Source organism: Helianthus annuus, chromosome 8 (genome assembly GCF_002127325.2).
Source record: "Helianthus annuus cultivar XRQ/B chromosome 8, HanXRQr2.0-SUNRISE, whole genome shotgun sequence".
Taxonomy (NCBI): domain Eukaryota; kingdom Viridiplantae; phylum Streptophyta; class Magnoliopsida; order Asterales; family Asteraceae; genus Helianthus; species Helianthus annuus.
This window is the reverse complement of record NC_035440.2, coordinates 10,800,701-10,872,789: the sequence shown is the minus strand read 5'-3', so window position 1 is coordinate 10,872,789 and position 72,089 is coordinate 10,800,701. Positions and strand designations below refer to the sequence as shown.

Genomic DNA, 72,089 nt, shown 5'->3' with positions numbered 1-72,089 from the left:
ATTTTATTTATGGGTGAGGCTAAACGTATCTTCTATTCACCTCGCCTGTTAGTAAAAATAGCACATAATATGATTAATGTCCATATAATAAAAGCATTAAAGTAAGTTTAGCGCAATCCTATCTTAAATATTTGAATAATATTATATGAATCCATTTGATGTCATGAAACGCCTATCATATGTATCCACAAGTGTCATGTTCTATTTTAAATCAGTTAAAAATCTACTCCACTATATATGTAAAATCATTGAAGTTCAACAAAGAAGCTCTCTTCAATACTAAAATCATACAACCATCTTGAATTTCATCTAACCATACAATAACGAAAATCACGCATCACTTTTACTCACGTATCCTCAATAATAATGACTTAAACAAACCTGACACAGTCCTGAAAACTTGATCTACTGGTAAATTAGCCTGTCCTCCCTAGTGGAGACGGAGGTTCGATTCTCGCTTAAGTCATTTTCAAGGGACATGTGGGTGAAGGGACGAATCGGGGCTTGTTCGAACCTGACGGGGGCGACGGTTTACGGATTCCATCCGGTTCCTGTGCATTGGAGGGGGGGGGGGGGGAGGGCACGATCTCATGTTGGACATAGCCCCAAACAAGGTGGTTTTATACGTGAGATTCTTTGCCGGTAAAAAAAAAACGACACAATAAGGCATCACATAAAGTTTGCATCATGTAAAAATGGAAATATTTAAGGTTTAGACGACGAATAAAGTAGATAGTTGGCTACGATCTATAAGTGTCAAATTATTCTAAAAATAACACAAATATATAACCAGAAAAATACCATTTTCATGACTTTCTACTTATCTTTAGATAATTTTACCGATTTAAATCATATTCAGAGTTAATTCATTATTATTCCTGTCATGAAACGTGTACGTAAATATCCACTCAATGCAATACAGCTTGTAATATTCACCCAAACAAACAAAATAAAAAAGATAAAGTATAAAGAATCAAAAAGTAAAAGCAGCAAATTCAACAAAAAAGCCATTAAAACCTGCTTCCTGTTTCCATTGTTGTACTCTGTACTGCAAGTCTGCAACTGCAACATCACCACTCACCGTCGTCGTCAATGGCGGTCTCAATCTCCGTTCTCGTCGCCGTTGTGTCTCTCCACCTCATGGCCTTCGTTCTCGCCATTGGCGCTGAACGACGTCGTAGCACGGTACTCCCTTTTTCTCTCTAATTTGAAGCTGTACAAGTTTATTCATTTTATTTTTATAGATTATTCACTGAATTATTATAATAATTAGGCGAAAGTGAGGCCGGATCAGTATGACGATTACAGTTTCTGTGTGTACGCATCCGATGCGTCGACGGTGTACGGTTTATCGGCGTTTGGATTGTTGCTGATTAGCCAGACGGTTGTTAACGGCGTTACCAAGTGTTTGTGTTTTGGTAAAGGTCTTGTTAGAGGCTTTTCCAAGACTATGGCTGTTTTTTTCTTCATTTTGTCATGGTGAGTTTTTTTTTTTTTTTTTTAATTAATTAATTGGTGAAATGTTTACATTATATTCTTAAAATTGCATATTTGTGCCTTAATTGTTCATAATTATGTTAATTTAGCCACTATTGTTTTAAGTTAGACTACATGGTGTGGGCGTGGATTTGTGGCGTGGTTGTCAATGGCATTGATGTTGGGGTGGGACAATTTTCACCGGCGTGGAGGTATTGATTCAGGCGACGTGGCGTTTGGCTATTGGTGTGGGTTATAGCCGTTGGAGTGCCTCGTGTCGAATAACGCCACTCTTCCACGTCCCCTCTGCGCTCCCACACCGCCCGTTTTTGCGCCACGCCCCATTTCTGACGTGTGCTTACGTGTCATCTACATGTCGCATAACGCCCCATTTTCAAGCACCTCCATACCATATGGTCTTAGGCTGGGTGGTGTGGTATAAAGCCCCTAGGGGCTTTATCACGCCACGTAGGCGACACGTAAGCGAGGGGCGTTATTCTTAACTTGCACGATGTGGAATAAAGCCCTTTAAGGCCCCCATTTACTATATATATAAAAAAAAAAGAAAAAAAAGAAGAAATCTGATTGGTTGTGGCTCACCCTCTCCTCTTTCACGCTCGCTATTGTGGTAAGCAAGTCAGCATAATGTGGTTACACTAGATTATACCGTATCGATATCATTGGATAAATAGTTTACCTTCTATCTATAAGGTTTTATTTCTTACACTTGTTTGGTTTTAATGTTGGAAATTTATCTGTTGATGGTCATTGAATTGCAGCTTTTATTTTATCTTCTATATACATTCTGTTACTAAATGATTGATGATTTGATGAACGTATTTATAAGTTTGGACCTTAAATAGTCAAACCACGTTGTTCTAATGGTAAAACGCGGTTCTTGGGCTAACTTTTCTGTTATACCATGTTATTGTTACATGTATATGCCATACATTCAACAATTGTGCTATGGAAGTTTTTCAAGATTGTATCATGCAGAATCTATTGTCTGATTAAAGTATAGAGTAAAGTACACGGATAGTCCCTGTGGTTTACCAAAATTTTGGATTTGGTCCCTAGCTTTCCAAAAGTACACGGATGGTCCCTGTGGTTTGCACATTCTAACGAATTTAGTCCCCAGCCAACAAATCTAAAGGTTTTACCGTTTTAGCATGTCAAAGTTAGGGACTAAATGCATTACAAAGCATAAAGCACAGGAACCATCCATGTACTTTCGGAAAAAGTTGAGGACTAAATGCGTTATAAAGTGCAAACCACATGGACCATCTGTGTTGCAACTACCATACCGATTGACAGTTGTTTAAATTGTTTCTTTTTGAACATGTGAACAACAGGGTTTCTTTTCTTGGGGCAGAAGCATGCTTGCTTGCAGGATCCGCAAAAAACGCTTACCACACTAAATATCGGGTCATCTACGGTGTGGGTGATCTGTCGTGTGAAACCCTACGCAAAGGCGTGTTTGCTGGTGGGGCTGCCTTGACATGCATCTCGATGGTGGCATCAGTTGTTTATTATTTGATCCATTTGAAGGCGGATACGGGTGGATGGCAGAAACATCAGAATGAAGGACTGGGTATGGCTTCTTTAGAGAATCCGGATCGCGGAAGTGTTGGTCAGTTTGAAAAGCTTTAAGTAAGTTACAACGGTTATAGTTACGTTAATATGATCGTATTTTCGCAAAAAAAGAAAAAAGAGTCATGATATTAAGATATGTTTATGCTTTATCAAGTTGAAATGCTAGTAATTACTCTTTCCATCTTTTATCTATGTTATATGTAAAGGTTTTCATATTCTGCTTTCAGAAGCTTATGATGGGCTAAACATGAAACGGGCTGCGTTGGGTTGGGCTGGAACCATAACCTTGATAGGACCGGGGAGTCGGACTAGTCTTTTGCAGATGGTTAGTTGAGTCGGTGTTAAATGGTTGAGTAAATGTAAAAAAAAAATGGTTGTGTGAGCCGAAAGCAGAGGTGTTCATGGTCGATTTCAATCGTTTTGGTAAAGTCTTGCGCTGAACCACTAACCATGGTTTTCAGAAATGACAAACGAAGCCAGCCGGTTTTAACTGGTTGACTGGTTGTTGGTTCGGTTTTGGCAGTTTAACCTTTTGAATTTGTTTTTCTTTAATTGTAATATAGTTTGTATTAAATTTTTGAAAAGAAAAAACGTCATATAAATTTATAAGCATATTCTAAATCGAGAATTAAATATAAATAATAAATATTTAACGGTATGTTCTCAATTTACACGATGGTTTGTACTGTTAAAACTGTTCGACTAAAAAAACTGTTCGCGAACTGGTAGCCCAGATGGATCCACCACCATTGTTAAGACGAAGAAACACGTTCCAATCTGGGTTCGAATCTCACCCAAACCTTGGATGTAATTTTTAATAGACTTGGATTTGTTATTAAAAAAAGGGCAACAACGCCGCTTGTTGCCCGTTTACCTTCTATTTCGATGTAATTTCAATTTGGAGAGTAAACTTTCAAATCTTAAACCACCCTGGTTTATAAACTCGATTTGAATGTTGCTTATATTGAAAATACATATAATAAAATATGTTAATATAAAGAGAAATTAAAATGTTACATAGACACATAGTAACTTGGGGACGTGTGATATTCTTTAGAAGAAGACCGAATCCTAAAAGCCAATACAAAGTCATCCCTTTCTTCCCTTTGCAAAACCTTTCTTATACACAAAGCTTCGAACTTTTTTGTGACTATATATTCGTCACTAAATATAGTTTTATAGTGCATTGGCGACCATGGCGACATCTTCTACCGATTCAGATTACGACACCAAGACGTACCAAAATATGGCAACCTTCAAGAGATATTTCCATTCATTCATTGGAAATGGGCAGGGTATTTCCTAAACCATCCGTATTATTTCTAAATATTTATCGATTTTTTTCTTTTTTACTTTTATTTAACAAATTGGATTTTAATCTGTCTCTTTTTGGCCGATAATAATCGCAACGCAGTTAATTATCCACAATATCCGAACTCTTCCATTTTGTTTGTAATATAGTCCGCCGTTAAAAAAAACAAAACGGAGTTAAGGTTTTTTTTTTTTTTTTCCAAATTACAAACCAATGTTTTCGAGTTTTTGATCAGAATCAGGATACGAATCGATTGATGTAAAACTTATTATTTATTTGTTATCTAGTGTTAATTGAAAACTAATAATATTGATTTGGATCTAATAGCCTAACGTTAAATCAGTCATTAGATTATGTAATATTGTTAAACCCATTTCTTTAATAAGTTTTAACATACAATTTTCTATATAGACTCAAATATGTGCTTATTTTTATTTACATATTTTCGAAATTTTATCTTGACAATTTTTTAATTTCATCAAAACTTAGCTGTTATTGTATACCAACTCAATCTTAACAATCTTATTATCAACATATAGACAAAAATAAATATATATTATCTTGTAGTATTTTAATTTATTTAGAACGTTATAAGTTATTATATATTTTAGTGACCCGTATGTAAAGAGTTTTGGGGAATTATGCAAACAAGTTACTAATTAAAAATGACAACTATTCCCCCTTAACTTCTATAAAATCTCTGAAATTGCACTCAAGTTATATTTATACCATTTTTCACCCCTAAATGTTTGGTGTCCCCTTGCAGTTTCAGACGTCCTTTTATGGAGGAACACAAGATTATCAGCGTCAATCTTGTTAGTAGTTACAGCAGTTTGGTCTCTTTTCGAGGTTTACGAATATAACTTCGTTTCACTTGTTTGTCACGTCGCGATTGGCGCCATGTTGATCATCTACATCACCTACACCATGGCAAAATATACTCAATGGTAACACCATGAACACATTTTTATATATTGAATTGATCTAAACTTAAAAGTTGTATAATTCATTAAGTTTTTTCTTGATTAATATCTCATCTAGGGATCTTCCTGATTTTGAAGAGATAACCATCCCCGAATCGATGTTTAAATGGTTGTACAGAAAAACCAACAGATTGTTACTTAAGTTCTATTATACAGCCAGTGGAGAAGATCTCGTTCGGTTTCTCTCGGTACGTGTGAAACTTTTGTTAAATGAGAAAGTAGGCATGTAAATGAATTGAACAAACACGAACACAGATACGTTTGTGTTCGTTCGTTTAACTTTAAGCGAACGAATGAACGAACACAAACACTTAAGTGAACATATTTTCATGTTTGTGTTTGCTTGTTAAGAAAATGAACATGCTCGTGTTTGTTAACGTCCGTTCATTAATATTCTAAATGAACGTTAACGAACATACACAACAATAGAAGAAGTAAACAACAATATCCAAATTAAAGTTTAGATATCAATACTCATCGTCAGGCCCGTCTCCGAAAATCATAAAAAAATTGGTTATGTGCGAGATAAAAAAAATTGGGCCCTATTCATTAATCCATTATGATTGTTTATATATTTGGGCTTCTGAATTTGATTGGCAAAAACAATTGGGCTTCGAAACAGTTAGGCTTCTAAAGAGTTGGTTTTAACGTTTTTGGTTCATAAATCCAGACCCTTTAAGGTTTTTTTAAAAAAACATACATATTTCTTTTAAATATATAAAAAAAAATTATAAAGTTTTCCGGGCCCTATTTTGATTTGGGCCCAGAGCGGTCGTCCACCCCGCACTTGCTCTGGGCCAGCCTTGCTCATCGTCAAATGACATTATATAATACAAGATGCTGGTTCTAAAATGATCATAAACGTATATACAAAAACGGGACATTTGTCAATATTCGTTCATTTAATAAGCTAAACAAAAGTTTTTGTTCATGTTCACTCGTTATTAAATAAACAAACTTCATGTCAAACGGTCCAGTTAGTGTACAGTCCTACCACCGGACATGCATGAATATTGAGTATGCATCGTTTTATTTCTTGTAGACAATGGCAACACTATGGATGATATCGGTTATTGGAAGTCATTTCACTTCTTTAAATCTCATATATCTTTGTAAGTTTCAAAATCTATGTATATATGTCTTTCATTGTATATGCTCTAATGGTATCCGCGACCATATACTTTTGGATCTGATGGATCAATCGTCAATTTGTTTGTAGGTTTTCTTTGTGTTGGAACCCTACCAGCTTTATATGTAAGACACGAGAGCGAAGTTGATTATCTTGTCCGCAAAGGAATCAGAGACATGAAAAGCTTGTTGGAGCAGTTAAATTACAACATTCTTAGCAAGATCCCGAGAGGACAAGTCAAAGAACATAAGCGTAACTAGATTGTAAAAACAAGACATGTTATATGTTATATGAGAACTATGTATATGTGTGTCATTTTTATGTACAAGTTTATATAAGAACTCTTCTTATAATAAGGCTAATCACCTCAAGGAAACTATGTTTAGGCCAAAAGAGTTGAAAGAAAAATATATGAAGACTATATCAAAGAACCAACAAATTACAAGTTATAAGTCTTTGGAATCTTTCTCATACAATGCATACAAAGTAAACAAACAATTATATCGATACGTAAATGCAAGCAGGAAAATTTGCTGCGTGTACGTTGCTACAATGCCTAGTATTCTTGGCTGCCTGACGTAAGCTACGCTTTATTAGACTGGTTAGCAGGGTATTCATGGGCACTGTGAATTTTCTTTACGGGTACCCATGATTAAAAATTACTTGGATTTTGATGTTTAAAATTATGTAATGAGGGTCTTAATATGGTGTCAATTTTCACAACTAGTAAATGGCTATGAAACCAATAGGGTTGGTGGCCTGTTAGCAAAAGCAAAGCCTTTAGAAACACATAGGTTTGGAGGTCTTGGTTTCAAATCCCACATACGATACGACCAGATTAAAAAAAATTATCTTTAAAAAAAACTAAAAGAAAGTAAATGGCTATGAATTCTTGTAATAATTTTCAACTTCTCTGAATTTGACATCATGGAAATCCAGGAATCCTTCAAATGTATTAACTTTAAGTGTTTTGACCAATGACTAGTTATAAAAAGTTGAAAGAATGGATAAGAAGTTAAGAAATAAATTATTGTGTCCACACATGGACTCAATCAAAGTCAACTAGTGAGGAGATGATAAGAACCAACATGGATCTATTCATCCCACACACACATAGTGAGGGGAAAATATGGGAAGACAATGGAAACCAGTGGTTGGAAGAATGGTGGGAGATGGTAGCATCCATGGAGGTTTTGAGGACCATGCAATTTTAGTCTTCTGGTGTGTCATTGTCACCTTCTCCATCTTCACAACTCTCATCTTCTCCTGTGCAGATGGTGCGTCTAAACGCGACTCGCATCCCCCCAACAATGCTGCCGCCTGTGGGGGTGGATGTGGTGGCGGATGTGGTGGCGGATGCGGTGGTTAAGAACTCAATCCGATGTTGCGGAAATAGGTATATGAGGTTACAAGTTGTATTAAAAGATTGTTGTAATGTAGAATGATTCAAGATGTGTTGACATTGGTATGAACAATGCAACATGCTTCATTGAGAAAAATTGGAAACTTTTTTAGATTGTATTATTGTACTTGGAATAGTAGATAATGTTCGAATTAATGTTAATCTAGGGTATAAATGTTGATGATAATACACATTGATTAAAATGAAAAGCAAATAGTAGTTTATAAGTGTAAATTCACATTAAGTTTCAACAATAAGCAAAATGATTGGAGGCTGTTCAAGGTAAAAAAAAAAAGTTCACAATTGTTAACTAGAGATTTATACTTGGTATTGAAAAAAAAGGAAGAAATACCAAATATGGATTGGTGGTCCTATCTAGTTGAGTGTCCTCAAAGAACAAAAAATGGGTTGGAAAGGGGTTAATGAGTATTGTTCATAAGACCAAACTCATTCATTAGGCCAACCCAGGGAGGTGCCTTTTTTGTGCGTGATGAAAATGTTCAACGCGTGAACAATGCTAAAAATCCACCGCCACCCCATATATTTTAACGCGTGAAATTGTTTTGTGTTAAACTTTTGACGCGTTATTTTTGGTTATGTTTTGAATGTTGTGAGGGAAATTATTGGTTGGGGGGGAAATTGTTGGGTGTGGTGCTAAGTGATGGGCATTTCCACTAAAAAAGGTTGTAAGTGATGGAATAAAGCTCGATGACGTGACGGAACTTGATTCGAAGTTGTGAGTGATAAATGGGTGATGAGTAATAACCACCCCTACCCCTTATAGTTGTCCTTTCTATCAAGGTTGAAGGCTTAATTGAGTCTGTCCATACAATATCACATGTTTGAAGTCTTCATTATTGCAAAGTTCATGCCCAACCTATAAAAATAATTTTTTTTTTTGTCAAATTACTCATCTATCTAACTTATAATAAAACACTCCAAATAATGCCACATGTTATTCTCTCCTTCAACCTCATAAATTTTATTTATATTTGTTTAATAATTTTCTTTTAATATTAATATTAATTAATAACCAATATAGATATCACTTATTTTTATCCTTATTTTTATCTAAAATTAATAAATAACTTCAATTTTGCATTTAGACCCTTTGTTTTTTTTTTTACTTTTAACCTAAAGTTTTTTACCTTTTGCAATTTAATCCCAACTCTTTTTTATTTTCAATTTTGGTCCACCATACTTTTCATCTTTCCCAAGTTTTTCGTATCGTTCTAAATTTTGTGAGTTAACGCACCGCAACGTGTGTGTGGAGTTCAACATTTTTTCGTATATTTTTTTCCCGTTTGACTGCCTGTCGCGTCACATCTATTTTTCTGTGTTTGACAAGTTCGTCCAACACGCGGGTCCTCGATGGACTTGGTTATTTTTTTCTATGTTTTACGTTTTAGTTTAATTTCTCAGCAACGTGCGTGCATGATTCAAAGATTTTATGTTTTCTTTTCGCTCGGCGTTATTTTTCCCGTTTTTATTTATTTTGTTTTTACGAGCTTTTTCGGTGTTAGTGGTCACTGACAATGGTATAGTATTGCTACTAGTTAACACAGTTTTATGACAACCGCTGCAACGTGGGGGCTTAATACTAGTGTGTTAAATAATTACCCATGGTATAAAAGAAACAACTTTGTATATGTATTAAATTACCCATAGTAAGCTAACTTTGTTAACAACTTTTTTCATGATATGCCACAATGCCACATGCATAATCTATGTCTCCTTTGATTAAAAACACATTTAATAGCTTGTTTCATTGCAGGAACTTGATTAATGATTAGCGACTACAACCTTTGGTTGATGTTTAAATGAATTCAAAAATAATTGAAGTAACTACTTATATGATTCAATAGTTTCGGATGCTAACAACCCCGCTCCAAATGTTACATTTCAACAATGATTATCGATGCCCGTGAAAAGGACAAAAACCATCTTGTATCTACGTACAAATTAAAGCAAATAATCTACAGATCATATAATAGATATAAAAAGTTAATAAAATCTGAACAACAATTAGTTATTAGTTTTGAATGTTGCGTCAAAAGAGATAACATCTTCAAACTCTATATAATTCTGCTTGCAAAGTCCTTCAGCCCAAAATAAACCAATTAAGCGACGATTTTCATCAACCGAATGGTCAAAAGAATAACCAACCAAGAACTTTTTCTTATCCGCCAATCTGTTAACAATCATATTTGCATCATGTTCTCGTATGTAACTACTATTTATATTCTTTTGAGTAAATTACGTTTTTGGCCCCTGTGGTTATATCAGTTTTACTATACTGGCCCAAAATAAGAATTTTTAACAGATTTGCCCCTATGGTCCCTATAACTAACCGTTTTGGCCCCTAAATCTAACCAAACCCTAACTCTGGTTAATTATTAGGCACATGATGGGTAAATTGGTAATTTTCTCTCCCATCATCATCTAATCCAGATTTTTTCAAGAACATCATCATCTTCAACCATCATCATCCCCATATCTTATTTAAATCTAACCCAGATCTCATCATCATCCCCATATCTTCAATTAAATCTAACCCAGATCTTTAACGAACATCATCATCTTCAACCATCATCATCATCATCCCCACATAAACTTCAAACACAGATCAAAAGCCTATTAGGCAACAAGCACAAGCAATCGGAAGCAGTACAGTCAACAAGCACAAGCATCAGAAGCAGTACAAACTTACTTTATTTGCTCGTTAATGGCAGCTTCATACTCATGAAAATAGCGTTGACAAAGCAAGCGACTTCTAAGGCGAAATCGACACAATAAACTCCTCCTTCTTCACTTCTTCAAACGGCTGAACAACACTCCACTGCTCATCCCCAGATTCTCCCCACCAACACTTGATCCACAACGCACAACCCCTGATCTCACAAATCCGATCGATTTTCCTAGATTCTTCAGCAAAAATGGCGATGATGATGAGAATGGCGTTTGAAGAGACATTTTGGAGGAACAAACAAAATATCAGTGTGTTTGTGTGTGTGTTTTGATCTGATGAGGAGGAAGATTTAAATGGGGGAGCCAAGGGTTCACGAGACCACAAATCGGATAGGGTTTTTCACATTTTTGTTAATCGCTAGAAATTGCAGGTTCGCCGGAAGTTGCAGGTTCGCTGGAAGTTGTTAATCGCTAGAAATTGATTGCTTGTTCGTCCGTTGCTTTGAATTTTGGGGAAGATGATGAGTGGGATTGAAGAGGGTTCTGGGGAAGATGACGAGAGAGAAGGGGTTAAAAAGAAATCAGGATGAAATTACCATTATACCCTTCATGTGACCAATAAATTAACCTGAGTTAGGGTTTGGTTAGATTTAGGGGGCCAAAACGGTTAGTTATAGGGACCATGGGGACAAATCTGTTAAAAAATCTTATTTTGGGCCAATATAGTAAAACTGATATAACCACAGGGGCCAAAAACGTAATTTACTCTATTCTTTTTAAAGTTCTTGCAGTCATCAGCTGTAGCACCTACGTTTTACCATATCTTTTCCTCATGATATGAATGATTTAACAGGACCAAGATTTAGAGTAAACAACTCCCAAATCATCTCTTCTTGAACATGTGACAAATTCGTATAACAGATAATAAGTGAACATCTCTATCTGAAACAGATATATGATTGTGCCCATCTACAAACTTCTTAACTTTATATGATATGCCATTGTTGAACTTAGTGCAATTTGTGCTTTACACCTCGTACATATAGAGGGTCTCTTCCTAGTTTTACATGACTTATTCTAAAAAGCAAGGACAAAAAACACAATATAAAGTGTTTTTTTTCTAAAATGCAATAGATTAAAAACAAAAGAAAAAATGTTTCTTCTAAAACGTAATGGGCTAAAAACATTAAAAAAAAAAAATTTCTTCTAAAATGCAATTGATTAAAAACACAAAATAAATGTGGTTTTCTAAAACGCAATGGACTAAGGGCATGTTTGGCTAAGTTTTTTGAAACCAACTTATTGACTTATTAGCTTTTTCAAAAAACTAATAAGGAGATTTTGTGTTCGGGAAACCTAAAAGGACTTTTCAAAATGACTTTTTGTATAGGAGAAAAAATCCTTTTAGAAAAGTTAGGATGTTGTGACTTTTTAAACCAACTTATTGACTTATTAGTTTTTTAGTCATTTTACATCAATAAGCTAAGCCAAACACTTTTTAAAAAACAACTTATTAACTTATTGGCTTTTCCCACCCTATAAGTTACTCCAAACACTTTTATAAAAACTATTTTTTAAAAAGTCATAAGTCAATAAGTCTTTTTCACAAAAAGTCCTTTCTAGGTAAAATAAGCTTAGCCAAACATGCCCTAAAAACAAAAAAGAAAGTGTTTTTCCTAAAACGCAATGGACTAAAAACACAAAAAATTAGAAAAAATTACACCGTTGGTCCTTATGGTTTCTGCCAAATTTCAATGTCGGGTGTTAATAGTTTTTTGTTGCAAAATCAGGTATTAATTTTCTAATTTGTTACAATATTGAGTACTAAGGCCAAATCTTCTAACAATGTTGAGTACTAAGGCCAAACCTTGTTAACTTTTTTTGTTAAGTCTTACTAAAATGATTAAAATGCCCTTTAATATCTAAAGAATCTATTTTTAATTAGTTATATTTGACTAAAATAATGTAAAGTTTTATTTATATTTATATTTTTATATTTTTCTGTTTTATTTATATTTTTTATAAAATTAAATGGATTTGAAGTTTATTATTTATAAACTTTGATTTTATATATAATAATATGCTAGTAAAATAAACTTTTTAACTTAATCTAAATAATATTATATATAAAATCAAAGTTTACAAATAATAAACTTCAAATCCATATAATTTTATAAAAATATAATTAAAACAGAAAAATATAAAAAATATAAAGATAAATATAAATAATACTTTAAATTATTTTAGTCAAATATAATTAATTTAAAATAGACTTTCTATTTATTAAATGACATTTTAGTCATTTTATTAAGACTTAACAAAAAAAAATTAAGAAGGTTTGGTCTTAGTACTCAACATTATGACAAATTAGAAAGTTAATACCTGATTTTACAAAAAAAAAAAAAAAAACTATTAGCGCCCGACATTGAAATTTGGCAGAAACCACAAGGACCAACGGTGTAGTTTTTTCAAAAAAATTATGTTTTTTTTCTAAAAAAGAAATGATCTAAAAACACATAAAATTGTATTTTTTTTAAACGCAATGGACTAAAACACAAAAAAAAATGTGTTTTTAAAACTCAAATCTTTTGAATCTGGGTCCTTTTGGTTTTAAATTTGTTGTCTTTTTCATCCAAAATCAAAATCTGGTTAGATTATTCAATTAACATCCAGTTTTTTTTTCTTTTTCCTCCCTTTTAATTAAGGGCGAAATGGTCTTTTAACGTTCTATTATAACCAAATAAGGCAAAGAAAAGGCTGTTAGACCATTCGTAATGGGTTTTTTTGGCGTTTTTCCCAAAAAAAAAACGCCTCCACGCACCTAGACCGCCCCTTGGGCGTTTTTTACAAAAATTTTGTCCGAAGCATTCTTTTTCCCACGCCTTCCTTCAGTTTCTTTGGCCAATGTTGCACATCTTCTCAATCTTTGGCCAATAACATTTTTTAAGGTTTATATTTTTATTAAAATATAATGCCCCACAAGATTTTAAGCCTCACTGCACCCATTTTAACATAATACCCAATAATGCCTTATTGCTAACTGTATTATCACATGGTGCAAAACGCCTAAAGATGTGAGTATTACTTGAGTCTTCCACTACTCATCTTCTTAGTTTTTTATTAACTTTGTTTGATTGTTGTTCAAGCATGACTCTCTTGTCCATGTCATTCATTAATGAAAACTAATAAGTGGTCCATCTTTCATTATTAGTTTGTTTGTGTTTTTTTTTTTATTGTGAAATAATTGGATTTTTTTGATGCCATTTTTGTGAGTAATAATAATGTGTAGTAAGTATTTTTTATGATAAGTTATAATTTTATCAGTTTGTCTCTAAACTATTTTATCAGTGTAGTAAGTATTTTTCCTTTATGATAAGATAAGTTTTTCTTGTACACTCAAAACACACGAATTGTTAAACTACGAGATGATTTTGCACGGAATAGTAATAAAAAAAATACAAAACTTAAAACTAATGCAAACGCATAAGATCAACTTATAGTTATAACAAATTAGATCAACATATTTTCTTGTATAAGTCATTTTAAGCGGTCATGTTCAATATTAAATTAAAAAAAAATAAATTTATAAGCTCTTAAGAAAAATGTAAATGATCAAATGTTTAAAAAGTAATATAGATATTATAGAACAACTAGGTTATAGATCCGTGTATTATACGTGACTGTATACTAGAAATTAATAGTTATATAATTAATAAAAAACTTCATATAGCTGACGTATTTTAATTACCATATGACAATTCACACAACTAATTTGAATTTATTGTAAAAAAACAGTTTATGTTAATTAGTAACACTAAATACGATAATAACCCGTATATTACACGGGTTGAATACTGAAAAATATGTAATGCATAAATACATATATTTTTCATATGCGTGAAATTGTGTTAATAGAAAAAATGGGTTGTGCAATTAAATTGGCGGAAGATATAAAGTTATGTTAGTATGTTTTTCGTAATTAATTGCTGGTGTTTCTAAGTATTTTTTTTTTACGGTCAACAAACTCAATCCCAAGCGTTTTTGGGGAACTCACTGGACAAACGGAGTAATCCGAGAATAACCCGAGTCCACCATCAATTCCGGGGAAAACCCGGTAACCCACCCACCCGTAGGCACGACAGTGAAATTACCGGTAAAACCCGTTTGGCTCAAGGATCCAACCCAGTTTTCCCTGGGTCTCCTATCATTGCCCACCAGTGCCTCACTCTGCACCAAGTGAGAGTCGAACCTGCATCTCTCAAGAGAAATGCAGGTCCTCCACCACTTGATGTGTGTTTTGGATTAACTATTTACCCCAATAAGAGTATGGGGTATGGGGCGGGGGTTGGGTACAAACGCCCAAGTCACCACCTCAGGTGGGTTTGGGTTTCGGCGTGGCCCCTTGGGCGGAGGTTTCAGCCCGGGCGTTGGGCGGGCCTAGCGGTCTTCCGTGGCCGGCTCTCATGGGCTGGGTTGGCTAGGCTATAGGTGGCTAGGAAATTTTAATAATAATTTTAGGCTTTTTTTTTTTTAATTTTGTGTGTATTTTTATAATAATTGAGAAAAAAATTATAACACGTGGCCAACCCACGCGGGCTTGCCACGCCCCGCCATACCGACCCAACATGCAACTGACCAGCGATGCCCCTCGAAGTCCACGTGTCAACCTATGCCCCAAACCCCGCCCCACCATACCACACAGTCTAACTAGCAAAAAGTGTTGTCGAGTGTTTACGGGCTTCGGCCCTAGGTGATGGTTTTCTCCGATTTGGAGGCGAGTGTATCTCGATGTTATGAATTTCTCCAATAGCACATCCGGGGGATTTGTTGGTAGTTCAAAAAAAAAAATCTTTTATTTTGATTTTAAATCCACATTGTTAATTTCCTTGAAATTTTGTTCAAATCACCTTGGTTGGGAAATGAGAGGTCTTGGGTTCAAGGCCCACAATCGACAGTGATTAAAAGAAATTTGTCGTTCAAAGTAAACTAAATTGTCTATTAACTAGGTGTAATAGGATAACTAAACACTCAATACCAATAACTAAATTACTTTTTTTAAGGAAATGCGGTATGTAATTGGTTCGAACATCCATGGGTACAACAACCAAAGTCCCTTCCCCGTTAACCCAATGGCGACCCCCATTAACGAGCCTAATTAACGGGTCGATGCGGTGTTTTGTAACGTTAACGGGTGATGTGGCACCCTCGTTAATCCATAACGCATAGTCTTATATCCGTTTCACTTTTTAAATAATATAAAGTGAAAATAAATAATATATTGTCGACATAATTAATTAAAGCAACGAGTATTTATTTCCCCAACAAAGTAGATCCAAGAAGGAGCTTATTAAATAGTTAAAGTGGTGGGTAGGGTTCCTTTCTTTGGCTCCCATTACAAACGGCTATTTGCCAAATACACATCTCCATTTCCATCAAATAGTATCTATTGATATTTTATAATCAGTATGAAGGTGTTAGTTTCTCCATTTCCATCAAATAGTATCTATTGATATTTTATAATCAGTATGAAGGTGTTAGTTTAATATTTATTTAATTAGATGGATGAATTATGACTAGCGACAATATAGGCTCTTTTTTACTTATTATAATAAGTGTGAGTAAAACTACACTCCACCTCATATGCATTGACGAGTACATTTATGTGCTTAGGCATATGAGTGGAGAAAACCTAGTCTAAACGAGTGGCGGGCCTGAGAATTATTTTCTAGGGGCGCAAAGGAGGGGTTTAATCAAATTTTCAAGAGGTACGATTGTGATTTTGCCCTATAAAACAAACTAATTTTTTTTCCAAGTTACGCCCACCCACCTAGCCCTATACCTAGATCCGCACTTGGTCTAGACCGGCTAAACCGATAGAACCAGTCACTCTTGCTTCATACTTTTTTCACAAGCAATCTTTTCATTTGTGACAAGTCTAACAGTGTTTTTTTCATTTATGACAAGTCTAACACTGTTTAGAGTTTCAGTCATGCCAAATTGCCAATGATAAGAATAAGATCCTTGCTACACTTTAATATTGACCTATCCATATCGATTAACAAGTTTAATACGATAAAAAAAGTAGCTTACGCGCATATAAATATAAGCGGGCAACAAGTTGCGCTGCAACCCCCTTTGAATAGCAAATCCAGTTCTACTGAAAACAAAATTCTGGTTCTTCGACGTCGAGAAATTGTTGTGCATGACCTTATACACTCTATCCAGGAAACCGACACCTTCAGAGGCAAGGGACCCAAAAGTATTAAAGACAAATGGGATGAAGACATGTTGATTCTTAACACAAACTTTTTCATGCTTAGCGACTTTCCCTGATTTTACCTTCAACACAGCTTGACTAGCCATGAAACAATTTTCCACGAGCCCAACAAGGGGGGACACCCCAGTAAAATCTACACAGGCGTGTTTCCCACCTGCCCAGCCAAACACAAGAACATCCGTTAGCCGAAGAGTGGACCTCCCTTCAAGTGGGTCCGTCAGGAAATTCACATAGGCCTCTTTTTAAGCGTAGATTCCTGCCCGCTCACACACATCACATAGGACATCTATCCCTGACCAAGTCATGTCTATATTTAAAATCCAGTAACTTCTTGCAATAGAGTGCATGCTCCTCAAATTTATCCAAACAAACCTTACAACAAATTTGGCAAGGCTCATATATCAACCGGAAATAAAACGTTCGAATTAAATTCCTTATATTTTTTATTTAAAAAAATAAATTTACCTTTCTTATTATGACCATATATATAGACCATGAGTCCATGAACCCCCACAGGCCCACACAGCTAAACGGTCCTCTGTTTCTTGGTTGGATTTTCCATTATGATTCCTTGTGAGGTTGTTTGTAAATTATAAATAAACTCAGTTCCTGGACCCGCAGGCTGCAAAAGATCAGGACCGTTGGTTTGGATGACCAAATGTTGTTTGTTTGTTGTATCATTTGTTCACTTAACTTTGGATGTTGGTTTCATCATGAGTTAGTCAAAATTATGGTGATCCTTAATATTTATCAAACTATTTAACAAATAATCCATGAAATAATTGGATCCAGTGTACGTGTGCTTATTATGATTATTACTTTACCAGCTTTAAAAAGTTACTTATATATTTCTGGTATATGATCCCTATTTGAAAAAGACGTTACAACCTTTTAAATTAAAAAAAAAAAACTATATATGTTTTTCTTATATTCATATTATTAGATAGCTTAAGAATAAAATTATGAATGATGAATTAAATTACCGTCAAATATGATATTTCTTTTATTATCAATTCATATTTGTGCAATTAAACTTTGTTGCTTATTTAAGTTTAGAATTAAATCATTTTTACAGGAAAATTTCAAATCTAATATTCAATTATAAAAATGATTTTTTTCTATATTTTCATAATTCAATATAAATAATTAATAGCATGAATTACACATTATTATCCAATTTTTTGTTAAATGCATCTGGCAACAAATGTGACAATAACCTAATAGACACTTAAGTACCTAACGGTAATTGCCATACAAATTTTTATATATCGTAATTTAAAGTACAAGTAGTATACATGCAGCGGCGGAACATAGTGAGGGCGTGAGGGGGCGGCCGACCTCCTGAACTTTTTGCTCAGTAGTGGAGAGTATATAGTTTTCGTATAACGATTTTTTGGTATATACGTTTTCGACCCCCGTTTTATAGAAATTTTTGGATATGTACGTTTTCTACCCCTCAGTCGAAAATCTCAAACTTCGCTACTGTATACATGTATATTTGTTTATGTATACCTTAATTTAAAGTACAACTATAAATCTATTACACATGTAAAAAAAACTATAAATTATCAAATCACTTAATTTATAGTGGAGGTGGATGTAAATTCAGATCCCTTTATTTTTTGAGTAAATTACAAAGTTCGTCCTTTATGTATGTCATTTATTACAAAGTATGTCCTTTATCTTTAATAAGCTCAGAAAACATACTTAATGTTTGAAAAACCATTCAGGTTATGTCCTTTACCCTAAACCTAGTTTGTTTTCCCAGTTAAATTAGGTCACGTGAGAAGCACATGAGGGCATTAATGTCATTCTACCTACCAATTAATGTGCCCTGTTATAAAAACCCTAAACCCCACCATCATCTTCTCCATCTTTCAATCAGCTGCACATACCTAACCCTAATCCCCAACTCGTCCCCCCTGCAAGTCACCCTCTAATACGCAATTGTTACCACCATCACCACCATAAACAACCTTCCCTCTTCTCCCTCACCCCTCCGGTTCATACTTCGAGAAATCAACGGTTTAGACTTGTTTTTGCAGATCGGAATTCCTGATCGATGGTTTTTGCAGATCGAGAAATCAACGGTTTAGACTAGCTTGCTCTGAACCGACGGAACTGGCCGATTTGCAGATTGGGTATTGGCCAAGTTGTAGATCTGGATTAGCTTGCTCAGATTCCAGACCGGGGTTAGCTTGCAGCGTTTTAGTTAGCTATGCGTGAAGACTGATGAGGAACACCATGTGTGTGGTGATGTTAGAGAAATCTAGATGAATTATGTGTGTTTTTCTTTTTTTTTTTTTTAGTTTTAAGTTTTAACAGTGGACAACTTCACTTTTGGGTAGTTGACCCACCGCCCACTACCCATCCCTCTATAAATTCACATAACTTTCAGTTTGTTGAATTAGAGTGTTCATAAGTGTTTGACTGGATCTGGTTTTTAATCAATTAGGTTAGAGCAGGAATTAAGGTTTTTGTTTGGGTTAGAGTTTGAATTGATATAGAGTTTGAATTGGTTGCAGCCTGGTGGTGGTTGTGGTTGGGTGGCGGTGGTCGGGTGGCAGTGACTAGAGTGGTGGTAAGTGAGAAGAGGGAAGGTTGTTTATGGTGGTGGTGGTCGTGGTGGTGGTGTTAGAGTAATGGTTAGATGATGGTGGGGTTTAGGGTTTTTATAACAGGGCACATTAATTGGTAGGTAGAATGACACTAAAGCCCTCATGTGCTTCTCACGTGACCTGACTTAACTGGGAAAACAAACTAGGTTTAGGGTAAAGGACATAACCTGAATGGTTTTTCAAACATTAAGTATGTTTTTTGAGTTTATTAAAGATAAAGGACATACTTTGTAATAAATGACATACATAAAGGACGAACTTTGTAATTTACTCTTATTTTTTTAAAAAACATGATACAAAAAGTATAATGAAAATTGAATGCCACTGATTTACAACTGATATGTGAATCAATATAACGTAACAGATCAACTGGTTTGGAAGGAAGGCACCCCGTTTGCTCCAATATGGAGGTTATGGGTTTGAGTCCCATTTTATGTAATTCGCTTCAGGTGGATCGGTGGTTTTACCACAATGGGCCTTAGAGCGGTGGGTTTCAAGTCAAATCATCAGCAATGTCTGTGTTCGCAGGGCGTGAATAGCCTTTTGCCAATGGTTTTACCCGGATGCAGGGGCGGAACCAGAGGGGGGTCAAGAGGGTCTGCTGACCCCCCGGACATAGAAATTTGTAAGATTTTTATATGTACAATATGAGATTTTTCTAGAAAAAACATGTTTTGAACTTTCTAGTTGTAGCCGGTAGAAAGAGAATCTTATTATGACCCCCTAACAAAGAAGTTCTGGTTCTGCCACTGCCCGGGTGACCGGACTTGTATAGTATTCGTTGGTCGTTCAAAAAAATTAATATATTTAAAATACGGTAGAGGATCCTGTACATTAATCTAAAAGTGTGAGAAGGGTGAGAAATATTGTGGTGATGACATGCGTCCCAAATCTAAATTAATTCAAAAGGGTAAACAAGTAATTTTCTTATTGATTTAATTAATTAATAACCTTCCATAACCGCCACCTTAATTATAGGAATACAAATTAAGAATTAATCTACGAATTTGTGTCATCTTGTTCAGAACTGTATAGTGTTATATATTTTTATATAGTGTTACATAGTGTTATATGGTGTTACAATGTGTTTTTTGGTGTTATATAGTGTTATATGATGGACGTATAGTGTTATATAGTGTTATATGGTGTTATATAGTGTTGTAGTGTTATATTTGTCTGATAGCATGTCCATGATAGATGTATAGTGTTATATATTGTTATATAGTGTTATATAGTGTTATATGGTGTTACATAGTGTTATACGGTGTTATATAATGTTATATAGTGTTATATGATATATGTATAGTGTTATATATTTCTTGTAGCAGTTACATATTTCTGGATTTTTTAGAATGTCCGAATTTTAAAATAAGTTTAAAATTAAATCGCTAGAATTTAGGAGTGAATCGCTAGAATTTAGAAGATGTTACCTAATTTGAAACATATACAAAGACACTATTATCTCTACAATTTTCAAATCAGTCCAAATAATTAAAACACAATTTATAATTTAGTTCATATTGATTTCAACCATTAGATAAACATCTAATGGTTTAAAACACTTATCACACTTTTGAATTAATGTACAATATCCCTACCCTTTAAAATACATTGCTCAAATATTATTGAATGCTCTCATTATTTCCACACCCCATATCTTATTCTCACATATTTTTTCACTCTATCTTGCTGTGTGAATATTAACTCTTTTTTTTAATATATAGCTTTTTAGTGTGTTTATTATTTTAATTTTAAGATGATAATAGTTTATTATTATATGTATTTTTAACCTTAAACATATTAAAGAATATTATTTTGGTAGCGTAATACTGGTACTGTAACAAACCTAACTGATATCAACCGAACAACAGTGGTACCAGTTTTAATTCTCGACGTGGCCGTATAACATTTGTTGAACACAAATTAATATTTGCAATAAAGTATTTTTTTAGTATCGTAAGCTAAATTGAGTGTCTGTACGATATTGGTATCATAACGGATCGATAGCAACCAAACAAAACCAATATCAATATGCGTATTTGTTTATATGGGTTTTTAATCGATGTAAAAAACATGCCGATTAGCAATGATTGCTATGCTGAGTGCCGACCAAAGGCCCGCATCAAAGCGTGCAAGAATCCCACTAGTACAATATAAAATTATAAATGGCAAAACTCTTAAGTCTATGTGTAACGGGGTGTTTTATCACGGGGTATTGGGCCATGGCGCCCCATAGCGCCGCCCAACACCGAAACAGGGGGCGCTATGGGGTTTAAAAATCTTGTTCCCGTTATGACATTCGCGGCGTTTCAAAGTTGGATTTCAAAATTCTGACCATTGCAAACGATCATAAAAGTAAAAAAATAAAATAATTCAATTAAATTACCATCTCTCATGTAAATATACCCTCATCTCCCATATTTTTTTTTAATAAAATCCAATACACTCAACACACTTTCGAACCCTCTTTCTCTCTACCTTTTTTAAATCTAGAATTTTTATTCAATGAGGGAGGACCCGAACCAAAGTAGCAATCCTACCCGTCCCGTGTCTCCGGTTCCCTCTTCCTCCCCGTTCGAGTGCGGGCCCGAACCAAAATGAGCGAATCGAAAAAAATATAACCTTTGAGTTTTTTGTTTTATTTTAGTGTAACGTTTTTTAATTTAATGAAATGGTTTTTAATTTTATAAAGTTAGAAATTAATTATAAAAATTGAAAATTTAATTAATTGAGTAATAATGAGATAAGGCTTTATGACTACGTGCTATAGTAATATAACGTCTTATAAAATCTCTGTATGACATGACGTACCACTTATCACATAACACCCACAAAGAGCTTTTAGGGTGTAAGGGGTGCTCACCTCTTAGGTGAGTCCCCCCTCTTACACATAACCAACCATAAAATGCCACGTCAACTCCCCTCTAACACTCCCCTAATACCCCTTTTTGATGGCGGCACTCCCCTCTTAGGTGAATTGGTTTTTTTTGAAAAAAAAAAAAAGAAGAAGAAAAGCATTGATTGGTCAAGCTCTCCCTCTCTCCTCCCCTCTCTTCGGCAACTCCCCACCTATTTCACCCTCTCTCTCTACTCTCTCTCTAACTTACCTAATTGTTGGCAGCACACACCTAATAGGTGAGTTGAGTCCTCTAAGGGGTCACCGAAGGGTGCCCCGGATACCCTTATGACTACAGATCACCTAACAAAACAATAATAAAGTGTATTATTAATGTGAATATGAGTGACAGGGACTGGAGTATTACGTTAGGGTAATAAAAGGTGGGCTTAAGAAAATTTAATATAAAAGAAAAACGTACGTATATTTTCGTTCATATATATCTAGTTTTATTAAGCATTTATTACATGTTCATTATTAAATTACGCATTTATTACATGTTCATCATTAAAATAAACTAGTATTTTTCTACGGTTTTATAAGGCTAGACAATATCATGGCGATAACCCCTTTTGGGGTTTTGTTTTCACCGATTGTTGAATGATAGCCGCCTCCTAATCGGTGAGCGGTGATTGTCTTGTGCGGTGTATAGTCATCGATTGTTTGAGTGGGATTGATTGAGGAATATAGCCGTTACCTATTTGTTGGAACTAGCTGTTTATAAAAAAAAAAAAAAATCAACTCAAACACCCTAATAGTGTTTGAACTATTGCCAGTGATTGAGTGCAAAATGAGAAGTGAAATGAGGACTTGACATAGCATGATATTATTGTCTAGAGAATAACTCAAACACCGTAAGGTGATTGAACGACTCCCTGCACCCTAATCCTTCATAATATACAGAAATATGAAAAAGAAAAAAAAAGTTCGAAATAAACAATTTTTATTTAACGGCAAAAAATTTTACATGTAAACCCATCCTATTTGGGGCTATGCTCAAGGTGGACTCCTTGACCGTCACTAGACCATCCCCCCCCCCCCCCCCCCCCCCAAATCAGGTTCAAACCCAGGATTAAATCCCCGATTCGTTCCTTCATCCAGATGTCCTTGAAAATGACCCAAACGAGAATCGAACATACATCTTCACTAGAGAGGACAGGCGGTATTTACCACTAGACCAAGTTCTCAGGTTAATCCAAAATACACAAATATTAAAATAATTTATTATTATATTAACTATTAAGTCACCCTGTAAAATATAAAAAAATTCTGAAGATTATTAAAATGAATTATTATTATTTTATACACAAAATATTCCCAATGTCTTGTAGGCTGAAACCAGCTTGACTTTACCTTTCTTCTATGCATTCCACCTCTCCAACAAGTCCATACCCAATTTCACACACACACACACACACACACACACACACACACATCTTCTCTCTCCACCTCTCACTTTCTCTCTCTAAAACCCCCCATCACTGTTCCTTTTCACTCCAGAGGTACCCTCTAAACCCAATCAAACCCCCAAATTGCTCAAATTCATACTTTTTGGGCCATTTTCTTAACACTATGCTACCTGTTTTTGTTCTTTCAATCTTCCTAATTCTATGCAACTCCCACTTCATAGTCCACATAACTTGTTTAAACAATGAAGGTTCAACTCTTCTAAAATTCAAACAGTCAATCACACAAGACCCACAAGGTTCTTTAACCAACTGGAACCAATCCGATGAAACCCCTTGTTCATGGAATGGCATTGCATGCAAACAACAAAAGGTCATCTCTGTTAGCATCCCCAAACAGAAGCTTTCAGGGTCCATATCCCCTGTTCTCGCCTCCCTTTCTGAGCTCAGACACCTTAACTTGAGGAACAATAAGTTCACAGGTGTGTTGCCTGTTGATCTTTTCAAAGCTCAAAAGCTTCAAAGCTTGGTGCTTTATGGTAATTCCTTATCTGGGTCAGTCCCATTTGAAGTTGGTAACCTTGTTTACCTTCAAACCCTGGATTTATCAAGTAATTTGTTTAATGGGTCAATACCCATTTCACTGGGTGAATGTAAGAGGTTAAAGAATCTTGATCTGGGTCAGAATAATCTTACTGGGTTAATCCCAGATGGGTTTTTGTCTAATTTGAGTTTTCTTGAAAAACTTGATCTTTCTTTCAATAAATTCACCGGCCCAATCCCTAAAGATTTGGGGAATTTGTCTAATTTAGAAGGAACTGTTGATTTATCTCATAATATGTTTAATGGGTCTATCCCAGCTGGCCTTGGTAATCTGCCAGAAAAGGTTTACATTGATCTTACTTACAATAACTTAACCGGCCCGATTCCGCAAACCGGTGCTCTGGTTAACCGCGGGCCGACCGCTTTTATTGGAAACCCGGGCTTATGCGGCCCGCCGTTGAAAACCGTTTGTAATCCGAATGACGCGAGCTCGAGCTCGCCAGCTTCGATTCCGAACATGCCTAACAACGGTTCGGAGACCCAACGAACGGGCCGGAAAGGGTTGAGTAAACGGGCTATAGTCGCGATTATCGTTGGTGATGTAATCGGGATTTGCTTGATCGGTTTAGTTCTCTCGTATTGTTATTCGAGAGCTTGTGTTTGTGGCGAAAAGAATCGCGGGTATGAGAAAGGAAGCGGTCAGGGGCGAAACGAGTGTTTGTGTTTTAGTGTTGATGAGTCGGAAACGTTATCCGAACATGTCGAACAGTATGATCTTGTGGCGTTAGATTCGCAATTGGGGTTTGATTTGGATGAATTATTGAAGGCTTCGGCTTTTGTGTTGGGGAAGAGTGGAATTGGGATTGTTTATAAGGTTGTGCTTGAAGATGGGCTTACTTTGGCTGTTAGAAGATTAGGTGAAGGCGGTTCGCAACGGTTTAAAGAGTTTCAAACCGAAGTTGAAGCGATCGGGAAAATAAGACATCCGAATATTGTAACCTTACGGGCTTATTATTGGTCGGTGGACGAGAAGTTGCTCATCTATGATTATGTCCCGAATGGCAATCTTGGCACCGCGATTCACGGTAATTTTCGAACTATTGTGTTCTCCTTTTGTTATTAGATTGCATGAAAATATTGGAAATTACATTACATTTAGGGGTTGTTTGTTTACCTCTTAATGAGGCTCTTAATGGTTCAGACCTCTTATTGGTCAGCACTTAATGGTTCAATGGTTCAGACTGTTTGTTTCACGAGCAGATGTCTGAATGGTTCAGACATTTGCCTCTGAATGGTTAAGATTTATACAGAGTCTGAATGTTTAAGACCTCTAATCTGAATTGGTCAGACATTTGCCTCTGAACGGTTAGCATTATATAGGCTCTTAATGGTTCAGACCTCTTACTGGTTCAGCACTTAATGGTTCAGACATCTACATCTACTGGTTCAGCACTTAACCATTCAGATGTTGCCAAACGGCCCCTTAGGCTAGGGGTGTTAATCGTGTTGGGTTGACAGGTTGAATAGTTCATCCCCAACACACGCCGTATATTTATTCGTGTAAAAAGAATCAAACCCTAAACTAGACACACTTAAAATTGTGTAACCCGAACACAACCCGTTAAGCCTTTTATCTAAATGTGTCAAATTGGTCGACGTTGGTGGCTATAATCAAGTTGTGAATGTGTTAATCAGGTTAGTAAGAAACGTGTCATAAACAGGTTGGTGGGTCGACCTGTTTAATTGAGCGGGTTAAAAAGATCAACCCGAACACGCCCCGTTTAATTAAATGGGTCAGATTTGACAACTCAAAACCTGATTATTATTGTGTCGTGTCGGAAATGGCCACCTCTAATTTAGACTACTTTGTATTCAGGGAAGCCCGGTGTGACGTCTTTCGTGCCACTTTCTTGGCCCGTGCGGTTGAAGATAATGAGAGGAACCGCGAAAGGTCTAGCCTATCTACACGAATGCAGCCCGAAAAAGTATGTCCATGGTGACTTAAAACCGTCAAACATTTTACTCGGTCTAAACATGGAGGCCGAAATCTCCGATTTCGGCCTTAGCCGTCTAGCTAACATAGCCGGTGGCAGCACGCCGACGCTTCAATCCAACCGAGTGGTCTCAGAAGGTGCCACCACAATCGCGACCGCCACGTCAGCGTCAGCTTCAATCACTCCCGCTTCTCAATATCAAGCACCGGAAGCTTTCAAAGTGGTGAAACCGTCACAAAAGTGGGATGTTTTCTCGTTCGGTGTCGTTTTACTAGAAATGATCACCGGAAAAACGCCGGTTGTGCAAGTCGGCGGCCTAGAGGAGATGGATCTTGTGCGTTGGATGCAGTTGTGTATCGATGAAAAGAAACCGCTTTCGGATGTTTTGGATCCGGGGTTGGAACCGGATGTGGATAAAGAAGAAGAGATCATCGCGGTTTTGAAGGTTGCGATCGCGTGCACTCAAAGTAACCCGGAAAGAAGACCATCTATGAAACATGTTGCTGATATTTTGGACAGATTAAGCCAAGAGTGAATGAAACTGAGCTCACTAATGGTTTGAAAACGTTGAGAACAAAGAGTTCTAAACAAGGTTAAAGTATTGGGTTGGTTTTGGCATGCTTGGATAGTTGAAGGGTGTGGGATGTAAATCTGATGAGAGGCTTTATTTTTATTTTATTTCTATGTTTTTTTTGTTGTTCTTTTTATCGACCAGTTGGATTTTAATTCTTTAATTTTAATGTATATTTTTATGAAACGTAATGATGTCAAAATATATTCTGTTTCAAAATGATTTTGAGTTACCAATAGCAAGGTCGGAGAACTTGGTAGTCGCTAGTCGGCGGGTGAGGTGAAGACTAGCGACTACTCGGGATTAATCATATCGGGTTTTTTATATGTAATTTTAAGTTTTATGTATACATATACACATTTTTATAGGTAAATATTTTAAGTAGTTAGGTTTTAATTCTTACTCAACACATATTTTTAAGTATACAAGATTAATTGTTGGAATTCACATGGTTTGGTTGGAAACTGGTCAGAATTTAGAGGTTTTGGTCAGAATATACAGGTTTTTTGTCGGAATCGTCGATTTTTGGCGGGCCAACTAGGTCCGACTAGCCTCGACTAGCGATTAATGGACTGATTAACGAAAAATTACTCAGTTACTTTACTGGCCGACTAGCGACTAATCATCGACTAGTCGCCGTCTAGTCACGATTTTACAACACTCAGCAATAGCAAACAAACCCGAATTCAGGATGGGTAATGATGGGCATTTGGTATGGGATTAGGTGATGGACAAAACAATTCCCCAAACCATACATGTAAATATGTCTTGTCTACTAATTTTTATTTTCACGTTTCTAATTTTCTTGGGGTGATACCATCTACTAATTTTTATTTTTACATTTCTAATTTTGTTGGGGTGATAAAACTATGAAAAAGTTAAAATAGTAGAAATGTATTTAAAATCTCAATGGTTAATTTAAAAAGGATTATTGGATTTTATCACCCCAAACTATTGGCTATTGACCGCTGCCACCCCCAACTATCACTTTGACGTCCGTCACCCCCAACTTAACACCTAGTGTGTTCTGTCACCACATCGTTAACTGATCACTAACTTTAGATCTCATTACTATACTTTTGGGGGTGTCATAGGGATCTTAGTAAGGTTTTAGGGATCTTAGGACACCCCAAATGTATAGTAACAGGATCAAAAGTTAGTGATTAGTTAACGGCGTGGTGACAGAACACACTAAGTATTAAGTTGGGGGTGACGGGCGTCAAAGTAATAGTTAGGGGTGGCAGTGGCCAATAGCCAATAGTTAAGGGTGATAAAATCCAATAACCCATTTAAAAAAAAACTAACAGGTTACTTGATACTGGGCGGTAGAGGTGTACAAAAAAACCGGTTTAGAACCGAAACCGGGAAAAAAACCGAAACCAATTTTTTTAACCGGTTTTATAACCTAACTGCCGGTTTGTGACCGGTTACTAATCTTGATTTGAAAAACCAGTTAATAACCGATACCGGTTTTAAAAAAACCGGTTAAAAACCGATTTCTTTTGGCAAAAACCAGTTAAAACCGGTCTCAACCGGTTACACCGGTTATTGTTTTGGACTTAAAAGCCGGTTAGTAACCAATACCGGTTATAAAAAAACGGTTTTCTTTTTGGATGAAAAAAAATCGGTTCGGTTAATAACCGAAATCGATTTTTAAAAAAACCGATTTGTACACCTCTACCTGGCGGGTGCTTTACGGTCTGAGCTTGCTATGTTTATAAAAGGAAAAATATAATAACTTCGGTTAGGTAATTAGCCTCAAACTTCTAGAACTAAAGTTTTATTAATATTATTTTCAATGTAATTTTAAATAAATAGAATCTAGAACTATAAAGTTTTATTAGTATTATTTTTCAATGTAATTTTAAAATTTAAATAAATAAATAGAAAAATCATTTTATAGAAAAAAAGAGAGGAGAAAACTTGTAATAGTAAATAATACTGTAACTTAGGCCATGTGTAGTCATAACCCCCTTTGCGGGCGTTATGCGACACGTGGCGCGCCACGTGTGCGGGTGGGCGTTATGGGGCGTTATGCATTTAAGTCCGTAGTCATAAAGCCCCTACCCATCAATACCTAATTATTAATTTTCATTTTTATTAATTGATTAAAAAAACACAGACTAATTTTTGATTGGTCAAACAAAAAAAGAGCTCCTCCATCACGCCACGATATGTATGGCGCTGCCATCTCTTTTTCGTCCCATACCGCCCCCCGTCCCGGTGTTCATGACGCCATGCGGCGCTATGTTTGGCTTTTGGCTGGATATGGCGCCCCACTACGTTGAGACTTATAATTAGTTTGTTATATGTCCATTATTTAAGTCAATGGTCAAGTTGGAATTGGGTTTTAGACTAGTCCAGACAGAAATCATACAATTGTTATAACAAATACATAAAATCAAGCTGATAATTGATTTGAACCTAACTCGAACACCCGTCGAATATAATCCATTTTACCTTTGAATTATTGAAGGGGTATGGTCAAAATATATAAGGCCCGACTAGTAGTACGTATAAAATTTTCAAACATTCATGCTAATAGTATAAGTTGCATTATCCGAGTAGTTAAAACTTCGGTTATCAAAAGACATCCCAAATTTGTTTCAAAGAAAATGATCATAAACAGTTTAAAGTTAACAAAACGGAAGTATTTTTAATCCTTGAGAGGTGTTCGGTTCTTCTCATAGGTTGATCATCACCCGTCACTTACATGGATGATTACTATAACACGTTAATCAATTAAAGCATTAGTAAATACAATGAATAAACGTTTTAAACAAAACCACACAACAAAATAATTGAAACAAAAATTATTGCCATCTTAACGCATCGTCGTGTGGCGCGACGAGAAGTGACTACCCTTGTCGCGCGATGCGACAAGGGGTAGTTTGACCGGAGTCTTGACCAGTAGGCCTGTAAACGAACTGAACGTTCATGAACTGTTCATGAACTTGTTCGGCGGGAAGTTCGTTTATGTTCGTTTATTTAATAAAAGAACGAACACGAAAAAAAAATTATGTTCGTTTAATTAAATGAACAAACATGAACACACCTTATGTTCGTTCTTTTATGTTCATGAACGTTCGTTTATGTTCGTTCATTTATGTTCATGAATGGTCGTTTATTTACGTTCGTTTATATTTTAGTAAATACATAAATAGTTATGTTTATATAAATATTAGGTTTTCAAACTACTTATATAAATATAACTAATTAGTAATTAAGTTTTCTAATAATAAAAAAAGAAATTTTAAAATTTTTATTAGATTGTAACTGATCACTTAATTAATATTTATATAAAAAACTACTTAAATTTAGTATCATGAACCCTAATTTAGATTTGTTTTCGAATGAACTATAATATATTAGACTTGTCTGTTTGTGTTCACTAATGTTAAATCGTGTTTGTTTATATTTATTCAATTACGTTCATTTCCCGAATTTGGCTACGTCTTTCCAAGGCGAGACTTTTAGTAAAACTTTGTCTCCGACCTCGAAGGATAATGGTTTGCGTCTTCTGTCCGCATAGCTGTTTTGTCTATCACGAGCCGTTTTGATACGGTCTTGTATTTTTGATATCTTGTTAGTAGTCTTTTGGACTAGTTCGGGGCCAATAAGTTGTTTGTCACCGACTTCTGCCCAACTTAGCGGTGATCGGGACTTTGGTGATATAATGCTTCGAACGGGCGGCTTTAATGCTCGTGTGATAACTGTTGTTATATGAGAACTCTACCAAAGGTAAATGAGTATCCCAGTTTCTGCCTAAATCCATCACACGGGCACGAAGCATGTCCTCCAAAGTTTGGATGCTTCGTTCGCTTTGGCCATCGGTTTACGGATGAAATGTTGTGCTTAGATCCAATTGAGATCCAAGCGATTCTTGAAATGATTGCCAAATCCTTGACACAAAGCGACCATCTCGGTCAGAGATTATTGAAGCAGGCACTCCATGACGCGGCACAATCTCGTTGAGATAAAGTTCAGCTAACTTCTCGGTACTGTCTTTCTCGCGAATCGGTAAGAAGTGAGCTGACTTGGTTAATCGATCAACGATAACCCATATCATGTCATGACCTAGAGAGGTCCGTGGTAGTTTTGTGATGAAATCCATTGATATCTGTTCCCATTCCGAAAATGGAATCTCGGGTTGCTGTAATAAGTCAGACGACTTTTGATATTTGGCCTTGACCTTTGCACAAGTTAGGCATTTCCCAACATAGGTCGCAATATCTCCCTTGAGATTAGGCCACCAGCAATATTCTTTTAAGTCTTGACACATTTTATCAGGTCCTGGATGTACTGAATATCTCGACTTGTGTGCTTCATCCAGCACCAAGTCTCGTAGACCGCCAAAGTATGGAATCCAGATCCTTCCCATGAAATATAGAGGGTCATTTTTGTTCGTTTCCATTAGTTTTTCCAATCCCCGTAAGGATTCCGGTTGAATGTTTTCCGGATTTAGAGCTTCTTGTTGTGCATCATGCACTCGAGTAGTGAAGTTTGTTTGAATTGTCGACTCTAAAGCTCGTACTCGTAATGTTTTGTCTCATTCATTCCGGCTCAAAGCATCTGCCACAACGTTTGCCTTGCCCGGATGGTACTTGATTTCACAGTCATAGTCATTCAACAATTCCACTCAGCGCCGTTGGCGCATGTTTAATTCCTTATGATGCATGGTAACTCAATCAATTTACATTTGTAACGAAGGAGGCCAATTAGTTTTTTAATAATACTTCATTAATCTTTAATATGATTTTTCTCTAATAACATTTGTTTGTTAATTTTAATCACACTTTTATCTTTAGGTATTTATTGTTAGCATTCTATGTTTATATTTAGGTATTTATTGTCAGCATTCTATGTATCATAAATGGCTTTCACACTTGTTTGGACTGGTAACTTCGGCAAAAATATAATTACTCACATCGACTACACGATGACGATGAAGAGTAGACATTTACTTTTTTTCTTTTTTGTAATTTATATTTATGTGATCGATACCATTAACGAATTATAATTACGCACTTCAACTACCGATGACCAGGAAGACTTGATTTTTTTATTCTAATAACATTTGTTAGTATCCAATGACCATTAAGACTAGATCCTTATTAATACTTTAGCATTTTATGAGTTTTTTTCCAAATGTATATGTTTACGTGTAAATATCTATGGCACATTTGGCTTAACACATGATTTTCTGTAACATCGCACGGGGAAAACGTTCTAGTTTTTAGACAAATGTTTACAGAGATTCTAATTGATGTTTTGCTAATAAGTAATAATCATCACAATCTAATAAGAAACCTATAGTGACCATGAAAACTATAGTGACCAAGTTAGCAACAAAAGGAAAAAGTTGTGTAATGATTTATGTAGACAGCGACATATTTTCTGATTTAGTTGTTGTTTTCTGAATATTGTGAATATATATTAGTTAGCGATAGAGTTGATAATGGTGTGTAATTATAATTACAACCTCAATCAAAATCAAAATAGGCTATCATATTCGATCAAAACGTGAAATCTTACTTAGGGGATATCATTTGTACAAGCAATCATATACAAAACGTGAAATCTTAGTTACCAATGCCCCTCTTTTCTCCTAACGTACATACAAACATATTCAAAATAAAATCTTACTTATCAACTCACCGCTTTCCTCTCTCAAGGACGGCAACTCTATCACTGATTATCATCAACTCGGAGTGTATGGCTTCAAGACGTGCTGTAAATTCTTCGGATATCCGGTCACTCAATTCTTCATTGACGCCCAATTCGTGGCCTTTTTTCTGTCTTCTTCGGCAAGTTTTTTCCTCTCTTCTTCCTCACGATACTGAATCAAGTCTGAGTACATCTGCGCATACGCTTTCTTATATGCTTGACTGGATCGCCACTGTAGATATTCACCGGCATCACCGACGACGGTGGCGGCACCGCGTCCGGCGGCTCTTGCCGCCACCTCAAACTTTTTCGCAAGTTGTGGACCGAACTCTTGTAGAATAACTACGAAACTGACAAGAAGAGCCTCCTTAATAACGTCGGAAGCGAAGTCAACACCATTCTAGAAGACGCTATCTTTGTTTGCCGATGGCGGATTGCATAACTTTTCCGGTAATTTGCGTCGGTGGTGGTGGTAATGGTGGGAGGAGGTGGCGTGGTGGAAATGCTAAGTTGATATCCTCATACTGTTTTCATGTATTTGTCTCCATTTTTCATAATTCCAGAGTCTCGGAAATGCTAAGGTGATGGTTCAGACGAGTTAGAATTGTTTTATTTTTAGCGAAACAGACGATTTTGTATTTAGGGCGTTGTACCAGAAAGTTATGTATTTTTGCAAGATGTGTTTTAATATTAGTGTTTTCAATATATATATATGGACTTAGTTATGTTATTCGTGTATCGTTTTTCATCGTTTAGTTTTGTTTCAGCAACTTTGCTAGCATGAATAGTGTAACCGTGAATAGTGTGCGCAACATTTTCTACCAACACTTTTAGGACATAGTTTAATTGGTTTCGCGACACGAAAAAAACCAACATATGTTATGGTATTGTTCTCTTGTCCTAACACTGTTATCTAATGTACGACCCAGTTACATAATTAAATTACGCTAATTGCATGAGATTACATACTAAAAATAGTGATTAGATTGTATGGAGTCACCAGTTAAATGCCATTTATCACAAAAGTGAAGATGATGAAGATGGTATGAAGCTCCAAGAAGTGTGTATAAATCTCCCTTGAAGTTCCTTCCCCTTGCTATCTTCTTAGATCATCATAAAAGGCTCCATGTGTACTTGATTTTAGGTTAGATGGTTGAAGAAAAGTGGGTTTGTATGCGTGTGTGTGTGTGTGTGTGTATAGTCATAAACAGAGAGAGAGTTGAGAGGGTTTTCTTTATTGAAGTTGAGTGTAAGAATGAAGTGTAGTGAATGGTGAAATTTTATATAATTGTAAAAATGGGCATCATCCATTTTATACATTGCATAAAATGCTAGAAGTCCACACATGGTCATACCTTCTTATTTTTATAAGATCACAACACGTGGTGTGTGGGGCCAACCTGGGGGGGGGGGGGTTAAAGTGTAACTTTTTTTTTATTAATGTATTGTAACATGTGTGAATTTTGTAAGAAGATATTTAGGTGATTAGTGGAGTTCTTGAGTAATAAGGGTTAAGTGTGGTTAGGATATTAACTAGGCTTAACTAGTTCATTAGACTAGTTATTTTGATGTTTAGATAATAAAAATTTCACTAGTTTAGTTATCAGATCGTTACCGCATAAAATGCGAAGCGTGCACTGTAACATATAGGTTTGTATATTTATGATATCTTCTGTAACACAACGTGTTTTCGAATGTCAAAGTCAAAGTCAAAGTCCAAGTCAACTTTGACTTCTTTGACTATAATTAGTCTATTTTATGTTTTATTTGTATTAGTCAAAGTCAAAATCCAAGTCAACTTTGACTTCTTTGACTATAATTAGTCTATTTTATGTTTTATTTGTATTATGTGGAGTAAGTGTTGTTAATCTAAGAAATCGAAGTAATCGAATGTTTATCGACGCAAACCGATTTACGACTGTGAATAGTAGGAAGTAACAATGCGATAAAGTTAACTAATCAGTAATCAAATCGATCTAACCATCATCGAACTCGAATCTCGAATTACATGAACTTTGGTTATTGTTATACGTGTGTGTGTGTGCCTTATGTGTTGCCTGTGCGTGTTTACTTTATGTTTTGTGTGGTGATAAATCGAATCAATCGAAACTCGAATCGAAACTCGAAACTCAAATCGAATGCAATTGAAATCGAATTATGACGAATGGTAATGTAAGGATAGTGTGAATGTAGATGATTGTATGTTAGATATAGTGATTGGGACTGAAAGTAATTTGAATAGAAACCTCTATCGTACTCGTATCGTATTCAATCGAAATCGAAATATCGAAGATCGTCGCACCGAACACTCGAACCAGGCTGTGGATCGATCAGGCTGTCAGCCGATCGAACAGACCAGCCGATCGGACGGACTGTCCGATCGAGCAGGCTGTCCGATCGGGATGCCTGGCCGATCGACCATCCCTTTCCTCTTTTGGAGCCTATAAATAGGGATGTCATTGTCATTCTTTCCACTTTTGGAAACTCTCTGACCGACCAGCTCGTGCTCCTCACCTTTTCACAGATTTCTTCCGATTCCGGTAAGTTTTCATCCTAAATCTTGTACTTTCTTGATCAATACACACTCCTACATCCTTCTATCTTTCAAATCTTGATTTCTAACCGTGAAATCATCAAGATCTAAGCATTCTAGGATGATGTCATCATGGTGTTCTTCAAAGAACATCATGTTTTGGCCTCAATCCACCATGAATAGCTCGGATCTAACCGATTTCCATATAAACAAGCTAAGATCTATCACAGATCTGAACAATTACATGGTGTGAAGGATTGAAAGAAGGATTTTCAACTTTCTTTCAACTCTTTTACACCCAATGCCTTCAAACCGGTAGAAGCGGAGCTTGAGCCGACTCACCAATCATTCTAGTGGAGGAGTGGTTCAAGATTCGGATTCTATCTACGAGGTTCACCGACTTCGGGGTAAACATCAAACTACCGTTCGGAACAGTTCACCGGCCGGACTTGGGTGATTCCTGTCCGAGCAGGGGAAACAAGTAAGAACGAGAGTTCCATGGTTTAGCTCGTTGTCAAACTACCTCGAAATAACGTCAAATAACCAAAACAGCCAAGTGTTAGACGAACAGGCCGATCAGGTCAGGATGCTGACCGAACGGTTAGGCTGTCCGAACGGACAGCCCAACCGATCGGACATGTCAGCCGATCGACCAGGCCTGCCGATCGGCTAGCAAGTGGCCCCACACTTTGACAATTTCATGAAGTATAGTATTGAACGAGGTGATGTTCGATCGAGCGAGCTGTTTGATAACATTACTCATCGGATCATGAGATACTATGCTTCAACCCTTAATCGATTTACAACTCGTAGTAGTACGGAGTGCCACCGATCGAACAGGCTGTTCAATCGAACAGGTGACCTCCAGCTGAGGACTCACTTTGAGGTTCCTAACCGATCGGTTAAGCCGGCCGATCGAACAGGCCGTTCGATCGATCGACCTGAAAGGTAAGGACACTTCAGTGTTCTCAAATACTACAACGAAAGCTTCAAAAGGTCAAACCATCATACACAAACACATCCTACTCAAAGGAAGAAACAATCCACTGGAACAGTCCAGCCGATCGAGCCTACCGGCCGATCGAACAGACTGTCCGAACAGATCTTCCAACCGAATGAACAACCCGTTCAATCGAACCTGCTGATCGATCGACCAGGCTGTTCGACCCACTAACACTTGTTTCCATTCTACGTGTTACTCATCGTTATGCTATCGAACTATTCAGGCTAACCCTACTCTCAAGCGCTCCCTTCAATCTATAAACCAATCGCTATGAGTATACTCGATCCCTTTTTGCTTTTAGCACTTTTAGGTGTTACATACGTTACTTATATCAAAACACAATCGAACACACTACTCAATTATTTGAACGCTAACTGATTCGCATGTATTACATGACTAAATGAATGCTTGTTGTTATGTTTACACGTGGAATGCTGTCTACCTGCCTTAACGACGTAGTACTATAGTTTGGACTCAGCACCCGTTCACACGGGGGTTGTTAAGGACAATTACTTGCTGGATTACGGTGATAATCATGTATTGTGAACTGTCTCGGACAGTCAACCCGCAGTCATTGGTATCGATAGATCCATGTCGATAATTAACATGCTTCGTTTTCCTCTGTGTACGTGCTGGTTATGCGTAAACTATTCGAACTCTATTATGCTATTATCAAACTTGTATGCTCACCTTTACATTATATGTATTGACTTTATTTTAACGTATGTGGCAGGTGTTTAAGATGTTTGCCTGCTAGGAAAGCGATGCTAGAATAAAGCTCTAGAGGCCCCCAACAAATAGTTGTCTGTCAGGAACAAGCGTCTAGAGCATAGTTGTCTGTAGATCTTGTCCGACCGGGTCTTTAGGAGCATTTGAACAATATTTATTTGTTTTTATTTAAATCTGAGTTGTCGGAACAGAATACTTGACTAGATGTTATTTGTAATAATTTGTTTTGCTATTTGAGGCACGGTATAGGACGTGTTACATAAATTGAATGGTAATGATAGTTGTTATGGAAACTTCTGGACAATCTGTTTCGCTCAGTGTCATGCCCCGATGATTCCGCCATCGGTTGGGGTGTGACATCTTCAATATCATGGAACTTGTTTATGATCTCTAATAATATTTATGGACCATATCGTTACTATAAATGTTGAATTTATGTTGTGGACAAAGCTGAAGTTGTTATATTAAAATTCGGATCGGAGACTTTCGATGTTTAGGCATTATTCCTGAAAGTTTATATGTATCATTGCAATTGTTTCCCAAAAAAAGGGATTTTGTGTGTGTGTGTGTGTATATATATATAGATTTGGATATGCTTTCATATTCCATTTTTATCGTTCTAGTTCATATCAAGATCTTCCTGTAATGAATAGTGTGTTCAGGTGAATAGTGCTTTTCAACATTGTTCGCCAATGTATTAGGACATAGTTTTTTGTTTTCACGACACAGCAAACCAGCAATATGAATTGTAATGTCTTAACATGTCCTATCACTGGTAGACTTTGTACGACTCAATCATTCATAATTTAAGTCAAAAGAATTCATTTAAGTTGTATAAATAGTGATTAAGTTATACGAATTATCATGAATTTTTTCCGGTTGTCACACACACAACCATGACATCTCATAAGAGTACGAGTATGTCACACCCCGATTTCCACGTGTCTCACCGGTTGGCCCAGTGGGGGATTACCGTGACGTAGTTGGCAACAATATAGTCAAACCACACAATATATGAATGCACAGCGGAAGCATAAAGATAATTATATTTCAAGCATTGTTTGTAATATCAAATGTATTACGAATAGTCGAAAAAGTATCCACAGGGGATCAAATAAAATATAAGTATTGTTCAACAGACGTAGGCATCTTAAGCTTGCGAGACTCTTTATTGATGCTAAGGAGAAATAGCCAGCCAATTACGCTTAGTACCTGCATTTAATCTTTTTGGAAAAATACGTCAGTTTACACTGGTAAATACATTCAACCGACACTTTTGTAAAATGTTTATTAAAATTAATTTGAATGCACAAGGCACAAACTCTTTTGTAACTTGGGAGAATTATTTAAATTTATAATCTTGTGAACGGATTACATGTTCGTTATGCGTTCAGTAGCCCGGATCTTGTCCGGGTTAAAGATCAATAGACGCACCACAATATTCTTTTGTGCACTGACGGGTGTACGCCTACACCCCGCGCTTAAGTCGTGGCCATTTCGTAAAATGATGCCAGGGATATCCGGGACATGGTCATTAACCCCCCAAAGGCTTTTAAGTAACAAGACTGTTTAAACGAGCCGATCAAATTTATTCAATTACCCGCTCAATGGTGGAGAATTTGATGCCCGATCAAGCGGTATGCTATATACCGTAACCCAAGCCCGTATAACGGAAAATAAGTTAAAAGTATTTACCTTTGCAAGTATAAATCCTTAATCGAATAAATTGCAAATAGCTTTTACTGGTCTCCTATTCTGGAACGAAGGTTTAAAATAACCTATTAGAATCCTAACGGGTCTTTAATTTAGCCGTAGCTTAGACCGGTCAGTTTCAAGGATAGATACGGTTTAATCGCGTGAAAGGCGAAAACCGAGAATGGAATGTGATTTTGGACCCAACAAGTTTGAAGACTTGTTTTATATGGGTATAATAACCACACTCTGGATTTTGGGGTCAAAATAATATGGTTTGACCCGTTTCGGCTAGTTTATGTAAACTAGTTACATAAGCCGAACCGTGCGCGCAAAAGGCGCAACGGGTAACCGTAAGAGTCCTACACAGGTTTCCTAAGTCAATATGCTTTAAAGAGGTTGTGGTATCAGTAGGATACCTTCCACAATGCCCGTAACGAGTTTAAGTTCATATTATGCCCCGAAGGGGTATTTCGGTCTTTTTAAAGATTATAAAAGAGGTTTCTGAGTTCTACAGGAAATCTGAGTTTCCCGAACAATTTATAAAGCCTAAAATACTTTATTTATTATTTAAATCAGTGGCAACTGGAATCGGGTCAAAAGACCTTGTAGAACTCAAGTTATGGCCGAAAAGGGTATATTCGGTTTTTACCGAACCGTTGCCATAACCGCAGGTTATGAGCAGGTTAAAAATAATTAAAAATCTTTAAAAATCCCAAAATATTATTTTACATCAGTGTGTAAAAGGTTTGGTGTCGAAATCTGGGTTTAGATAGGCGTTATGCTAATTGCGCTATTTAATTACTAAAGTTTCCGTAATTTGCGCTATTTAGCATAACTCCTTTTCTGGACCTCGGATTGACGTGAAATTTTAGGGACATTCTTAGAAATCAGTAACTAAGGTTATGGTCCTTTCACATGTCCGAAATTCTCGTTTTAAATTAAAAAGGGCGTTACGGTCAACTTTTAAGCATTTAACGGAAATGTGTAAAAGACTCGGACAAACAACGAACCGGTCACAGAGGGTTATACCATCATGTAACCTGGTCCTAAGAGAGTCCTAAGGCATATCTAAAACATACTTTAACGGGTCAGAACTGAAGTCAAAGCAAAAGTCAAAGTTTTGCGACTTTCGGCTCCGAACCGGGTCAAAACAGTAAATGGTCGGATCAAACAAGCTTAGACTAGTTAATATACTTATTATCATGTTTTATGAGTGTTAAAACAGGTTACACATCATCTACATTACTGATTATGCATTAAATCGCAAAATAGCATTTCTGTTGACTTTTTCTAAGCACGTTTGACTCGACATTCGGACTAGTTAGAGTGGGAATCAGAGGGTGCCCTTTTAGGGGTTTAAAGCCCACATAATTACCAACATGTAACTACCTTTGATTCGACAAACCACTAGACCATTTGTGATTTATCGCAAAGTCAATCGTTAATTACGACGGATTGACTTTTAAGCTAAACTATGCATAAACTAAGCCACAAAAGGGTAGGCATACTTACAGAAGCTTGGTGCACGACTAGGGATGTTAGAGAATGCTTGAGAGCTCCAGAAATGATCAAGAAGGAAGGTTTGAGGTGTGTTGAACAATGGAACACTACCTTGCCTTTTTGTAGTGAAAAATTTGGCATAAGATCATTACAACTCACTCTACAATGGTTCATGGATGATCAGCAGGTGTCCTATAGTGCTAGGGGACATGTAGAGGGCGCCCATGCTTCAATTAATGCACACAAGATCGTTCACAAGCTCAAATATTGAATCTGTCCAAGAATTCTGCATCTGGGACCTTCACGCGGCCCGCATTAGGATTCAGGTAACTTGGACGCGGGCCGCCTGAATCCTCATGTCAGTAAACGGATTTTCAGGTGGCGCGCGGCCCGCATTAGCTTGCATGTTTCATCAACGCGTCCCGCCTGAGGCCTGTAAATCCAGATTTTCAAATCTTTTGTCATGATTAACCTGACCTTTCGGTTTCGAAGGGGTAACTTTGCGATTTGGCCCTCGATTATTTACAATTAAGGGCCTCGTGACTTTTACCCGCATTGTTAAGTCCCCGGTTAGTTTAATTACTATCCGAAAAGCCTTAACTTTTATTGTTGACGCTTTTAACCCCTCGCATACGAATTTGATCATAACTTTCTCGTTTTAAAACAGAACTTCGCGGAATTTATATCGTATATTCTAGTTAGCGTATTTTACTGTTACAAAGTCTCGGGTTCGTCAAAGGGTCACTCAGAGGTATAAATTAAACATGTTGACACAATTAACCCCTGTAGTTTGTAATCTCTCACTTTCTTCCGCATTTCGCTCCGTACGATCCATGATTCATTCGTTTGAAGGTACGAGCATCATTTAGGGTTACTATACAGTATATTTACCCCTCGTTGACATTTTTAACCCTCGAATTTACATACTTTCAAGGTTTGTCAACTTTAGTCCGTTATTTAGTATTTAATATCACGTGTAAACTCAAGATACGTGTCAATACATTATTGGACTCAAAATTTCGAGGTGTTACAAAGTACAAGTGTTAGCACGTTGCAACCAATCAGCATGCACGAGGCTCTGTCACAAACAATCCCCACGATGATCAATCGTGCAGGGGATACCAGTACAAAAGGATAGTGACGTGTAACCAATCAGTATGCGTCACTCACTGGCCACTGCTCCACGATCTCAACTCGCAGCTGATGACAGACGCAACAACAAGTACATTTGACATGTGACGTGTAATCAATCATGATGCGCCAGGATACCTCCGCCTCTGCAGACACTACCGGTTGTGTCAGAGGGGACCAAATAAATATTCCTTGATGTTGATGTCCAGCCTATGAACCGATCTCCTTCTCCAAACCATTCGGCTATAAATACCAAACTCTACCAAAGGTTTAAGCATCTGAAATCTCTCACCCTCACTCTTAACACACACAATTGTTTTCATTCTCTCTTGAAAGAACGATTATTTGTTCTCACGCCGGATAGTGGTCACAAGAAGAACCCCCCACCCCTCTTTCACGAAACGAGTTCATGTTGTTCTGTTTTGCATATTACATCCAGACAGTTGAGGCTATATCGATCGAAGAAGAGATTAGAAGATAACCCGGGTCAAAATACCAACTTAGGTTCTATCCCCTGCGGATTAGAACCGGTGTTTCTTAAGTTATAGTATTCAACTTCTTCTGATTTGTTGAATTTCACAACCAGATGTTTATTAGTTTGAACCACATCATATTTTCTATACAATCTGTTGATGTCTTATGTTTTATTTTAAAATAGTCGTTAGTTGGTTATAAAATGTTTATCGTCATCTTATAAGCATAAGTAAAGTCAAGTAGATATTATTATTATTATTGTTGTAATAAAAAGTTGGAGCCATGTTACGAACAAAAATGGTAATCGAGAGATTGAGCTAACACAGAGAAAGAAGAAGAAGAAGAAGAATTCTCAGAAGAAGAAGGAGATTAATCTCAAATCATTAGCTAACCAATTCAGTTCCCAGTTCGTTTATTTAACGAACTGACTTACAAGCACATGTTACCACTAAACCCTCACACTATACTATTATTACAATTGACCCCTCATACTATTTTATACCTAACATTACTTCCCCCTCAAAGATTTTTGTCCCCAAAAATCAGAATAAAGGAAAAAAAATAGCTAATCAAAACTGTCAAATCTGAACTGTGAAAAAGACCTCATGCATGCTCGAGTTATCACACTCTCGAAAGCTCCCACAACAAAATGGAACTCTATTCCTTGAGGGTTAACATGACCAATATGATTTTGCAGCACTAAAACTGATGGCCTTTTCTCCTTAGTTGTTTTGTGATAGAACTCAGACATCACCAAAGAATACGGATGCTTCTTTACAGCATGATGGCACTCATCTAAAATAAGCAAATTTATAGCTTCCATTTTTATTATGCTATGTCTCAGAATATTCAAAATAATTTGAGCAGTCATCACTAGAACCTGTTTCTTCTCGAATTCCCGATGCCATCTATCTCCTGGCATCCCAAAAATCTTGGCCCATCTCAGCACAATAATGACCAACTTGATAGCCCGTTTGCTCACGAATAACTTCTGCTTGCTGATACACAAGTGGAACCTTTGGAACCAAAAAGACAGCCAGCATCTTCATGCCCTGTTTATGCAAATCAGCATACACGCTCTTTATAAGGAGTACAGCAATAAGGGTCTTCCCTTTATCAGAAGTATTCACCCGCACAGCAAATATAAACCGTTTTGCATGTGCAGGACCACCTTTACTCACACACCGGTACAATGGCATTGGCCAATTTCTACGCAAACAAATGTCATTCAAAGTCTGTCTGGTAAAGGTTTGGCTGCCATTTTTCTTCTTTCCATTCTCTTCGTTTTCCTTCTCTTTGGCTGCTGCTTCGGTTTCTTTCATTTTCAAAACAGCGAGAGCATTACGAGCAGTCAACTTTTGTGCCATTTTCTTTTGGGAATTTTGAGCAATGCTGACCTGGACCCCATCGACAAACACTTGGACGGTAACCAAATTACCATTTCGAGTCGCCTTGTACTCCAGTCCTTCAGCCTGTTGTTGACAACGTTCTTGTAGCTCCCGCACCTTCATCTCCATCTCCGTGGCGGAATCAAAATCAACCTCGATCCCAACCCATTTCATGAAATGATTAGCAGCTTGTTTTCCATTTTCAACGTAATAAACCCCAATTAATGCTTCAACCACATCAGCAAGCGTCTTACTCGATAAAACCCGATAAGAACTTAAATCACCCTCATCCAAAATAAACTCATATACTGGCATAGACTTCCCAGTTATGTAGTGACTATTATGGAGAGAATAAAGTAATTGTAAACCCACACAAGCATTCCTTTCACCAACTGTGTTATCACCCTCAATTGATTCTACTACATTACCCTTTTTCCTTACCTTAATTTTGTTTATAGCGGTCTTCTGTGGGCTGATCAAATCAAACAAAATTTCATTATCAGATCTCATGTCCCACTTAACAGAGACTAATTCTTCCCAGTTAACCATTTTGAACAGATCACTTCTTTCTATGCCTTGACTTTGAGTATTCTTTTCATGTGTTACAATAGCATTGAATAGATGAATAGTTTCATGCCTATTCTGTCCTATATCAATTACTCTTCCACTTCCCTTTGAATCATCACCATCAAACGTATGATTACAAAGATTAGTTTGAACCTTATTATTTTCCTTACTTTTTTTTTATTTTCTTTAAACCCCTCTATTAAAACATCACACATATCTTCATTCCTCACATTACCTACATTCTTAGACATTTCATCAAAAACTTGATCACCATCAAATGATTCTTTAGCTTTAATATCATTCCCATTATCAGATTTGCCCATGGTTTCTTGAATCTCAATTTTAAAGCTACCAGGCATTTCATCAAACACCTTACGTGCAGTTTCCACTTTTGTGAATTGGGAAGGATAAGGTGATTCAATTTGATTTGAAAAAGAAGATTTGGGATCTACAAGTAACATACTTACTTCAGAATCAGTTGATGCCATTTGATTTGAAGAACTCTTGTTATTTTTAAGTTGCTCTTGAAGAGTCATCACCATCTCTTTCAGTTCTGCCATAGTTCTTGTTTGAACTGAACTTGAACTGAAGGATCTTTCACGTAATCTAGCCCTAGACATCGTCTCTTTCATCTTTAAACCTTGGCCCATATTGTGATACCGCATAAGAATATCACCAATCTCTGGTTTAAGGCCGAAAATGAAGAGATATGTTGCATAATCTTTCGAAATTTCTTCAAAAGCTTTGACCCTATCCAACAAGTATTTGAATTCAGCACATTATTCATCAACCGTACCTTCTTGGCTCAATGACATTAATTCATCCATGGTAACCTACTCTTTTGATTTGTTGATGTTGTTGAGGAACTTGATTGTTGTTGTTGCCTTAATTCTTGAACCCTTGATGTTGATTTGTGTTGTTATTGTCGTTGCCCTAACCCACACAGTCAGAGGAACGAATGCTCTGATACCATTGTTATGAACAAAAATGGTAATCGAGAGATTGAGCTAACACAGAGAAAGAAGAAGAAGAAGAATTCTCAGAAGAAGAAGGAGATTAATCTCAAACCATTAGCTAACCAATTCAGTTCCCAGTTCGTTTATTTAACGAACTGACTTACAAGCACATGTTACCACTAAACCCTCACACTATACTATTATTACAATTGACCCCTCATACTATTTTATACCTAACAAGCTATAACATAAATCATAATCAATTAATCATTATGATATATAAAAAGATTCAGTCTATACGTCTTTTTCAAACTATTTGGACTTTTGTATATTAAATCATGTTATCCATCGATTGCAATTATCATACAAATTGGATTATACATTTGAAATTTTTGTCGGAATTTAACTAATCATCGTTGAATGGCAATCAAATGGTTGATTGGGACCAATGGGGTAGTGGTCCATTGGCAAAAGCAAAACCTTTAAAACACTTAGATTGAGAAAGGGAAAATCTTAGATTCAAGTCCTACAGACAATAGTGGATTATAGAAATTAACCGTTAAAAAAAATGGTTGATTGGGACCTGGGAAGATGGACTGATGGTGGCTCCACAATTAATCCGTCATTCATGCCTCTACAAACAAGGCTGTTTGCTTTTGGAATAACGATTTTTATGACACTTTCTAGTTTCTACATTCTCATGTTTGAAAAAATAAGCAAAGAAGATACCTTAATAGTCAACATATTATTATTATTGTTGTTGTTTTTTGTTGTTATTATTATTATTATCATCATGGTAACTTACTTTCAGATAAGTTTTAAAGGCTAAATTTTTTAATTTTATTGACTAACCAAGGTCAAAATAAATTGTGAATTTTATGAAATATTACTACAGGTTTTTGTTCTTTAAAAATATTTCGTTTATATTTTTCTATTGAGTAAAAAAATTATGAAAAATTGTGGAACACTAAAAGGTAGTATCAACGATTTTTCAGCGACAGTTTACGCCGAAAATTATTAAATTGATTATTTGTCGAAAAATGCAAGACCAGATGGAAAATTTGAAGGATTCATAGGACTACATTCTGTATAAATTTTACGCAATTTAGACTTGTATTATAATTTTTATGCAATTTAGACTTGTATTGAGTGAAATATGACCCTCTTAGTAGACCTAAAAGTTTATGTCCCGGAAACATTTTTGATACTTGTTTTTATAAATTGCTTTTGACCAACCTAAAGTTTTCAAAAAAAAAAAAAAGAGTAAACTGCCATTTTGGTCCTTGTGGTTTGGGCACTTTTGCCATTTTAGTCCAAATCTCAAACTTTTTACATCTGGGTCCCTGTGGTTTGCATTTTGGGGTCCCTATGGTTTGCATTTTGTTGCCATTTTAGTCCAAAATCCAGAAACCCTCTATTTTGACTGTTGAAAACTGATTATTTTGCCCTTTAGTGCAGGGGCATTTTGGTCATTTTTTAAATTTCAATTTTTTTTTTGCAATAAAACCTAGATCAAACATCATCATCATTAAAACCCAGAACAAACATCATTTTTTGCAATAAAACCCATATCAAACATCATCTTAGACGGAGAAATTAATCCCAGATTTCCCGTTTCTCTCTCTCTCTCTATAGCACCACCACCGCCACCTCCTCCCTCTCTCTCCCTTCTCTCTCTCTATAGCACCACCACCAATTGTCTGCAACACCCCCAATTGTCTGCAACACAAATCATCTAACAAAAATACAAAATCTCCAACTCCAATCTCACACTCAACTGTACATTAACCCCATAATCCACCCTCCACTATCTCGATTTCTACCTGCAGCACAAGATCATCTTCATACACACAAATAAAACCCATAACACTCCTCCCACACCCCTACCCGTGTCTTAGATCGACCAAAGAGAGAAAGAATTCGAAGCGGAGAGGAGCCGGTGGTGCACAGTGACGGCGTGAGACGGCGCCGCCGCTCACGGCGGCGTTAGTGATGGAATTTTGTGGTTTTCACCTCTGATTTAGTGCAAGATGGTTCTGGTGGAGGTCCGAACAGCAACAGCGACGGTGGGTTTGACGGTGAAGGTGATTTTGGACGATGATGATTGATGATTTAGCGTCGCCGCTCTCTAAACTATCTCACACTCTCTAAGAACAATCTCAGATCCACACATCTTTCTTCCCCAAATCTCAGATCCGTCATCGGAGTTCCTTTCTCTCTCCTCTCTCTCTGATCTCCTGAACAGATGTGTGTGTAGGCCTGAAATCGGAGTGTCGGCCGTCATCGTAAATTGGTGCTATAGAGAGAGAGAAGAGAGAGAGAGGGAGGAGGAGATGGCGGTGGTGGTGGTGCTATAGAGAGAGAGGAGAAAGAGAGAGAGCTGATTATTTTGGGATGATGATGATTTATTTGGGTTATATTACAACAAATGAAATTTAAAAAATAACCAAAATGCCCCTGCACTAAAGGACATAATAATCAGTTTTCAACAGTTAAAATAAAGGGTTTTTTGATTTTGGACTAAAATGGCAACAAAATGCAAACCACAGGGACCCAGATGTAAAAAGTTTGAGATTTGGACTAAAATGGCAAAAGTGATCAAACCACAGAGACCAAAATGACAGTTTACTCAAAAAAAAAATATGAATCTTAGTTTTCTGAAACAAGGACTCTTTTAAGTACAATTTAGACTCAATTATCGACCAAAGTGGTTTAGTTTCTATCAAGTTATCTCTTAATGAAAATTTGGTTTAACGTTTTTATGATTTTTTTATATAACATGTATTAATATATGTTAGAATGATAGATATAGAATTAAAGTGCAAAATCAAAGAATAAAAGTGAAAGAATAATGAAGAATAGTATAAAGAACGAATTATAACAAAGAACGGTTATAATGAAACTTACTTGGATTTCTTGGTAGCCATAATTCCTTCAAATCAACGTTATATTTGATCCTGTAACATATAATGTATCTATTTTTCTTTTGACTTAATAATAAGAGTAAACTGCAATTTTACCTCCTGGGGTTTAGGGTGATTGACACCCTTACTCCTCCTAACGAAATAATTGCAATTTTACCCCCCAACGTTTGCTGTTATGTCGCAACCTTACCCCCCCGGCTTCAAATTTGTTGACTGATCTGTTGACTATAACTTGAAATGACTATAATACCCTTTCATATTACCCCCTGTGTTTTGTACATTCTGTGATATTACCCCCTGCCACCACTGCCACCGCCATTCACCACCACAACCACCACTGCCACCTCCAGCTACCACCATCAACCATTTTTCAGTGTTTTGTCACTAATTAAGCAATCTTGCACATGTTTAACATTGATATCTGTTCGCATATAGCATTCTTGAATATGAAATGGCATTTGTGTGTGTACAAAATCAATGGATGATGAAGGAAGGTGAGCATGTAGCTCTTCTTCAGAGTGGCAGACAACCCATCTGGCGGTTCCAGTCCACCCATAATATTCAGGTCAGAAAGGTGTAGCCGCCACAAAAGGAGATTAAAGACTTATGCTAAGTTCATTTTTGCATCATCCAGTTAACATTTGTTTCATTTCTCTTCATCTCTGTTTTCTAATCCCGTTTTTATGCTTCTGCAATCCATTTCTAATGTAAGTTGCAATTCAGTTTTTGTATTTGTAGCCACTATATTTTATTATTTATGTATCAGATTGAGTATTTTAAATCAAAATTAGCCACATCATTAAAAATACTATAATTGTTTTATTGATTTGCACTAGGTATAACTGTTACCATGGGAGGCTTTGATGGTGTGCGGGGAGGACCTCCGCACAAGGCCCGCGATTTTTGAGGGGCATGCGATTAAAAAAATCTGATACGTATATGTTATTTTTTTTTAAACAGTAAACACATACCACTTCCAATATAGGCTCATTTACAAATCATTTTTTATGGTTTAGAATTTAGCCCACTTGAAATTAGTTTTGTTGAGCCCAATGTTAATTTGATTTTTTTTTAAATAATAACAAAACATAATGTAAGAGCACATTTTTTCAACCTTGAACAGGGTACGTGAATTTTCAGAGACGCCTCTGACTGTTACAGAAACAAAATCATCTGATCATATCTGACGATATGAAGTTATTCCATCACACAAACATAATAAAGTATACAAAGGCTATCACTTTAGAACTAGTTTATACTGCCTTTGATAGCGTCACTGTATCCACTCTGTTTATCATAGAACATGTCCCACAACATGACTCCACCATACTTGGGAGAACTCTTGATTGAAGGAAGAATCTGAGAGGTAAGAGTATCTGGTGGAATATATCCTCCGCTTGGGGCAGCTCCCGAAGCTGCTGGTACCCCCAAGAAAATCGTATTTGTGGTCACCTGAGTCCACTCGTTCCATCTCGCTAATAAAGCATCAGCATTCGCCCTATACTGGCATTGTTCATTGTTGTAAAACTGCACCCACACGTAATCAAACAGCCCTTCCCTAATCAATGGAAAAAAAAGAAAATGGAATTTGAACTACCGAATTATGGGTGGCTGGAGGTGGTTGAGGGTGGTGGCTGGAGGTGGCAGTGGTGGTGAATGGTGGTGGCAGTGGTGGCAGGGGGTAATATCACAGAGTGAACAAAACACAGGGGGTAATATGAAAGGGCATTATAGTCATTTCAAGTTATAGTCAACAGATCAGTCAACAAATTTGAAGCCGGGGGTTAATGTTGCGACATAACAGCAAACGTTGGGGGTAAAATTGCAATTATTTCGTTAGGGGGTAAGGGTGTCAATCACCCTAAACCCCAGAGGGTAAAATTGCAGTTTACTCTAATAATAATAATAATAATAATAATAATAATAATAATAATAATAATAATAATAATAAAATAGTAATAATAATAATAACAAAATACGACATTGTTGGTTAAACATTATAAGTACGAGTAATCAAAATAAACCAATATTATTTTCATAGAGATCACAAAAACCCAGATAGGCACATATCTACTAAAGCTTAAACTTTAAAATTTTGAAAGTTTAATCAATTATTAATTTTCACTTATAAACGTTTATTTAATACTAAATTTAAAAATTTAAATGTACTTATATAAAATAACAATATGATAAATCAAAACGTTTGTTGAAGAATGGTGGGTTACAAGTACCATAGAAAAATGAAACTTGAAAATATCATGTTGTTACAAGGGGTAAGACCATTCTAACTAGCAAACAAAAATTCACTAAATGACAATCGAGTAAAGTACAAAGTTGTAACAAAAAGCCACTAAATGACAAAGCCAAGGAAAACCGTACTAGCAGCGATGTAGGGTGGGGGGCGTAAAACCATGCTAAGTAATAACTGAAAAATCACTAAATGACAAACAAGTAAAGTACAAAAGCGTAAACAAATATTCACTAGATGACAAAGCTAGAGTGTGTAAACAAAAAATCAGTAAATGAAAAAGGAGTAAAGTAAGATGGGACTAAACGACAAAGTCAGAGGGTGTAAAAGAAAATTCAAGAAATGACAAAAAAAGTAAAGTACAATGGGTGTAAATAAAAAATCGCTAAATGACGAGTATTAAGTGAAAACTGAGTAAAGTACATGGGGTATAAACGAAAATTCATTAAATGACAATACACTAAAAATGAAAGAGTCATCATTCCTAATTATGTTCTAAATTAATATATATATATATATATAGATAATTGAGTTGTAAATAAACCAAGCGTTCAACATACCGTTCGTGAACTGTTCTACGAGTAGTTCGTTTAATAAATGAACGAACATGAACATGGAATTTCGTTCTACGGGTAGTTTGTCGAACACTAACAAAAATCCAGTCATGCAATTGCTTTCGTGAGCGTTCGACAATATGTTCGTTACGTTTGTTTACGCCCTTTCACAATCGTTTGTTTTGTTTAATTTATATCTCCTCGTTAAATACTTAGATCTGTGAAACATTATTTTGTGATAATTATGTTTATGTTTATTATGTCTAACTTGCGCCTTCATTTTAAAATAACTATGTTTATGATTATTATATCAAACACCTAACAAGGTCATTCAAGGTTAACAACATTATTTTTTTAAATGGTAAATGTTTGATTTAGAATTATTAAACCGTTGCCTAGTTTTGAACTTATAGGCTATAACATTCCCTAATGTAGAAAACCCATAACCCAATTGATTTGAGTGTAAAACAAAAAAGTTTATTTGAGTGAAAAAAAAAAAGTTTATTGCTATACTAGATAAACAACTATAGAGCTCGTCTTTAAACATTTTATCAGAATGAATATCAAAGATAAATTCCTCATGAGAAATCTCGCCAAAAATTCCCTACTTATGGTTTCTATCACATATAAATCGATTCATAATTTTTAAAGCCCTAGTAAAGTCTAGAACAACAAAAAAAAAAAAAAAAAACATCAAAACAACAAAATCATGCTACTAAAGTCTAGAACAACAAAAAAAAAAATTCATCAAAACACATAAAATTTCAAACTCTTTTAACATCTCTATAACTCTATCTCTCCTAAAAACCACAATAGAAAACGAAGGTACCTCGTTAAATTTTGTATTCCAGGTGGTGGGGTGGTTGGAATCAAGTTTTTCCAGTAAGAATGCAGCGGCTGTCGTCGTGCCTGTTGACTGCTTTCATGCGTCAGTCGTTGCGCGATCAGAAGAGGGAGAGTGGGAGAAAGAATTGGAAGGGGTAGTTGGGTTGGGTTATTTTATTTAACTTCAAATTTAATTGGTTTGGTTAATTGGGCTTGGGTTACAATGGAATGTTTAGTGGGCTAATGCCTAAAATGTTAAGTGAAAGTTATTGAGTTAAAATGTTAAGTAAAGTGGTTAAATAATAATTATATACACTAGGTTATATTTTAATAAAAATCAATGTTCACATTTTTTTTTTAAATTCATAAGATTTTTTTAAGGGGGTCGGTTGAAAATTTCCAAGGGGTGCGATTGAAATTTTTTTAAGGGATGCGGTCGAGATTTTGGGCAAAATTTAACACTAAAACCTTTTTTTCAAGGGGTGCGGCCGCCTACCCACCCAAGTGGGTAGGTCCGCCCCTGATTAGTTCATTCAGTTCTATCACACGAGTGATGAGTCCTCTGATTCACGAACAGGTATCTAGATCACCATTCTTTCGTTCGGACTAAATTTTGTATATTGTTAACTCGTCACAGTGTATTGTACGCGAATGCTAATCCTGCTTACTGTTCACCTTGATTTGTTTGTCGGGTCATCTGGTTGCTCCACATCGTTGAATCCGGTTGGATGTTAAGGTATCTAGATAAAACCCCTTCTGATTCAAAATGTATGACATAGATTTTGATTTCGCTCCGATTGTCCGACGACTAATATGGTGGTCAAATCGTCATAACATATAAGAGTGTTCCCAACGTAGATTTATCCTTGGAATCGATTAGAATTACTAAATCAACCATGATCATAAGAGTATTGATCATGAAACCTAAAGTTAATTTTTAGAGTAACATAGAACCATAAATAAAAATTAAGATTAATAATAGTAAATTAATTAATGGGACTAAATGGTATGTATGCATGGTTGCAAAAGTTGCTAGGCGCTTCCTAGTCGGTCGATCGGGGAGTTGAGAGTACTCGCCCTAGGCGGAGAGTAAACGGGGAGTACTCGGACATGCCAAATTATAAAGAAATTAGTTTTCAAAAATTATATATGTGTCAAATGACACAAATTTACTAATATTTATAACAAAATACATGAAATTGATATTCATTCTTTAATATGATAGGCATAGAAATTATGTTTTATTTTATTTTAAGTCAAACTCGGCCCGAGTTGACCTACTAGATCCGAATTTGGCCGATGTTGACCGCATTTGATCGATTCCGAGTAATTAGTCGGAGCTGAAGAAAGTCGTCTCGGCAGCCTACCTTGTAGCGACTACTCGGGGAGTACTCGGCCTTGAAGACCTTGTTTTACAACCATGTATGTATGTATGATTACTTTTCTTCCATGTTAAATTACATAATATTTACTTTCAGTTTAATATCAAAATAATAATATAAATGTCAATTAATTTGTGTTAAATTACATATAGGGTATGTTTGGCAAAAGTAACTGGTGGCAAAAAGCTGATAGCTATTAGCTATATCCTTTTAGATATATTTGGGGTTTGGCATAGTAGCTGAAACTTTTAATAAAATGTATAACATGACCAAAATTGACATAACTTAAAATTTATAAAGCTTGTGCATTAAAAAGTTCATTATCTTTAGAGGTTAAAATAGTTATTTTTTCCCTAAAAGCTTGTAGCTACATCTAAACACTACTAGTAGGAGCGTTCAACCAAAAGATTCAAGCTCCTAACCTAAAAGCTTCAAACTCATTCAACCAAACAAGATTTTTTATTGAGTATGAGCTTTTTCTTAAAAGATTAAAGCTAGAAGCTCCTAAAACTCTAAAAACTCATAAAAGCTCCATGCCAAACATATCCATAGCTGGATTAAATATGGGCTAACTGGGAGTTGCTGTGTGCGGAGCATGGGCTTGAAGTTGCTGGTGCATATGGGCTTGGTGGTGAGCACATATATTATAAGTTTATAACAAGAGTTATAACAACCTGTTCCAAGTGGTTGTTACAACGCTCCTAGGATTTTCAACTTTTTGTTTTAAAGAGTTGGTTAATATAATTTTTATAATCTGGTTTTTTTTTTTTTTTTTTTTTTTTTTTTTTTTTTTTTGTCAAATCATTGATTATAAAGATTTCTGTCAAAGCTTGTTACATGTGGGAAATCAAGTTTTACACTAAAAGAATTGTTTAGTTGGTTTTAGTACAGTACGTGACTAATTATTTTCCAAGTTATCATGTAGAATTTATCTTGATCTCCTCCTTTGAAATTATATATAGCATCATGATATTAAACCAAATAGATATTCGAATGCATAATTATATAGCACAACGTTGAACCTATTTTATTCCATCAAAGTATTTTATTCCATCAAATAGATTTTGCATAAATCAACATTATAAGGAAAGATTAATTTTATCACGATTTTAATTTAGTGGGGCCATGACATCCTGCATATGCCTTTCATTCAGTTATTATTCCAGTTATAGAAGTTGAAGTTTGAAAGTACATGGTTTAGATAACAGTTAACTCATTGTTTGTGAGTTTTTTTTTTTTTCAAACTAGTGTATATGCAAAAACTATTTACCTATTTGGGTATTTTTCTATATCTCTTTAATTTTTTACCTAATTTATATATTTCATTTTATTTTTCTACCCAAAGTAAAATTAGATTATTCACAGAATTAGAATCAGCAAAAATATGAGTAATTATGTTTTGTAAAAAAATAAAAAATTATGCAAATATTCAAAAAAAAAAATCTGCAAAAAAATCTACAAAACAATCTGCAAAAATATATTAAAAAATTCTACAATAATTCTGCAAAGTTAAAAAAAAATCTGCAAAAAATATTATAAAAAAATACCATATAATCTACACTAGTTTGGGAAAAAACTCCATTTCTTTTTCCGTTTTTTTTTTCTTTTTATAACCTGAAATTGTCTAGGCCCCGTTTAAACTAAGCTCATAAAAAAATAAAACAATAAATTCACAAATTTACTCCCCTAAGTTATATCGATTAAGTGATAGTAATCTGGTGGAAAGTTTGATATTTCAAATAAGTTTATTTAAACTCAAGCAATTTATAAAATAAAGTTACAAATTTCGAATTTCTTGAAATTTGAGTTTTGAGAAAAGATCCTAAGTATTTTAATTATTTCAATTTTATTAATGGTGATTATTTCTCCAATATTCTGTACGTATAAGTAGTTTGATTTTTTTTTTTATAGATATTAACCCCAAACGAACTACACAATGTGGACCATCAAATCCATCAACTATTACCCTATAGATTATATGGTTTTTTTATAATATTTTTTGTAGATTTTTTTTAACTTTGCAGAATTATTGTAGAATTTTTTAATATATTTTTGCAGATTTTTTGTGGATTTTTCGCAGATTTTTTTAGAATTTTTGCAGATTTTTTTTTGAATATTTGCAGAATTTTTTATTTTTTTACAAAAAAATAATTACTCATATTTTTGCTGATTCTAATTCTGTGAGTAATGTAATTTTACTTTGGGTAGAAAAATAAAAAGAAATGTATAAATTAGGTAAAAAATTAAAGAGATATAGAAAAGTACCCAAATAGGTAAATATTTTTCAAAGTACCCAAATAAGTAAATATTTTTTGTATCTACACTAGTTTGGGAAAAAAACTCCATTGTTTATTACCTGGTGTTTCTAGCTATATGTGTTTTTATGTTTTAGTTGTTAATTGTATACTTAGAAGAAACTCAATGCGCGTGGCAATCTGAGTTATTGAAATTGCCTCCATCTTCTTTTTCTTTTTGGGCATACTATACATGTCACCGTGAACTCATTTGATGAGTTTATATTATACATGTAAATATATAAAAACTTTTGTTATTACGACACCAAAAAACCCGTCCACTGGATAGGTATACTACTAGTTATAATGGACCTCACAAACACTTTTCTCTTGTTATAGTTTTGAAATGTGCCTAAGGGATAGAGTTGGTCTTCTTGAGTTTAAGTTGCAAATTTGAGAACATTTGCCTAAAATAGTATGAATAAACAATTTTCAATTCAAAAGATACTACGATGGAGTCGTCGTGCATCAACCATGACTTTTACTACACATTGTCTATTTTTTTGAAATATCGGATACTTTTTTGAGTTTTTCAAGCCTTTTTCCAAACCATTTCTAAGAATTGGCATCCCATACTCGTTGAATCATACATCGATCATGGTTCTTCATTTCTCTGTTCTTGGCAATGCATTTATCCACCTTGGACGGTCAATCAACGATACTCATGTTGTTTTGACTATGTCATGTTTGGCCCAATTAACGCGCGATCTGCCCATAGCATCTCCATTATGCTTTTGTATAATATTTCTCTACTGATTTGCTCCATTCATCATTATAGTAGCTAGAGATAAAGAGTGTATTTCACAATTTGCAACCATCTATACTCCACCAATTTACCATCATATTTGGTTTCTAAAGTCTCATTTAGGCATCTTTGTATTTGTACTTTTGTTGCAAGCGCATCAGTTACTTGTTAAAACAGAAATAGAGGTGTGTTTTTAACCATTAAATTTATGGAAGCGTTACATGCCAACAGTTGCAATGATGATCACAACCTTGCGATGGTTGGGACCATCGTTACACATCCAAGTTGTATGTTACAAGGCATTTTTGAGAAAGATCTTTTTAATGATTTTCGCTACAACGCTTTGGCTCATGTTTTACAGTTTGACAAACCGTGTTTAATGGTTTGACAAACCATGTTTAATGGTCTGGTTTATGAGATGGAATTCCTCATGATGATTTTGATAAATGCGGAGAGGAACCATTATTCTACGGCAGGATAAATAGGTTACATGTTCTATGGCACCTGCAACAATTTTTATAAACTGCAGTATCCGCATAGCTTTTTTTGTAAACTACAGTATAACAACACAAAAAATGTAACAAGTATGATTCAGTTTTTTTGAAAGAATAGCAACTTCCAGATCTTTTTTTGGATCAGTGCTTTCCCTTGCTTACATTAGACCAGATCCATCAGGTTTCTCCACTCCGAAACGTGTCACATCCACCACGAGTACCCTGTCCCTCCTCCTAAACAAAAATATCAACTATGTGTCAAATATATTGGATGAAGATAGGATCAAAATTTTTGAACACTTAAATGAAGAAACAAGTGTAACACAACAACAACTGTGATTTGGAGTGAAGTTCCAGGTGTAACGGTCACAATCAAACTGAAAAAAAAATCGCCAGCATATCAACTAACTTTTAATAACAGTCAAACTAAACCAAATACAAGGTGTTTCAGATTTAAACCTTTCCTTGATGCATGCTCTAAGTGAAAACGTACGCAAAAACCAGAAAAGGTAATGATACAATCTGGGTGATTGTAGATAGGTTAACCAAGTCAGCTCATTTCCTACCAATGAAAGAAACCTTTAATATGGAACAATTAGCCAAATTGTATGTAAATGAAATCATTTCTTTACATGGCATTCCTTTATCAATTATTTCTGATAGAGATAGCCGTTTTACTTCTCATTTTTGGTCAAGTTTCCAAAAGGCAATGGGAACCAAATTGAATCTAAGCACAGCTTATCATCCTCAAATGGACGGGCAAAGCGAAAGGACAATCCAGACGATGGAAGACATGCTTAGAGCTTGTGTAATTGATTTCGGAGGTAATTGGGACGAACACTTACCTTTGATAGAATTTTCTTATAATAACAGTTATCACACAAGTATCAATGCTGCACCATTCGAAGCACTTTATGGACGAAAGTGCAGAACCCCAGTCTGTTGGGCAGAAATTGGGGAAAAACAACTATCTGGACCCGAGATAGTACAAGAAACAACTGATAAAATCATTCAAGTCAAGGAACGACTGAAAGCAGATGATACAATCTGGGTGATTGTAGATAGGTTAACCAAGTCAGCTCATTTCCTACCAATGAAAGAAACCTTTAATATGGAACAATTAGCCAAATTGTATGTAAATGAAATCATTTCTTTACATGGCATTCCTTTATCAATTGTTTCTGATAGAGATAGCCGTTTTACTTCTCATTTTTGGTCAAGTTTCCAAAAGGCAATGGGAACCAAATTGAATCTAAGCACAGCTTATCATCCTCAAATGGACGGGCAAAGCGAAAGGACAATCCAGACGATGGAAGACATGCTTAGAGCTTGTGTAATTGATTTCGGAGGTAATTGGGACGAACACTTACCTTTGATAGAATTTTCTTATAATAACAGTTATCACACAAGTATCAATGCTGCACCATTCGAAGCACTTTATGGACGAAAGTGCAGAACCCCAGTCTGTTGGGCAGAAATTGGGGAAAAACAACTATCTGGACCCGAGATAGTACAAGAAACAACTGATAAAATCATTCAAGTCAAGGAACGACTGAAAGCAGCGCGTGATCGACAAAAGAGCTACACTGATAACAGACGCAAACCATTAGAATTTCAAGTAGGAGATAAAGTATTGTTAATAGTCTCTCCTTGGAAAGGAGTGGTAAGATTCATCAAAAGAGGAAAGTTAAGTCCCAGGTACATTGGACTGGTATTCGCTAATTTACACATATTTTAGTTCCCCGTTTTACCCCTATTTTATGCGTTTTCGGCCGTAAAACCGTCATTCGGATACTTAATTATCTACATTTTTGTTTGCAGGCCTAAAACAGCATACCAGACAAGATGATAGCGAAAACGAGGACTTTCCGGACAAGACGACGAAGCGGCGAAGATTCTGTTGGAAAAACTGACCTGGGCGTGTTGCACGATCATGCGACGATATGCACGACCGTGCATATCCGACAAACCAAGAAGACCCGGCAGTGAACGAGGCGTGCAACACTGCGTGCAAGGCATTGCAGGCCAATGCGAAAACGCACGGTCATGCCATATGCGGAACGGTCGTGCGGATCCGACAACGCAGGAAAACCTCGGAGCTGAACGACCACAAAACTAGGCGTGCAACAAAATGCCGATATGGAACGTCCGTGCCATATCAAGAACGCCCGTGCGTATGCGAAGACCAGTCAACGATCTGTGACGTCATGCGGTATGGTGGACCACCACCAATAATGCTTAAAGTGCACGGTCGTGCGATCGGGAGAACGGCCGTGCGACACCGAAAAAGCATATAAACAGAACAGAACCATTTTATTAGTAACTCTGGACAATTTTGGGAGCTCTGCAGGCGATTTTGAGGCTCCGAAGGCTGCTGCTTTCACTCGGATTCAAGCCACATTGCCCGGTTTTGCTCATTTACTATCCAGATTCTCATTCTTATGCTTGTTTATGGTTTGGTTTCTTAAATCTTTCCATTATTTTGTTATGTTTCAAGCATTTAGACTGATTACTATGTATTAATGTAAGCCTTTGGGCAAAAACACAACAATCCCTTGCTTGATTATAACCATTTGTATGTTAATCTATGTTTGTAATGAAATTTGGAAGTGTTTTCTATGATTATCTTTGATGATTAGTTTGCAACCTTGTTATTGATATTGATTTCTTGATTATAAGTAATTGTGTTGGATGATTGGTGCTTGGTTAGGTAAGATAGTTAAAAAATGAAGCTTATTTAATCATGTATTAGTAAACTTTTAATTTGGTTAACTAGTTTAACTTGGTTAAAATGTAGGCACCATGATACTCTAACGGGTTAGTGGTTTAATAAAATGCAATTGATATTAATCAAGAGAGCTTGCCCTCACGGAAGGACTCTAACGGGTTAGATGGTGTTGTTACGAATTCTTGCCATGATTTGTTAGCTTAGTTAGTAGTTTCGGCCAAAATTGCTATCTTGGTGAATTTATGTGCAAGATTTTTTAAAATAAACTCGGTTGTGATTTAATCTAGTTTATGCTTGTCTCGGTGGTTGCATTGTGTTTATCGGTGTTGCTTTCCTTGATTAAGTGAGGTTAGAAAACTCCTAACGGATGACTAACTTATTTTTAGGAGATTTTTGTAGACATTAATCAATTGCACGTTAAAGAACAATTTTAGGTGGTTAAAGTGTGTTTATCGTTTTAACTTTCCGAATGATTGTCATGTTAGGATTCCCGAAAGGGATACTAATTGTCTCGAACTGGAAAATTGACCGAATGCTTGTAGTGCCAAAACTGACTTAGTTGACATGCTGTGGTTGTGTATTAAGCAAGGCTATTTATATATATTTTACTATGTTTTATAAGTTTTTATTTATTCTTACTTTAGTTTAATTAAAACCAATACCATTTATGTTTTTACCGGTAATTTAGTGGCAAAGGTCTAGTATTATTTCTCCGCCCATTTCCGTGGATCGATACTTGGTTCTTACCGATACTTTACTACATATATGACGGGGTACACTTGCCTCTTTCGTGTGTGTTTTGATGTAAAAGTAATAATCAATTTTATAAATTTAAAACCAATTCGTGTGTAATTTCATTGTAAAAATATGTATAGTCACGCACGTACCAAGTTTTTGGCGCTGTTGCCGGGGACTGGCGAGTTTTAGGAACGACCCGAGTCATTGTGTTATCGGTGTATATACTTGTTAATATTTGTGTATATTTTCGTGATTATTTATTTGTTGATGTAATTGTTAAATATTTCTAGCTTTTAATTCAATTTATTCATTTTCGTGATTCTTTTATACATTTGTAAATTTTTATTCTATTTATTTGTTCAAATCCGGATTTATTTATTCATTTATTCTTTGAGTTTTCGGCTCTTAAAAATCATTTTCATACTAGCCGATTCGATTATTTTCGTTGCTTTAATTTTTATAAAAATTTCGGCCAATTTTCGGATTTTTATAAATTTTACAGCCCATATTTATACATATTCTGCTTCTATTCAGCTAAAAAAAAACATTATTATATTAATAAACTATTCATTGTGTCAGTTTTTCGTTTGCAGGTTGATGTCCTCAACTCCCGCGCCCGCTATTGCTGAGCCTACTGACGAACCAGCGCATAATCTTAGAAGAAGTAAGAGGCTGCGCGAAAGGTCGCTTGTCGTTGCACAACGCATAGCAAATGCAATCGATGAGCCGGTGATTATCTCTGAAGACGAAAGCTCAGGGGACGAGGAGAGAGTCGTCATGGCGGACGACGACCGACCGCTGAATGAAACAAATCAGCCCGGAAGGGCAGGCCTGGAGCCGAGTATCCTTCAGCCTACTATAGATACTCCTACTTTTGAAATTAGACCTAGTATTATTAATATGGTACAAAATTTTGTACAGTTTGACGGACGTGAGCATGAGGATCCTGGGAGACATATCGCTGCTTTTCTTGCTATTTGTTCGACATTTAGGATGACAGGTGTTTCGGAGGATGCGATTCGGTTGAGGTTGTTTCCGTTTTCGTTACGTGACAAAGCTAGAGCTTGGCTTATGTCACTTCCTGCCGGGTCCATCAGGACTTGGAATCAGTTGGCGGAACAGTTTATGCAGAAATATTTTCCACCTGAGAAAACGAACAAACTACGGAACCGGATAGTTTCCTTTCGCCAGGACGAGGGCGAGTCGTTGCATGCGGCTTGGGAGAGATTCAAAGATTTGTTGATTGATGTGCCACATCACGGCTTCTCCAAGCGACAGCTGGTTTTGATGTTCTATCAGGGGCTCAGCTATAATACGCAAGAGCAATTAGACGTGAACGCGGGCGGCGACCTTGGAACTAAGACGCCGACTGAAGCGTATGATATTATCGAAAAAGCTGCGTTGAAATCCAGCTCGCGTCGGGACGGAGATAGAGGTCGGGCATCATCATCATCATCTCGTTCAGGAGTTCATGCTGTAGACGATTACACGGCCATTACTGCACAAATCTCGGCTCTTGCATCGAGATTCGACAGGTCCCAGATGATTGCGCATGCTGGCTCGGGATGTGACCAGTGCGGACTGTCACACGAGCCTGGGGCATGTTTTCAGGGAGTCGTATATGAGGGCCACGAAGAAGTAGATTTCGTGAGTAATCAGGTAAGGCAACAGAACAACCCGTACAGCAACACCTATAATCCCGGTTGGAGAAATCACCCAAATTTTGGGTGGCGAGCGAACACAGGAAATCAGAACCCATTGGGGTTCACTCAGCGTGCTCCAGCGCCTCAGCAGGGTCAGCAGTACCAGCAGTACAACCAACCCTACCAGCAGCGTCCATATTCGTACCAGAATCAGGGCACTGGGAGTAGCTCCCAGCAGCAGGCCCCTCAGTCTAGTTCCAAGCTGGAGGATATGATGGCTCAGCTTCTCTCTAGCTCTGAAAAACGATACCAACAAAGCGAAGATCGTTTTCTAGCTAACGAGGGAGAAATGAGGAGTCAGAAGGCCTCGATTCAGAATATCGAGAATCAGGTTGGTCAGCTGGCACAGATGATGTCCAAAAGACCCCCAGGCGGTCTTCCGGGTAATACAGAACCAAACTCGGGCGGACACAGGGATGTGAATGCTGTCATGACCAGGAGTGGAAAAACTACCGGACCCGTCATATCAGACTCAGCACCGATCACTGAAGCGGTCCCGACTGACACACCGGACGAGGTGCAAGCCAGGCTACGCCCAGCAAGTACAGCACAAGTCCAGGAGCCGGTCAAAGATTACACTCCTCCAGTACCTTATCCAGGCAGGCTGAAGAAGCAGAAGAATGAAGAACAATACGGTAAGTTCCTTGAGTTGTTTAAGCAACTACACATCAATATACCGTTTGTTGAAGCCTTGGCCCAGATGCCAAAGTATGCGAAATTCCTTAAGGATATCCTCTCGAATAAAAAGAAGCTCGAGGATATATCATGTGTGGTGATGAATGAGACTTGTTCCGCCGTTCTGCAAAACCGTCTGCCCACGAAAATGGGAGATCCTGGTAGTTTCACTCTCCCGTGTTTGATTGGAAACATGTCTGTTAGCCATGCATTGGCTGACTTGGGAGCGAGTATTAACCTTATGCCGTATAAGGTTTTTACTAAACTGGATCTGGGTGAGCCGTCACCCACTAGGATGAGCATTCGGTTGGCAGATCGCTCAATAAAGTATCCGCGCGGGTTTGTGGAAAACATGCTTGTAAAAATCGATAAATTTGTTTTCCCCGTGGACTTTGTTATTCTTGACATGGCGAAGATTCAAGGGTACCTTTGATACTTGGACGTCCTTTCCTCAATACAGCGAGGACGATTGTTGATGTGGCAGCTGGCCAAATCACGCTCCGAGTGAATGATGAGCACGTGACATTCGATATCAAAAGATCGATGCAGCATCCGCAAAGTCACGATGACATGCTTTACTATGTCGACATTGTCGATGCATGTGTGTGCTCTCATTTTCAAGGTACTATTGACGAGATTGATTCGGACACACGTCTGTCGTGTGGGGACCTGATTGGCATTACGTAGGAGGGCCACGATTTCGAGCAGCCAGTCTATCAGATTGGTGACGATGGTTCCCAGAGTCAGGAGAGATTTCTTGAAATTGACCATGTGAAAAAGGAGGAAGCAGAGCCTTCGGTTGAAGATCCGACGCCTTTGGTGTTGAAAGAACTCCCACCACATCTTGAGTATGCATTTCTGGACGAGGAGCGTCGCCTACCGGTCATAATTTCGGCATCATTGGAAAAGGACGAGAAAAATCAGCTTCTCGAGGTTCTGAGACTTCATAAGAGAGCCATCGCATGGAAAATCATGGATATCAAGGGCATCAATCCTTCTTTTTGTACTCACAAGATTCTGATGGAAGACGAGTACAAACCATGTGCACAGCATCAGAGGCGTTTAAATCCAAATATGCAGGACGTGGTGAAGAAGGAGGTGATTAAGTTGTTGGATGCCGGCATGATTTATCCTATTTCGGACTCTGTGTGGGTGAGTCCGGTGCAGGTTGTACCTAAGAAAGGTGGTATGACTGTAGTTTCAAATGATAGGAATGAGCTAATTCCTACCCGTACCGTCACTGGGTGGCGAGTTTGCATTGACTACCGCAAGCTCAATGATGCTACTCGCAAGGATCACTTCCCGCTTCCATTCATCGACCAGATGTTGGAACGTCTGTCGGGGAAGTTGTATTACTGTTTCCTTGACGGATTCTCTGGGTACTTTCAGATTCCTATCGCTCTTGAGGATCAGGAGAAGACTACCTTTACATGCCCCTTCGGCACATTCGCCTACAGGCGGATGCCTTTTGGGTTGTGTAATGCACCAGCGACTTTCCAGAGATGCATGGTTGCAATTTTCCATGACATGATCGAGGATTCCATGGAGGTTTTCATGGATGATTTTTCGGTATTTGGGGATTCCTTCGATCACTGCTTGGAAAATTTGAGAAAAATGTTGAAGAGGTGTGAGGAGACGAATCTGGTCCTGAACTGGGAGAAATGCCACTTCATGGTGAAGGAGGGCATAGTTCTGGGACATAAGATTTCGCATGCTGGTATGGAGGTCGATCCAGCCAAAGTGGATATCATTTCACGACTTCCGCCCCCACCTCTGTTAGAGCGATACGGAGCTTTCTCGGTCATGCCGGGTTCTATCGGCGATTCATTAAAGATTTTTCAAAAATCGCCAGACCCATGACCCGTTTGTTGGAGAAAGACGCTCCGTTCATATTCGGAGATGATTGCTTGAGAGCCTTTGACCTTCTCAAGCAAAAGTTGATTGAGGCCCCTATTTTAGTTGCACCGGACTGGAGTTTGCCGTTTGAGATTATGTGCGACGCGAGTGATTACGCTATAGGGGCCGTTCTTGGTCAAAAGAGAGAAAAGCACTTTCACCCGATCTATTATGCGAGCAAAACTCTTCACGACGCTCAGGAACATTATACCACGACTGAAAAGGAGCTCTTGGCGGTCGTTTTCGCATTTGACAAATTTAGATCGTACTTGGTGCTTTCGAAAACCGTTGTATATACTGATCACGCTGCCATCCGATATCTCTTCAGCAAACAGGACGCTAAACCACGTCTGATCCGGTGGATCTTGTTGCTGCAAGAATTTGATATCGAAATTCAAGATAAAAGGGTGCGTTGAATGTAGCGGCTGACCATCTATCTCGGTTAGAGCATGGAGACATCGTGGACGCGCGTTGGGATTCCATAAATGACAACTTCCCACACGAGTCTTTGATGAGTGTTGAGATATGCGATGAGTCACCATGGTTCGCCGACCTTGCGAACTACCTTGCTTGCGGGATTCTGATTAAGGGGTTGACTCACCAGCAAAAGAGGAAATTCTTTTCGGACGTCAAGCACTACATTTGGGATGACCCTTACTTGTTTCGGGTTGGTGCTCTTAATCAGGAGATGTGTTTCAGGGAAAGAGGCGACCGATATTCTGCGCCACTGTCACGAGGGACCTACCGGAGGCCACCATGGAGCCAACTTTACCGCCAAGAAAGTGTTGGACTCCGGGTTTTATTGGCCGACTATATTTCATGATGCGCAGAGTTGGGTTAGAGCGTGCGATGCTTGCCAGAGGGCGACAAATATATCGGCACGTGATGAAATGCCTCAGACCTGGATTCAGGTTTGTGAAGTCTTTGATATCTGGGGGATAGACTTCATGGGACCATTTCCCCCCTCACGAGGTAATAAGTACATCCTGGTCGCGGTTGACTATGTATCGAAGTGGGCGGAGGCGCAAGCCTTACCCACCAATGATGCCAGGGTGGTCGTGAGATTTTTGAAAAGTTTATTTGCTCGGTTCGGCGCTCCGAAAGCGCTTATCAGTGACAGAGAGACGCATTTTTGCAATACTCAGCTCGAGAGAGCTTTGTCCCGTTACGGTGTGCATCACCGTCTGTCCACGCCCTATCATCCACAGACAAGCGGGCAGGTGGAAGTCACGAACCGGGGGCTGAAAAGAATCCTTGAGCGGTCGGTAGGTGCAAACCGCAAGGATTGGTCGGATAAGCTTGATGAAGCGTTGTGGGCTTTCCGTACGGCTTACAAGACGCCTATCGGGACTACTCCCTTTAGGCTTGTATACGGAAAGGCATGCCATTTACCGGTTGAGTTGGAGCATAAAGCGATGTGGGCGCTAAAAACCGCAAATCTGGACCTAAAAGCCGGAGGTGAAGCCCGGTTTCTCCAGATTCATGAGTTGGAAGAGTTGCGACAACGCGCTTATGAGAGCTCGGTGTTGTACAAGGAGCGCACGAAGAGATTGCACGATAAACGCTTGAAGGACCACAAAGAATTCCAAGCGGGCGATCTTGTTCTTCTTTACAACTCGCGGTTGCGCTTATTTCCCAGGAAGCTTCATTCACGTTGGACAGGCCCATACACGGTTAAAGAGGTATTTCCGTATGGGACTATTGCAATAGAGAACGCGGAAGGCGTTATTTTCAAAGTAAATGGGCATCGCTTGAAGTTATACGTTGCCGGGCCGACAGAGTCGGTGATGGAGGTTATTGAACTCCAAACCCCGCACACATCATAAGTATGGGGAGGAGAGAGTCTACGCTACTGACTCGTGGATCAAAAATGCAGCAAGAGCGTATTTCGCGCTTTAGGGGTAGTTTAGTCATTTAGGATTTATTTTCTAGTTTTAGCATAATTTAGGTTAGTTAGGTAGTTTCCGTTAGTTTGTACAGTTTCTATTCGTGCCGAGCGAAGGTTCTGTATTGCAATATTGTTAGAACAGTTGGTGTGTCGAAAAAACGGCGAAAAACGGCCAAAACAGTTGCTGGAAATGCCTTCTGCAGAAATTCTGATCTGCAGCTGATGCACGACCATGCCAGGATCCGCACGACCGTGCGTTTCCGAGATGCTGGCACGGTGGATCGCACCCTCGGTGCATCACCGAGAAAAATGGAAGTCGTCGGAGACGCACGACCGTGCCAAACGGCGAACGACCGTGCGTCAGGCTGAGGGCATTTTTGTCATTTTGCACATTATATATACCCTCATCTGCTGTAAAATCCCTCATTCGCGAACCCTAGCAACTGCAGCCGTTCCAGAGCGGTTTTTACACCAAATCGCACGGTTTTTCGCACGATCTCGCACCCAACTTCGCACGGTACGTCTCTAGTGTTAGATTTCTTGTTTTCTTGCTTTCTAGGTAGATTTCATCCGATTCAACAAGGGATTTATTAGGGTTCTCTTCATAAACAAATCGAAACCCTAACCCTTGTTTGAATCACGCTTATCGTGAACACCCGGTTGAGTTTCCGACCCCTGTTTGTACAAAAAAAAAGTTGTTGATTTTGGAAAAATCAGGCTATTCAAAGTTTCAGGGGTTTGAAATCTGCAGGTCAGTTGACGCACGGTCGTCCCTTGTATGGAACGGTCGTGCCAAACCAGGTGATTCCACAATGTCAGCTTGTGTCCGGTGTTGCACGGTGGTGCCGATTGACCGCACGCCGTGCGATTCCGAGTTTCCTGGGAGATGGTGCACATCGTCGGTGACGCACGACCGTGCGTATCGCCGCACGACCGTGCCTGATGCCCAGATCAGTTTGACAGAAGCTTCATAACTTGCTGCTCGGCTGTTTTCAATTCCATTTTCTCCTGTTTCTGTCTTTCTAACAATGTTCCCCATTACAGATGGATCATCCCTTCCTACAGTTTGACCCCAACAACGAGCGTGAAGCTTTATGCATTCCAAAAAGAGACGCATTATGGGCCCGGAGGGGGCAGTTCGGAGTCCCTAGATGGCTGGATTGGGAAGTAATGCAAGAACTAAATCAGTATGACCGACTGGAAAACATGATGAGTCGGCTGCTTACAAATCTGGTCGGTTGCAACCGACCCGTTTACTTGGAGCTTACCATAGAGTTCTTTGCATCATATGCTTACGAAAAGCCAGTTGCTGCTCGACGACCCAAATTCCGCCACAAAGAGCGGATAGCTTTCAGATTGTGTGGTAGATGGCACCGGTGGTCGGTTGGTCGTTTAGGAAGGAGACTCGGGATTTACACTAGGGAAGACATGGATGATCCCGAAGTCTTCACAGATCAGTTCACCTTCCCGTCTGATGCGGCACGGGATGAGTTTTGGGCTGCAAATGCTGTTGGGGACCCATACAACCCAAGGATGTCAAAGGCCTCACGACTTAAAGACCCTCTGGTGCGAGTGATGCACCATGTGTTTAGCCACACTATATGCGGTCGCATGGACAGTCTTGGTAACTGTCCAACACCAGATTTGATTTTTCTTTACGCATTGGTGGAGAAGGCGCCCATCAACTTAGCGGCGCGAATGGCTGAATACTTTGTGAAGTGCTCAGGGAGGACTTCTAACAGTCAGATACATGGCGGTCAGTATGTGACCGAAATTGCGTACAACGAACACCTTATGACTGAGGAGGTACTTCAGGGTCTCACTCTGATAACTGAAGGGGTTCATGTTGACATCAGGTCACTGAAGGCGATAGGGGTGATTGTTGAGTTAGATAGAGGGGATAGGTTGAGGGGGCTGAATAACGAGGTCTGGGACCCGTTACCCCCGCTCCCAGAAGAAGAAGAGGAAGAGGACGTAGAGATGCAGGAGCAGCAGCACCAGCCACACACACCACCGCACCACACACCGCCACATGAGGCGCAGCGCCAGCAGTACTACCAGCATCAGGATTGGCCTGAATTTTATCAGCAGTTCCAGCAAATGCGTGTTACGCAGGAACAGAATGGTACGTACATCGATCAGATTAGGACCAGCCAGGACCAGATCCGGGCTAGTCAGGATAAGCTCAGGGCCACGCAGGATCAGCTGAGACAGAGCCAGGAGAGCTTATACCAGGGGGTAAGTGCCGGATTCTCGTACCTATTCGGGGAGATGCACCATGCATATCCCGACTACTTTCAGCACCCTCCACAGTTCCCGCCGTGGAACCCACCTGGTTATGGCGGTGCGGGCCCATCGTTCACGAGAGACGATGACGGTGACGACGAGTAGGAGTTGGTGGTGATGTTCGTTGGTGGTTTTTATTATTATTTTAGTACTTGTTATTTCGGGTGTTCTTTTTGCTTAGTATGTCAAACACCCTCGGATTGTATTGTATTTTCAAACACTTTACTTTCTGTTATGTCTTTGTTTGGACTAGTAGTATTTATGTACATTATGGTTTATTTGTGTTTATTCTATTACTGTTCTGTTTTGCTGTGCCATATGACATACTTGCAGATTTCGGCTATCAAGTCTTTGACCGGAGCATATGACAGATGCAGCTTTGGAAGTCTCGATTCATCAGATATCATCTTGAGGGGAGTACAATTATCCTTTTTCTCTATATTTCGGGTTTCGCATTGGGGACAATGCGAAGTTCAAGTGTGGGGAGGGGGTTAACTTTGTTTGTCCTCATATTTAAAAAAAAAATCAGAAAATCAGAAAAATCATTCAAAAATGCCTGTATTTTGTATATATTTTAGTAAGTAAACCGGTTGATTGTGTTTTAGAAAGCATCGGACTTGATAAAAACCCGACAAGCAAAATAAATTTTGAAAAAAAAGAAAACCGGAAAGCGTGACAAACAAAGAAAGACTTGCATGATAGTTTTCACACTTTTACCTATTCCATTCGTTACGTGAGCATATTTGAGCCTATTGCTATATATTTGTTTGTTCATTTCGGATATAGGAGTGAGCCGGATGTTATGTGTAATTTAGAATTTGTCACTAGTATGCTTGTTAAGACTATGAACTTGTGAATTTGTGTAAAAGTGATAGAGGCACTTAGATTACCCCTTTGTTGTAAACGTTGTTCTTTGTGTTGTGCTTCCCGTTCACCTTATATTACCCTTTAGGATTAACCATGTCGAGCCTTCCCGTTTACCTTTGTTTACCCACATTATCGCCCACTTAGCCAAATTTAGCCTTTGTATGTTTTAAACCCTTTTTAGTGTTGAAACTCGGACAAAATAATCGTTTAACTAGCGTTTATTTCAGTTTATTGTATAGTATATTTTCTATGATAAAAAAAAAACACAGAAAATAAAACACCCTAAAATAGGGTGAAGTTGATAGAAATCGAGCAATTTTGAACACTTAAATGTTAAAATTTCGTTGATAAGCTCGATTGCGCTTTAGTCGCCTTTTTAAGGCGTTTGTATGTATAGTTGTATTATGTTCTTGCTAGTTAAACGCTAATACCGAGTTTTAACCATTTTCGCCACTTTATATGTCTACTTCCATACCCTTCGCCCAAGCCTAACGTTACAACCCGTAAAGACCTCTTGATTTACACTTATTTGCATGTTAGTTGGTGGAGACGAGATCTTATGACAAGCTTATGATATTGCATGTTTCATTGACGAGGCATTGAGTGTTTGCACATACACATTATATGTATGTTTCATAAATAAACCCGAGTGTGTGTGAACATTGTGATTCGCGTGAAGATTAACATGTTGAGTCGATTAAATGTGAAGTCACGGCTTTTTGGTTGTCGCTTTATAATTGCATATGCTTGTTGGGTTTGAGTCTTTTGATGTTGTCTTTCGACAAACCGGCTAACCGTTTATAGTAGTTTTCAATAAAATAGTGTGTAAATTATCGTTCTTGTTTATTTCCGTCTTTTATTACTTTTTAGTTCAGCTTGCTTGAGGACAAGCAAGGTTCAAGTGTGGGGAGATTTGATATTCGCTAATTTACACATATTTTCGTTCCCCGTTTTACCCCTATTTTATGCGTTTTCGGCCGTAAAACCGTCATTCAGATACTTAATTATCTACATTTTTGTTTGCAGGCCTAAAACAGCATACCAGACAAGATGATAGCGAAAACGAGGACTTTCCGGACAAGACGACGAAGCTGCGAAGATTCTGTTGGAAAAACTGACCTGGGCGTGTTGCACGATCATGCGGCGATATGCACGACCGTGCATATCCGACAAACCAAGAAGACCCGGCAGTGAACGAGGCGTGCAACACTGCGTGCAAGGCATTGCAGGCCAATGCGAAAACGCACGGTCATGCCATATGCGGAACGGTCGTGCGGATCCGACAACGCAGGAAAACCTCGGAGCTGAACGACCACAAAACTAGGCGTGCAACAAAATGCCGATATGGAACGTCCGTGCCATGTCAAGAACGCCCGTGCGTATGCGAAGACCAGTCAACGATCTGTGACGTCATGCGGTATGGTGGACCACCACCAATAATGCTTAAAGTGCACGGTCGTGCGATCGGGAGAACGACCGTGCGACACCGAAAAAGCATATAAACAGAACAGAACCATTTTATTAGTAACTCTGGACAATTTTGGGAGCTCTGCAGGCGATTTTGAGGCTCCGAAGGCTGCTGCTTTCACTCGGATTCAAGCCACATTGCCCGGTTTTGCTCATTTACTATCCAGATTCTCATTCTTATGCTTGTTTATGGTTTGGTTTCTCAAATCTTTCCATTATTTTGTTATGTTTCAAGCATTTAGACTGATTACTATGTATTAATGTAAGCCTTTGGGCAAAAACACAACAATCCCTTGCTTGATTATAACCATTAGTATGTTAATCTATGTTTGTAATGAAATTTGGAAGTGTTTTCTATGATTATCTTTGATGATTAGTTTGCAACCTTGTTATTGATATTGATTTCTTGATTATAAATAATTGTGTTGGATGATTGGTGCTTGGTTAGGTAAGATAGTTAAAAAATGAAGCTTATTTAATCATGTATTAGTAAACTTTTAATTTGGTTAACTAGTTTAACTTGGTTAAAATGTAGGCACCATGATACTCTAACGGGTTAGTGGTTTAATAAAATGCAATTATTATTAATCAAGAGAGCTTGCCCTCACGGAAGGACTCTAACGGGTTAGATGGTGTTGTTACGAATTCTTGCCATGATTTGTTAGCTTAGTTAGTAGTTTCGGCCAAAATTGCTATCTTGGTGAATTTATGTGCAAGATTTGTAAAATAAACTTGGTTGTGATTTAATCTAGTTTATGCTTGTCTCGGTGGTTGCATTGTGTTTATCGGTGTTGCTTTCCTTGATTAAGTGAGGTTAGAAAACTCCTAACGGATGACTAACTTATTTTTAGGAGATTTTTGTAGACATTAATCAATTGCACGTTAAAGAACAATTTTAGGTGGTTAAAGTGTGTTTATCGTTTTAACTTTCCGAATGATTGTCATGTTAGGATTCCCGAAAGGGATACTAATTGTCTCGAACTGGAAAATTGACCGAATGCTTCTAGTGCCAAAACTGACTTAGTTGACATGCTGTGGTTGTGTATTAAGCAAGGCTATTTATATATATTTTACTATGTTTTATAAGTTTTTATTTATGCTTCCTTTAGTTTAATTAAAACCAATACCATTTATGTTTTTACCGGTAATTTAGTGGCAAAGGTCTAGTATTATTTCTCCGCCCATTTCCGTGGATCGATACTTGGTTCTTACCGATACTTTACTACATATATGACGGGGTACACTTGCCTCTTTCGTGTGTGTTTTGATGTAAAAGTAATAATCACTTTTATAAATTTAAAACCAATTCGTGTGTAATTTCATTGTAAAAATATGTATAGTCACGCACGTACCATGGACCTTTCAAGATTCTTAAAAGAGTAGGACCTGTAGCCTATCAGCTACAACTGCCAGAGGAAATGGCAGGAATACATGATGTATTTCATGTATCTAATCTCAAAAAGTGTCTAGCCGATGAATCACTCATTGTACCTCTTAAAGATATAGAGGTAAATGAACAACTCAAATTTGTAGAGAGACCTCTACAGATTGAAGATATGAAAATTAAGAATCTCAAGCATAAGAGATTAGTTCTGGTCAAAGTGAAATGGGACTCCAAAAGAGGACCTGAGTACACATGGGAGCTTGAATCAGAAATGCAAAAGAAATATCCACACTTGTTCCAGTAGATCTCGAGGACGAGCTCTAAAACAAGGTGGGGAGGATATAACAACCCTAATGTAAACCGATACCCTCATAGTTTTTCCGACACCCTATTATAGTAAAATGTCTCAATATGTCTTTATATGTATCCCATATGTGAAAACCGAGCCCAAAATAGATTA

At 37.3% G+C, this 72,089-nt stretch overlaps 4 protein-coding genes across 5 annotated transcripts; 3 read left to right on the top strand and 1 right to left on the bottom strand.

The window, feature by feature from the left end:
- The first annotated feature begins 939 nt into the window (after positions 1–939).
- Positions 940–3,497, top strand: LOC110872045. 2 transcript variants are annotated; one of them, XM_022120805.2, is made up of 4 exons: positions 940–1,185; positions 1,274–1,479; positions 2,829–3,126; positions 3,297–3,497. In XM_022120805.2, the coding sequence occupies exons 1-3, from the start codon at positions 1,093–1,095 to the stop codon at positions 3,124–3,126; spliced, it is 597 nt and encodes a 198-aa protein (XP_021976497.1). In that variant the 5' UTR covers positions 940–1,092; the 3' UTR covers positions 3,297–3,497. The 2 variants fall into 2 exon arrangements, with proteins under 2 accessions (XP_021976497.1, XP_021976496.1); XM_022120804.2 differs by lacking the exon at positions 3,297–3,497 and having other exon boundaries at positions 2,829–3,290.
- Positions 3,498–4,233: 736 nt separating this feature from the next.
- On the top strand, positions 4,234–6,849 carry LOC110872044 (reticulon-like protein B9). The gene is made up of 5 exons (XM_022120803.2): positions 4,234–4,364; positions 5,148–5,328; positions 5,423–5,552; positions 6,407–6,476; positions 6,584–6,849. The coding sequence occupies exons 1-5, from the start codon at positions 4,265–4,267 to the stop codon at positions 6,751–6,753; spliced, it is 651 nt and encodes a 216-aa protein (XP_021976495.1). The 5' UTR covers positions 4,234–4,264; the 3' UTR covers positions 6,754–6,849.
- A 16,857-nt stretch (positions 6,850–23,706) lies between these two features.
- LOC110872043 (receptor protein kinase-like protein ZAR1) lies at positions 23,707–27,107 on the top strand. Its single transcript, XM_022120802.2, has 2 exons — positions 23,707–25,408; positions 26,200–27,107. The coding sequence occupies exons 1-2, from the start codon at positions 23,737–23,739 to the stop codon at positions 26,850–26,852; spliced, it is 2,325 nt and encodes a 774-aa protein (XP_021976494.2). The 5' UTR covers positions 23,707–23,736; the 3' UTR covers positions 26,853–27,107.
- Positions 27,108–48,703: 21,596 nt separating this feature from the next.
- Positions 48,704–66,664, bottom strand: LOC110869543 (acidic endochitinase-like). The gene is made up of 2 exons (XM_035975899.1): positions 66,411–66,664; positions 48,704–49,013 (listed from the first exon to the last, which is right to left on the bottom strand). Exons 1-2 carry the CDS (start codon positions 66,662–66,664, stop codon positions 48,704–48,706), a joined length of 564 nt encoding a protein of 187 aa, XP_035831792.1.
- Between the last annotated feature and the right edge of the window lie 5,425 nt (positions 66,665–72,089).

Excerpts from the sequence above, each read along its gene's own strand:
- LOC110872044 (XM_022120803.2), top strand. The coding sequence starts at position 4,265 with ATGGCGACATCTTCTACCGATTCAGATTACGACACCAAGACGTACCAA. Across the intron at positions 4,365-5,147 it reads ATTCATTGGAAATGGGCAGG|TTTCAGACGTCCTTTTATGG; the intron begins GTATTTCCTAAA and ends GTCCCCTTGCAG. Across the intron at positions 6,477-6,583 it reads TTTAAATCTCATATATCTTT|GTTTTCTTTGTGTTGGAACC; the intron begins GTAAGTTTCAAA and ends ATTTGTTTGTAG.
- LOC110869543 (XM_035975899.1), bottom strand. The coding sequence starts at position 66,664 with ATGGGGAACATTGTTAGAAAGACAGAAACAGGAGAAAATGGAATTGAA. Across the intron at positions 49,014-66,410 it reads TCACCTGGTTTGGCACGACC|GGAAGGGCTGTTTGATTACG; the intron begins GTTCCATACAAG and ends TCCATTGATTAG.
- LOC110872045 (XM_022120805.2), top strand. The coding sequence starts at position 1,093 with ATGGCGGTCTCAATCTCCGTTCTCGTCGCCGTTGTGTCTCTCCACCTC. Across the intron at positions 1,186-1,273 it reads CTGAACGACGTCGTAGCACG|GCGAAAGTGAGGCCGGATCA; the intron begins GTACTCCCTTTT and ends TATAATAATTAG. Across the intron at positions 1,480-2,828 it reads TTTTTCTTCATTTTGTCATG|GGTTTCTTTTCTTGGGGCAG; the intron begins GTGAGTTTTTTT and ends TGTGAACAACAG.
- LOC110872043 (XM_022120802.2), top strand. The coding sequence starts at position 23,737 with ATGCATTCCACCTCTCCAACAAGTCCATACCCAATTTCACACACACAC. Across the intron at positions 25,409-26,199 it reads TCTTGGCACCGCGATTCACG|GGAAGCCCGGTGTGACGTCT; the intron begins GTAATTTTCGAA and ends CTTTGTATTCAG.